The 72,089-nt window shown below is 39.9% G+C and overlaps 1 protein-coding gene across 1 annotated transcript; it reads left to right on the plus strand.

Annotated features, from left to right (window-relative positions):
- The first annotated feature begins 9,936 nt into the window (after positions 1-9,936).
- Positions 9,937-28,461, plus strand: LOC126278151 (vitellogenin receptor-like). The gene is made up of 36 exons (XM_049978047.1): positions 9,937-10,010; positions 13,787-13,877; positions 19,547-19,677; positions 19,898-20,029; positions 20,117-20,222; positions 20,670-20,819; positions 20,893-21,006; positions 21,088-21,213; positions 21,285-21,500; positions 21,577-21,748; positions 21,828-22,026; positions 22,109-22,303; positions 22,377-22,497; positions 22,601-22,747; positions 22,823-22,939; positions 23,009-23,153; positions 23,233-23,426; positions 23,497-23,649; positions 23,746-23,870; positions 23,942-24,063; positions 24,142-24,323; positions 24,398-24,499; positions 24,588-24,701; positions 24,776-24,980; positions 25,057-25,232; positions 25,305-25,418; positions 25,498-25,734; positions 26,189-26,344; positions 26,415-26,566; positions 26,641-26,732; positions 26,854-27,091; positions 27,162-27,339; positions 27,426-27,544; positions 27,633-27,823; positions 27,900-28,020; positions 28,095-28,461. The coding sequence occupies exons 2-36, from the start codon at positions 13,811-13,813 to the stop codon at positions 28,110-28,112; spliced, it is 5,127 nt and encodes a 1,708-aa protein (XP_049834004.1). The 5' UTR covers positions 9,937-10,010; positions 13,787-13,810; the 3' UTR covers positions 28,113-28,461.
- The last annotated feature ends 43,628 nt before the right edge of the window (positions 28,462-72,089 follow it).

A 72,089-nucleotide genomic window follows, 5' to 3' on the forward strand; every position in this document is an offset into this window, starting at 1 on the left:
TCTTTCGTCAGTCGACTCGACTGACTCAAGTTACTGAGTAGTTGTCCTTTCCTATCTGTATCACTATGACTGATTGTCCTATTGACGATGTAATTAACCAATTTGCCAGGAAGAATAGGCCCATAGAATTCATAATTTAAGGAAGACAACCACAATTTTAACTTTTTTATATCATAAGATGGTATATGTGTAATCAGTTTAAATACTTTGTTAAACTTTGTATGTGACTATTTTATTACAGTAAAATAAAGATAGCTCAAAATGTTTTGCGTCCCTCCTTGAGGCCTTCTGTACCCACAACTGCGTTAACGAGATAAATATTTGACACTTAGCATGTAAGAGGTAAAGTTTAGAAAAGGTTTGAATTTAAACGTAAAGTTTAAATCGCTAAGTAAGCCAATTACTGCATGGACATGAATCAGTGTACTGAGCGTTACACTGCCTCAAGACATTTTCTAATTGTCTGCGCTAAACCTTTATTGTAATTTTATGTCAATGGTTAGACAACATTTTAAATTCGATCAATAATTACATGAAATATTATCATTAAAATTGTTGCCCACGAAAGCTGGCACAAAGGCAACCTCCTACGGACTATGCGCCATGCAGCTGGTTAGCCGTTTAGACGGATGCCCAAGCCTACCACGGCGGTATCTAGGAAACAATCCCGCACATACCGCGCAAGAACTGAGTAGCTCAAAGAAATTTGATTTATAATTATTAGAAATTTCTCCCAGACATTTCTCATTGCACCTCAGGCACGATCGCAGGTGTGCCAAAGCTTGAACTATAAGGAGACAGCACCAGGAAATCAATCTCGGCCATTACAGTTACCGAACAAGACTACTACAGTTGTGAGTATAGCTTGGCTCGGTAACTAAACGAGTAGATACGAAAGTAGTTTGATAAGGCTGCTAAATTTCATCTGAATGATTGAAACTTTTTGTAGCGCCTTCGCGGTTAGTTAGAAAGCTTGATCACTCTAGAATTTCAAGTATGTACAGCGTACAGTTCACTGTTGATAGCCACTTGCATTGATCAATGTGTCGATTGCAATCGAAAACTTAAGAAAACAGAGCTTCGTGCTGTTACTAAACCATTTCATTTTAAGTGTTGGACTGCTGCAGGAATTAGACGGAGTTTACGTGGGCACTCCATTATTCAAGACCATTTACACTTTGATTAATGAAATTAAATGTGGTCGGACAAGCACCAAATAAGCGCGCGCTCCAGCCGTCCAATTGAGGTCATCACAAAGGAAACCATTGACAGAATGCATATGGTAATGCAAGACTGTCAAATAAAAATTAGTCAAATTGCTCAGATTGTAGGCGCCTCAAGAAATCACGTGCATATCATCCTGCACAGAAAATTGGCTATGAGGAAGCTGTATGCTAGGTGGGCGTTACGATTGCTCACTCTACCAAAAGCGCATCCCATACAACATTTCAACACAGTGTGTTTAATTGTAGTCCTCAAGATTTTTGCTGCTCCGATTTGTGACACTGAGTCTTGGATCCATTGTTACACACTACAGTCAAAATAGCACTCAATGACTAGACTAGTGAAGGTGCATCAAAGAAAGCAAAGACAAATTTGTGAGCTGGTAATATGATAGCCACTTTTTTCTGGGGGATTAGCAAAGAATAATCCTCTTAGATTACGCGGGGAAAAGGCAAAACCATAATTGAACCTATTATGCAGCACTGTTGGGTCTTTTCATACTTGCGTTGGCTGAGAAAAGAAAAAGGTTGGCACGCAAAAAGTACTCTCACCAGGAAATGCACCATTCCAACCATCAGCGATAACAATGGGTGAATTATAGAAACTTTTTGAATTGGTTCCTTATCCACCCCATTCACGACATTTCGCCCGAGTGACGTCTTCCTGTTTCTCAACTTTAAAATTTGGTTTGCTGGGTAGAAATTTTCATTAAATGAAGCGCTAGTTGCAGTCTACGAGTATTTTGATGAGTTTGACAAAACCTATGTATCTGATGGGATACAAAATGTGCAAGATCGCTGGGCCAAGTGTATATCCCTCAAACGATACTGTCGAGAAGTAGAGTCGTTCATAAAAAACTTTTCTCTTGCGTTTTTACTGGACTTATCAAATCACCATATATCGCTGATAATCAGAAGGCCCAACGGCCCAATCCACAGTGGTTCATTAAAAACTAAACACCGTTTCTGTATCACAGTGCAGATTAATGAGAATTCCAAATTACTCTATTCAGAGTCCACGTTATTTGGCTAAGTTAGTTCAAAAGTCTGAGGAAGGCAACTGTATAACCTCCGGGTTGATGACAGCTGTACATTACGTACCTATAACCACATTCTGCTTTAAACTATCTGCTGACAGAGAAACTTCACAAGCCAGGCTTGCGAAAATGTTTCGTTATAGACCACGGTGAAATCTAGTAATTTTCGCCTCTTGTTTCCCCACGACTTTACTAAATAATGCTTACGGAATGTGATAACATTAAGACTAAACGCCATAATTACTGTCATACACTGAAGCATACACGATTCGTCTGCATCCCTAACGGAAATGACGGGGTATTCCTCCCCGACAACTGCTCAGAATTGCAGTGTTCAGCATTGATTTATAGCACCCAGTTCGCAATATGTACTCGTTTTTAGGAGTTTTATACTTTTATACAAAATGTCAACGTAGAATCTACTAAAATTCTTCTTTAAGCATTTATTTACCGATTATGAATAATAAGCGTTTTTGTGGTCTTCAGTCCAAAGACTGGTTTGATGCAGCTCTCCACGCTACTCTATGCTGTGTAAACCTCTATCTCCGAGCACTACCGCAACCTACATTCCTCTTAATTTGCTTACTGTATTCATCCCTTTGTCTCGCTCTACGATTTTTAACCTCCCCCTCACGCTTCCCTCCAGTATTAAACTGGTTATCTTTGATGCCTCAGAACCTGTTCTGTTCGATCCCTCGTCAAGTTGTGCCACAAATTACTCTTCTCAGTTCTAGTCAATACTTCATCAGTTTCGTGATCCAGCATTCTTCTGTAACACCACATTTGAAAAGCTATTCTCCTGTCTAAACTGTTTATCATCTACGTTTCACTTTTTTTTTTGGGCGAGATACCTAACAGCGAGGTCATCGGTTTCAACGGATTAGGGAAAGACGGGGAAGGAAGTCGGCCGTGCACTTTCAAAGGAACCGTTCCGGCATTTGCCTGGAGCGATTTAGGGAAATCAGGGAAACCTAAATCAGGATGGCCGGACGCGGGATTGAACCGTCGTCCTCCCGAATGAGAGTCCAGTGTGATAATCATTGCGCCACCTCGCTTGGTAGGTTTCACTTTCACAATGACTACCCTCCAAATACATTCAGAAGAGATCCTGACGAATCTAAACGCTATGTTCGCAATTTTTTTCCTTCAGAAACACTTTCCTTGACATTGCCTTGCCATTTTATATCTTATCTACTTCGACCATCAGTTATTTTGCTTCCCAAATAGCAAAACTCTTACTACTAAAAGTGTCATTTTCTAATTTTATTCCCTCAGCATCACCTGATTTAATTCAGCCTCATTCCACTATCCTTGTTTTACTGTTTCTGTTCATTTTATAGCCTCCTTTCAAGACACTGCCCATTCCTTTTAACTGTTCAAGTCCTTTGCTGTCTGACAATTACAATGTCATCAACAAACATCAAGGTTGTTATTTCTCCGTGGATTTTAATTCCGAATCCAAAATTTTCTTTTGTTTCCTATACTGCTTGCTCAATATACAGATTGAATAGCATTGGGGATAGGCCACAACCTTGTCTCACTCCTCAACCACTGCTTCCCTTTCATGCCCCTCGACTCACCAGTGCAATCTGGTTTCTGTACAGATTGTAAATAGCTCTCCCTCGATTTTACCCATGCCAACTTTAGAATCTGAAAGAATATTCCAGTCAATATTGTCAAAAGCTTCCTCTAAGTCTACAAATGCTATGAACGTAGGTTTGCTTTTCCTTAACATATCTTCTATGAAAAGGCGTAGGGTCAGTATTGCCTCGCGTGTTGCTACCCTTCTTCAGAACCCTAACATCTTCCAAGGCTAACTACCAGTTTTCCCACTCTTCTGTAAAGGATTCGTGTTAGTATTTTGCTTTGCAACCGTGACTTATTAAACTGATAGTGTGGTAATTTTCCCACCTGAAGCATACCCATCCCAAAACAAGCATGTTTGCAGTAATGTTCACTTAGGTCGTGTATATGCAAACTGATCAAGCAAGCAAGTCAGCCATAAGAATAAAATAAACACTGTCAAGTGCGAATCAAGGATTTGGTTCTTGGGAAGGGAAGGTTGCCATTTGTTACTATTCTCACCCCTCCCCCTTCAAAGTAACTTGCCTTGACTCCTGCTCAACACACCAGATATAAAAGATTTTTAAAATGGCGTATTCTATTAAAAACACTTTAGATACCGTAATTCGTTTACACAGCTTCATCATACCTCCCAAGGACCTACAAATGAGAAATGCAACTAATTGCATGTGTCCAAACATTTGAGAAGTACCAGTGTCACAGTTTAAGAACTATATTAGCAACAGTCTTTCACAACTTTGACAATTTACGTGACAAAATAGTATGCACTTACCACTATCAGAATTTCACTTAGCTCTAGGATTCTGGACACAGGATGTACAGACAACAGCTATGGGAGCATGCAATTGAGGAAAATGCTCACTGCCACCTACATTCAGGAAAGTGTCTTCCAGACTTTAATGGTGTATTCTCCGAAAGTTGGATAAAAAAAATTAATGTATGTAAAGATATACACACATACTCAAATGTTGAGAGGGGGGGGGGGGGGGGAGTCACGACCTGCACCCTCTGTGGCTCCTTGCTTGACCAGTAACAGGTTTTCCAAAATCGCTCCATATGAAATGGGGTGAAAGCGAACCAAAGACTATTTTGTTGGCAGAACACTTTGAAGATTTAACAAATCTACTGAAGAGACTGCTTACACTAAGCTTGTACGTCCGGTACTGGACTGTTTCTACTCGGTATAGGATCATTATCAAATGAATTCAGGACAGATCATTTCCTATTATCACCAAAAAGGGGAGAGTATTATGGAAATGATAGAGATGGGGTGGCAATCATTGTGCCGAAACTTTCATAGAACTTCAATTAGCAACATTCTCCTTTGAAAGTGAACATTTTGCTGACAGTGAAAAATACGCTATCGGAATCTGATAGAATCACCCGCCATCACTTCAACCAACAAATTGTGCCATGGATAGCGCTGTCATTCTAACCGCTTAACAGAAGTTGGTATTTTGCCGCCGCAGGGCTGTAATCGCTCAGTAAAGTCTACTGGGACGTATGTACACAAGGAAATTAGTCGGCCGATAAATTGGGAGCGTGTTCCTTTTTACCACGTGCAATTTGACAGTCAAAGTGATTCCGTTAACCCTATGCTAAGCACTTAAGTGTGAATTGCAGTGTGGTCGTGCAGATGTGGATTTGAAAACTTATTACAGCCCAGTTGACACGCTTGACGTCGCTTTGCGGTGAAATTTCCACCAATACGCGTGCGGCAGTCAAAAGTCTGCCCGAAAATTATAGAAGCATGTCGAAACGCGAAAGGAAACTACTGGCTGAAAAAGTTACAGGAAGGAACGTAAAACCGGATCGAGAAAGTGAACAAGATCATCAACTTTATATTAAATGAATGTTGGTTGTTTCGCTTTGCACCCTATGTCGTCTGGTGCGAGGTCAGACACTTTCTTCGACGAGTGTCAACATTGTGAAGCAAATCGTGGCTCATGTTCGTACTATCTAGACCGACTTAGTTTATAGACCTAGGTCAGGAGCTGTACTAGTAGAGCACGTCAGATCTTTCACAATAGTGCAACATTCCTGATCATGACGTTTTTATAGGGAACGACTTCAACTTGCCAGGCATAGATTGGGAGAATTATGCTCTCAAAATTGGTGCCAGAGAAGGATTCATGTGACGTCCTGGATGTCTTGTCTGAAACTACTTCGAGCAGATATAGAACCGACTCGAGAAGGAAACGCCTTAAACCTAGCTACAGACACATGAACTAATCTAACATAAAAGCCAACAGTGATCATAAGGCTCTGATAGCTACGACTACAGGTAATACAAGGAATGCTAATTAAGGAAAATATTTTTGCTTAGCAAGAGTGACAGGATACGAATTGCAGAGTATCTGAGTAGTCAATAAAAAATATTGAGTGTTGAGATAGATACGGAGCACAAATTAAAAAAACAGCAGTATTCAATATGCCTTAAACATGTGTTCCGACCAAGGTTGTAAGGGATAGGGACACACGCCGTGGTTTAATAGCAATGTTAGAAAACTACTCCGTAAACAACGAGTATTATGTTCAAGATAACTCAAAACCCAGCTGACAAAAGCTGAACTTAGCTAAAGTGCCACAACAGAAGCGTCCATTGAATTTGAAAGAAAGATTGTCATCCGTCTGAGTAAAGAGGTTTTGGTCTTAATTACGTAAAATCAGTAAGTGGTTCGAGATTATCTGTTCGTTCACTCAGACCATACAGTCACCGAAACGGAAGTCCGCCCCGGTAGCTGAGTGGTCAGCGCGACAGACTGAATCCAAAGGGCCCGGGTTCGATTCCCGGCTGGGTCGGAGATTTTCTCCACTCAGGGACTGGGTGTTGTGTTGTCCTAATCATCATCATTTCATCCCCATCGACATGCAAGTCGCCGAAGTGGCGTCAAATCGAAAGACTTGCACCAGGCGAACGGTCTATCCGACGGGAGGCCCTCGTCACACGACATTTCATACCGAAACGGAAAATAAATTGTTTCATCCGCGGTACATCGTAACACGGTCCCTCCTTTCAATCATCGTACTGTACACACATCGAAATGGCAGATACTGAGAACCGACCGCGGAATAGAAAAGCAACTACAGTCGTGTATTAGTCGCAAGGCATCAGGACCAGATAAGATACGTGTAAGATTTTACGAAGATGTGACAACTTGCCCCATTCTATCAGCAGTTTTTTGTTGTCCGCTGGAGCAACGAAGGGTACCTGGTGATTGGAAAAAGCGCAGCTCATTCCCGTTTCCAAGGAGGACAGATTCATATGCTTATAGACCTATATCATCGAAGTCAATCTGTTAAATCATGGACTGTGTTTTGTGATAAAGGTATCACGTTTTTGGATAACTAAAATCTAAAAATTAACATGAATTCCGCAAACTAAGGTCTTGCGAAATTCAGCTCGCTCTGTTTATCAGATCCTTAGCACTAGAAAACAGCGCTCAGGTTGATGCAGTTTTCCTTGATTTTAGGAAGGCATTTGACAAGTCACGCAGTGCCGTATAGTGAAAAAATACGAGCTTATTTAGTATCGCACAAGAATTGCTACTGGATTCAGGACATCCTTGCAGACAGCACACAACACGCCGCTCTTAGCGGAACAAAATCGGCAGATGTAAAGGGAACTTTGGAGTACCCCAAGGGACCGTGCGACTGCGCTGTTGATAAACTGTTCGAAATAGTATCTAAAGTACAATACCTAGGAGTAATTATCTCAAGCGACCTTAAGTCTAATGACCGTATAAAACAAATAGGACAAGCAGATGCCAGACAAACTCCAGTGGCAGATGCTACAACAGTTGTGCACCATGAGGTTTACTGTTGAAATTTCAGAAAGCACTTTCCGGGAAGACAATTCATTCCGCATATATCTCGCGAAACGACCACGCTGAAAACATTCGAGAAAGTAGTGCTAATACAGAGGCTTACCGACATTCTTCCCAGACGCCATTCGCAAGTGGAACAGGGAGGAAGGGATCAGTTGTACTAGAAGTAGAATCCGCCACACATTGCCATGTGGCTTGCTGAGTATTTATGTAGAAAAGTTAATTATTTTGAAACGCAAAATGTAGTTTAATGGACAGTTACGACGAATGCGTTCTTCAGGCTTTCGAAAACAAAATTTTATGTCAATCGTTACTCAATCATGGGCACAATATTAAACACTTATTTTCACATACTTTTTCGCTACCCTGAACATCCAGTCTCTTGCGATACTCAGTTATGAAATTTCTAAGATCACTCATAATAATGTGCTGCTTTTACAGCATACCGGAATTCTCAGATTCTGACCTGGTACAATAAGCAGCAACATGTTCGAACGACGTCAAGTTTATCCATATGTACGAGTGCGCATGTAAATGACCAAACGAGAGTAACCTACGGTTTAAAATTTTAGATCCCAAAGCCTCCTGAAATTTTTATTTTCGGGTACCATGGCTCCTTCGTGTAATGGACATCTGCAGAAATTTTCGCTGGTGTGTGTGTGCGGGGCGGGGCGGGGGGGGGGGGGGGGGAGGGGGAGGGGGAGAAGAGTCAAATTGCCACTTTCGATATAACAGATTCCGAGCATCCGCAAACTTTTCGTCCAGCAAGTTTGAGAATTACATAAAGGCTATGTATCTCAAATGATTGATAGTAGTCTCCTTAGTACTTTGTGCTGGGAATCTCTGAGTCAGGGTGTTTGGCCGGTCCCTTTCAATACGTTATTTTCGCGCGGTTATGAAAACGTTCGCAAACTACTTTGACTGCAGAAGGATGCTGAAATCGCCTCTCGCCCTTTCTGGGGGTGGGATTGGGGAAGGGGGGGGGGGGGGGGGGAAGAAACGTTTAGTGATTTACTAAATGTCACGTATTTCCTGTAGCGCTCGGATGTTGAATCATCAGTGTAGCAACGTCGCTGACAGTCACTGCTATAATTTCGTGAACACTCCATAAAAGTGACTAGGTATTCGTCGGGAGGCGGGGGGGGGGGGGGGGGGGGGAGGAGGAGGGGGGGCAAAACACTGTGCTTAAAGTAAGTCTCGCTAGGATACAGAACACGCCAGTTTACTACACTGACAACCAAGTTTAAATGGTCAAATATTACAACCTAAATCCAATGTAAACACGAAAAGTGAGGTCATTGTGCTTATAATAACTAATAATAGTTACACATAACACACTAGTTAATAAATGCAGTGCTCTGTGAAACTGTAATACCGGAGCCACATACGAAGTCCATTGCATACTTTTACGCTTTAATAACTTACTACTTTCTACACCATACAGACTGTTGACATCACATTTGTTTCAAGCTCATGATACGCATTATTTTGTTAATTCTACATTTCATATTGACAAAGCACACAGTAAACTTACGACAAGGTGGGGATCATGTCTCCAGAGTTCAAACATTCCTTATTTGTTTGTTATTTTTTTACAATATATTTTCTGAACTGCTTATTATACATCTCTCCGAGGATGTAATTTAAAAAGCAAATGTAAAAAATATTTGTTTTCTATGAGATTAATGTCCGTTATGTGACTAATATGCAGTGCCTTTTCAATGTAATTACATCACTTCCCTTCATATCACCTACATCACCTACCCTGATTTGTCCGGTATCATGATTTACTTTCTGCACAATGTACGATCGAAAGAATCAAAAATGCAACTCTCAGATTCCCACAACTATACCACAGCGGCAGTAGCATCTGTTGCTTTCAGGACTTCTAGTTTAGAAGAGCAGCAAACCAATATATCTATCTTCACCACACAGCCTGTAGCTACTACGTCACATCGAAGGCGGCCCCTGCGCAACTGCCCGTCATATCGTAAACAAGGGTCACATGTTGCTGAGGGCCTGCACTGCCCCCTACAGCTCTTTTCGAAGACTAGAGACCTTCTGGTGCGTCAATCAATTAATAATTTTATATAAATTACTTTTTTCTGGCGCGTGTGAAAGCTTCACTGACAACATTCGCCATTTATCCTGGTCATATATGAAAAAGGATAATGTGATATTTATGGCAAAACGGCTTCTCGAGAATTCAGAAATGTGTCATCCATGCTTCCGTCGACCCCAGTTTGTGCGCTTATATATGAGAATTGTGGAACCCTCTCATCAGTTCCTTCTTCCAACTGTGGTTACGTTGTGTTGTTGTATACTCAATAATTCCTGAGGTATTAAATTTCCGACTTTTGTGTGACTTTGGTATTAAGTTTCTTTCTGTGTGATTTGTCTACTTTCGTTTACATATTTAAATTTTTCAATGAAGGCTGTTATTATTTTCGCCTGTGGGTCACTATTTGATGTTTTCGAGTTATGGCTAGTAAAGTGAGGCGTTATTCAACATATGGCGCTTCTGTGTATTACATTTAGAATACGAAATCCAATACTCGAGACCCAAATCGTGGTTTAAAGAAAAGATATTTGTGGAGGGTTTGAAGCAGCTTTTGCACGTTTTAAAAGTATTATGAGGTTAGACGGGTTCTTAAAACTTGCAATGCATGTTTTGGAATTGGTCTCTTTCTGTGTAGAAATAACTATTGTAGAGCGTAGTCTTTCTGTAGAACGATTTCCGCAAAAAATGATTTTCATGTAACCTTCCGGCATGGTGAGTCTTATCTACTTACAAATCATATATGCAAAATTATGCATATTTATTATGTCGACGTACTGGTCCCGAGCGTGACGAAATAAGGTAATCTGAGTCGTACACAGATTGCTCATCGGAAAACACTAAAACAAAACTATATCCTCTCCAAGAATATAATATCTGAAGCTTCTACATAACAGGATTCTGGAACGACAAAGTAGCTTCACCAGATGGAAAAGCGCTTTTGATACAACTAGAGTCGTAATGCAATAAATTAGATGCAGATGGAAAGACATTAATTTGATTACTTTCTCGTCCGTCAGATGCCGGTAATCAGGTGTTAGGTGCTGAGAGACAGCCAGTATCGCTATGAACGGTGATACTTAACTGTAATCGGTTGTAGCTTACTGCCCTAGTCTGGGACTTGTGGCGGCAACCACATGGTTATACAGCATTTAGTATTATCTGTTGTACATATGCAGTACAACAAAACCAGAAGTAATAATTTCGTTAGTGTTTCGTGAAGTAACCAAATGGTTTCCACTCACAGCGGTACTCCAAAACAGCTTGCTTGGTTCCTTTTAGTTTTTTGCTTATACAATTAACCACTTCCATCGTCTTTTTAGGATGTTGTAAATAGTTTGAATTTCGCAGGTCGAATTGTTTACCATTTCCTTTCCCCATCTGACAAGGGGGGACGGTGTCCATAGTAAGCATCTTTTAACTGCTAAACGTTAAAGCATCACTGTTTGTACCGGTACTGCAGTACTAGGTAAGCTTGATGGTCCTCGACGCTAGCCGATCCTCACATCAGTCATGTGGTGACACTGTCTATAAATATGTACTCAACAGCGATCTTTCTTGACGTAACCACATATAGCTAACAATATCAAGAACTTGACGAAATCTTATAGTCTTGCCTGAAGGCAATTGATAACCAAAATTTGCACAAAGCCATTCGAGACAAGGAAACGGGCCCCCTCTGCCATACCACGTCGGTGGTTTGCAGAGTATGGATGTTGGAAGGTAGGAGACGAAGTAATGGCGGAATTGAAGCTGTGAGAACGGTCGTGAGTCAAGCTTGGGTAGCTCAGTTGGGGAACCCGTGAAAGACAGTTCAGAATTCGAGTCTAGGCCCGCCACAGTTCAAATCTGCCAGGAAGTTTGTGTGGATGTAAATGCAACAAAGGAGGTTCACTGTGATATCACCATGGCAAATCCCGTTTCCGCGTTTCTAATTATCGGCACAGGAAGTTCCTGAGAATTTCCCACTGTGAAAATTTTCATCTGACGAAACTGGTTTCTTGGCGAGAAATATATAAAGGGGGTCTTCTGTCAATAGTGCCATATGATCATTAAAATTGTTTCACAATTTCTGCTGGACTCTAATCTCGGTATTGACACTGTCAGACATCTGTAACATAAACTTATCATGTACAACTATCTGTGATGCCATTGTTATCTGCAACAAGTTAGGCCAAGAAAACAAATTGCTTACTATTTGTTTGTAGTACAAGGTTGTAATTTTGGCCATTTCGTAAAGTGAAGATGGTTTTTGAATTAAAGCATGTAGTACTAATGTGACCATCTTTTGTAATACTCAATCACATTACAAAATTTTGATATTACAAGAGATCTTAAATGTAGTAGTAAATGCAGACTTCAATTATGCAACCAAATAAATTTTTCAGCCAGTACAGCTGAAATATCTCGTTCAGTATAAATTTTTGTGTAAAATAAAGGACAAAGGGTCTTAAATAACTTTCAAAAAAAAATTTAGGACTGAGGTACCAATTTTCAATGTTCTGAAGTCATTGCCTTGTATGAATGACTAGTGGCCTGCACAACAGCCTCTGACAAACCAGGAATGCTAGATATTGATTTCCAGCATATTTAGTCTCTAATGAAATATCTAAAATCATTTTTCAAATGAACAGCTCGTAGTATAATTGTTGTGGTCACCAGTCCTGAGACTGGTTTGATGCATCTCTCCATGCTACTCTATCCTGTGCAAGCTTCATCTCCCAGTACTTTCTGGAACCTACATCCTTCTCAATCTGCTCGGTGTATTCATCTCTTGGTCTCCCTCTGATTTTTACCCTCCACGCTGCCCTCCAATGCTAAATTCATGATCCCTTGATGCCTCGGAACATGTCCTCCCAATAGTAGAATAATTACTAAAAGTAACTTATTCACATTAATCCATAAAGGGGCCATGTGTTAAGAAACATACTTAATCAATAACTTGCTAGTAGCCTTAAAGTTAAACTGCTAAGCTACTGATAAAAAGTGCAAGGTATTGTTCAGATCAGAATATCATACAAGAGGGAGACTTGGCTACAAAAATTCTATTTCAGTAACATCTAAATCAAACGTTACTGTTTGGCATATTTAAAAACTAATACTGCCCTACAGAATAGTGCCTTTAGCCTGTTTCTAAATATTGGCTGTCGAGCCATTTTCATTTCCATTGTCAGTGTACAACTTGTCAAAATACAGCACAATTAGCTGATCTGTAAAACATTCGGTAAAATTTAAAATCAGTCTATTTACTGGTTGCAATCTCCTTACATTGACTCATTTCAATTAGGGTCTGTGCAAGGAACATGGGCATTTGGTCTTCTCATTTTTTTGCACAGCACAGATATCCTTCAGGCTCTGATACTTGCGGCAATATTGAGTAAAAGTTATATCTGCCTGCTACACCATCTTTGAATGGAACTAGGGCCAATGACGGATGCATTACTCACACTTCCTCTCACCATACTAATTTCATAGTGAAATACTTGATTCAACAAGGGGCTATGGCAATAAAGTGTTTCTAACACAAAACTGGAATATTTTTAATGCCTCATCTAAGTTATTACTGTCATCCACCTTGCCCCCTCCCTCTCACTGCAGGTGTGCATTTTAAGTAATGTCAATCACCCAGTAGCTATTTTAGCGTGGAAATGACGCCAGCAACTGGTACTCCCCATGTTTGTATGTTAATGGGACTAAAAGACCAAAGGATCTTGTTTGCACAGTCTCAGCTGACTGTGTGGTGGGTGAATGCAAATTGCAGAATAGTTCAGTTGCTCCCACCAGCCACTGCACTGTCACCTTGGACTGCATGAACAGTGTGAATTTGAACACTCTTGGTGAATCTAGGTGACAAAGTATTAACTGAAGATGACAAGTAGGAAACTTGTTTAAATATTGTCATGGAACAAAGACTTGACTCGGCTGATAACCCAGGAAGACATTAACCTCATAAATAGTTTTCACTGTTTAGTTTAAAAAAGTTTTAACTGCGTTGGATGTGATATTAAACTATGTGTTCTTGGTCAATGTAATACTTTTACCTCCTTGTATGTGCAGGAAGAAGAGCACAAGAATCTGAGTATGACAGTTGGAGCTGTTCTGCAGGTGCTTGCAGTGTGGTTGCTGCTAACTGTGGTGGCCATACAAGGTGAGTACATACCAGGCTGGTGTCACTCTAGCACCATACTAACTTCAAAATAACCTGTCTATTTAATTTGAGCAAGCCTTTGGTCATGTTAGTGTTAAGAATATTTTTGGCAACTGTCCTCACTTACCTCATATTGCTTCCTGAAACAAATGCACTGAACTGTTTCCAAAACAGCAGGAATGGAATTTTTCATAGAATTAACTAAAGAGACAGCTTACACTACACTCGTTCGTCCTGTTAGAATATTGCTGCGCGGTGTGGGATCCTTACCAGGTGGGATTGACGGAGGACATCGAAAGGGTGCAAAAAAAAAGGGCAGCTCGTTTTGTATTATCGCGTTATAGGGGAGAGAGTGTGGCAGATATGATACACGAGTTGGGATGGAAGTCATTACAGCATAGACGTTTTTCGTCGCGGCAAGACCTTTTTACGAAAATTTCAGTCACCAACTTTCTCTTCCAAATGCGAAAATATTTTGTTGAGCCCAACCTACATAGGTAGGAATGATCATCAAAATAAAATTAAGAGAAATCGGAGCTCGAACAGAAAGGTTTAGGTGTTCGTTTTTCCCGCTCGCTGTTCGGGAGTGGAATAGTAAAGAGATAGTATGATTGTGGTTCGATGAACCCTCTGCCAAGCACTTAAATGTGAATTTGAGTAATCATGTAGATGTAGAATTACTTCCTGACAACACTACTCATTTTGTGCAGTATTTGGTGACAAATATCACCTTTCATGATCGGGATACTTGATTAAAACAAGTTGTCATGAAGTAATGCCATGAAAAGTTCCATTTCTGCTGTTTTGGAAACCCCTGTGAAATGCATAAACAAATAAAAACCAGTGAATCTTCTTGATTCATAAATCTTGAAGTGACTTTCTTTGAAATTTGAGTAAAAGCTTCTTGTAGCTTTGACAGTTTACATCTCTTGCAGATTTCGTCAAGGAATACTTTACTTATATAATTCTTCTATACTGTGTATTTTGTGACCAAAAATGTTTCTCATGAGATGAATAGTGAAACAAATTACTTGTTATACTGCTTACTGTCACATTACACACTTTGCAATAATCAAATACTGTTTATTGCACCTCTTAAGTTTACTCCAGTTATTTTTGTGTGCGATGTGTGAAGTAGATTGTTCTGGTCCTTCAGCCTTTGTTTGCATACTTCATCTAAAATGCATAAGCTAGAATCTGGTTGTTGAATTTAACCAAATAGTTTACTTTAGCTGTCTGCAAAAGGTTGCAAAAATAGACTTCAGTGGCCCAAATACTAGTCACATAAGGTACATAGTCAGCAACGTAAAATTTTGCACCCCACAAGACATTATGACAATGCTGGTCAGGTTTCTTTTGTTCACAGGAGAGCAACACAAATGCTGATGTCTGAAATGACACACATTAAAACAAAAGCCATCCTTGCAAAAGCCCACTTAAACACTTTAAAGAAACGGTATTAAACAAGAAGCCTGAGAACATTACAACCACATACATCACTGCCATAGTGGACCTCTCAAGCTCAGTGTTTAAGAAAATTCGAACAATAAGTCTAACACTCAATACAAAATAGTTTGTAAATACTCTTAAGTAGTGAAATGGGAGGAACCCTCTGCCATGCAATTCTGCATTTGACAGAATATTGACAGGTACAAAAGAAATGTCATCCTCTTCTATGATAAACATTTGACTTGTTGCACTTTCATCCCTTCAGTTTTTGCTATTACAAAATCCATATATTTACTTAAGATTCCTTAAATGCATCCTCAGTCTTTTACAGCAGGATGCTTCAATCTTTCCAAGCAAAGAAATTGAGTAAAACTTTCAATGGCTCTCAGCTATCATTGTCAAGAGTAAAAATTGTCAGTGGCTTTTACTCTGAAAGATAGCAGAGAGCTGTCAGTAACTTGAATATTTTATTCAGAGTAATGTGACTCAGACTTTACTGCATTCATTCCACATCTTCAGGCCTAGTGCAGTAACAGTTTAACGTGTGCTCTAGTGTCCAGTGACTTCCAATCTGGAGAAAGCTGGACTGTGCTCTGTACAGAAGTCATAAAACATAATCCTCTAAAGACTGTTGACAGGGCTCTACTTATCATTACTGAGTGAATATTGTTATGCATAGCACATTCTGGGCTTCTTACCTGGTGGCACATAAGAGGAATACTGAGCAACCTGGACTACTAGTTGCCATAACTAAAATCAGTTTGCTCAAAGAAAAGCTGAATGGGGTAAAGAAGTTACTTCCAGCTGGCTTCTTGGACAGCAATCATTAAGAATATTAGTGGTCATCTGTGACATTAAAATGTGGAGATTAGTACCCAAGAATTTCTGGAAAACCTGACATGACTTACACAAACAGCTGAACAGTAAAAGATCTCCTGGATTAGCTATCAAGAGAATTTCCCTTGAATTTGAGGAATGTCTGTCTAGCTCCTTTCTTTCTGAAAAACTCGCTCCTCCTTGTTAGTCTGTCACTTGTTATTGATATCTTCTCTGCATGTGTTTCAAATATTCCCTGTAAATGTGGAGGCCTTTCTCTTCCTGCCTAGTTTCACCTCTATGAAACTGATAGCTCTAATCTGAAAACTGATTTATTTATATAATAAAATTTCAAACAATTTTGTTTGAGTGAAGGATATACAGAAGTCATATCGGGATAGAGCATCTGTCTAACTTGCACTACAGGTGCTTAGTGTGGGCACAATATGTAACATGGCAAACATGAATACAGTAGTCATTCTTGTCATACACATATGGTGGATATCACGCAAAATTTGCATCACATGTTCTGGTATGACTGAAAACAAATACTGTTCCCTAGCACCTATTATTAACTTAGATATTGTATGTACTGATGTTTGTGCATAAGTCTAATTGTGTCCTTGTTGTATTCCAAAACCCAGTAATACTGATTAACAACGTTGTACTAGAACATCAATTCTTTCTTTGTGTCAAATTAATTTCTCCCACAATTTCATTCTTTTTTTTTTTCCCACTTCTCAGAACCATTCTGGGCTTCCCCCAGTGTTTCTTCAAAGCCAAATGCCCAGTCAAAATTTTATGCATAAATTTTGTCTGGTATACTGAGTTTTTCTTGCTTCCTTTGTTCATCTTTAATTGCACAGACCAAATTTGTTCCAATTATAACTTTACTGTGCACTATATTGTTTGCATTGTCTTCTAAGCTGGCTTGGTCACATTCTTTTAATATGCCCACATAATTTTTAACCTGAACTTCTCACACATTTTATTTGCTCTTAGTGTGTTCCTTCAACATAATTTAGACCTAACTCTTTGTTATTACTGTTTATTCTTTTGGATTTGTCAGTGTACCTCATATTTAAAATGTTTAGGCCCCATAAAGAGTCTTGTTTTAGTGTTCTAGTATAACACTTTTCAGATGCATTTTGCTTACAGGTGTATTTTGAATGGGAAAGATAATTGCAGTTCATGATTAATTTCATACCAAGTCTTCCCAGGCTACTTTAATAGTTTCACCCAAATATCTCAACTGCAAAACTTGAAATTTTCATGTATTAAGTCTGTGGGTTCTTGAATACTATAGTCACAGAAAGTACTACAGACACTTTGGAATGATACAAACTTAATGAAGTCATTACTGGAAGTTCAGTGAATAACAAGAACAAATAAAACTTGGCTGATAAGAACACACACAAAAAATAGTCCATCATACAGGTGATGGTAAAGTGTGTGGTACAGACTGCTGCCACTGTCACTGTAATGAGCTGTTGTAGCTGCCATGAGGGAAATGCAGGGCTTGATTCCTCCTTTGCAAGAAAGGTGAAGAATGTAATCCCTGTGCCAAAAAAAGGGATGGAGTGGACAATCTGCACTGGAGGGGAGGTAGGGAATGTGGAGAGAAGAGGCATGGTAATGGTAAGTTGCTCAGTCAGTGGCTACAATGGTGAGATGAGTTGTCAGAATGAGCACATTAGAATCATTTGGTCTGGGCACAGCACTGGGAGGGGTGGAGGGGGGTGGATGTCAGAAAGGATGCAAGAACAGGTGCAATTTCATCTAAAGATGAGGTGCCACACCTGCATTGGATGGAGTCTTCAATTGTCCATGCAGGTTTTAACCTGTGCAAGGATAGTTTGCTTACCTTTGAGGAGAGTAACGAAGATGGTATTGGTGTGACAGTATCTTTTGAAGGCCTGAATAAGGTGGCAGCAAAGTGATGCAGTCAGTAGTCACAGAGCATGACATTGCTTCAGGTGGTGAGGTTGCTGTGAATGAAGATGCACTGAGTTTCGTGGGTATGGGGAAGTGTGATGAGAGGCTTGAGATGTGAGTAGACATGCTCAACTAATGTGGGTAGGACAGAAGGGGAGATGAAGAAAGAGGATCTGTCTTCGACCTCCTCCTATGGAAGGAGCAAAAGTTCAATGTACAGTTCCTTGGATAATAACTAGAGCATTCTTTGAATGCAGTATGTATACCCTAGAGGACCCATGCAACAGTTAATCCCAACCAGAGGCATGATACACTAGTGACACTTTGATTCCAGTGCTCACAAAATCACTTCGTGAATGGTGTGCAGTAGTACAGAACTTCACAATGCCACAGAGATCTTAGTGAAAATTATCAACTTGAATTGCTGATACTGATCTGCAGTGACAGATGTGTAGCAGGAGTGGGAGAGCCAGGTGTAAACAAGATGGTCTACAGTTGGCCAATATGTCAGTGCAAGGAGATAGCTTCCACCTACCTACTAACAGTCGATCATACAAATAATGTATTTGAAACCTTCTGAAAGATGTAGGGAACCAATCAGATGTACATGCCAAAAACATCCTTTTGGACTATCAAAATGTCGGGAAGTAATGTCAACTTACCTTGATACGTTGGCAGGGAATGCAGATGCACCCTAGCTGCAGCAGTTGCATTTGATGTTGAGCCAAATAAAATGCTAAGCAGGTGCAAGGTTGCTTTGATACCTTGTGATGGACAAGACCTTAAATTGTCAGTAATTTGTGCCACTTACCATTTGAAACAGGCATGAGCCATGAAGATGGAGTTAATGTCACAAAGAACACTGATACAAGAAGACATGCTAACCTGTTGAGTTTGGGAAAGTGCAATGTGTGTCACCAGATGAACTTGCCACAGGCAGTATTGCAGTGGGAAAAGCATCAGCCACATGTCAAGTTGCCAAGTTGTTGGAAGCAACTGCAGCAAGCTGACAGAGCATGTTGTTGCTGGCGCAATCTTTGAGTTACAGCTCAGTGAGGGAGTTGGCAAGTAGAGCTATGAGAAGTATACACTTAAATGATGAATGGAGGAGCATGTTATGGCAAGATTGGCGGCTGTAACAATTCTACCATATTGTGGTAATGTTGTCATGGTGTTCTGTACACATCCCAACTTTTTCTATGTCTTCGGTATAATTTTAAAACAAAAAAAATAGCTTAGTGTTCCCAACTTACTGATTTTTTTCTAAAATAGAGAAACAGTCTACCACATCCATTGTACTTGCAGCTATCTGCATGCTTCATACTGTGAATTTTGAAAATAGCATCACTGTAATATAAAATCATGTGGAATGAGAGTGGCTCTAGTTAGGCTGGATTAAAGGTAAATAAAGCAATGCTACCACATAAGACAGCCCTGCATATAAGCTAAAAAAAATATATAATTTGCAGGAGATGAATCCTGTAAGCCACCACACCACATGAGGTGTGACAATGGAATGTGTATAATGGTCTTCTTCAAATGTGATGGAGAGAATGACTGTGGTGATTGGTCAGATGAACATGGCTGCAATGGCACAGAGGTAAGGTAGTTCGTAATGCCAACATCCCAGTTTCTAGTGAACTGGGCTCTTAATGTCCTATGTTCAACTGTCAATAGTTTTTAGAGATTTTAAAGGTCAATAACCACTATAATATTGGTTACTGGTGCTGTTGGTAAACATAGATAACAAAAATTTTCCTGTGGTATATTGAGGGCATCATATTCTGATAGCTGGTTGTGAATGTGGTGTGCCCCTTTAGCCTGCTACTCCAGAGTGCATGGCTGATGAATTCAGATGTGGAGATGGCACTTGCATCCCACCTGAGTGGATATGTGATGGGAGTCAGGACTGCAATGATGGTAGTGATGAAGTGCTGGGCTGCACCAAACAGGTATGTACATGTTCACTTCAGATGTGAAAGTGACTAGAAAGTAAAACATATATAGTCAACACGTTCTATTGCATTGTTCCAATTCAGCTATCATGTCATGAAGACTTCCTATGTGACAACCACCACTGTGTCCCAAAAGCATGGCAGTGTGATGGGAATGATGACTGTGGTGATGGCAGTGATGAAATGAATTGTAAGTAACACATTTCAAGTGTCTACAATTCAATCAACATTGATAGCAGCCTATAGGCAGCTTAAATTATTTCTCTTCAGGAATAATTACATAAAATTTCCTATAGAAATTTGCACTCACTTATCTGGACTGAATTAAACATAGTTTCTGCAGTAACTGAAACTTCAGATGGTGGTGGAAAATTAAGACAAGAAACCCTTAAGACTTCCTTGTTTAAAATATGCCTCGTCAGAAAAATGACATTCCGACTGGAAGTAACATCAAAATGTCAAGTGTAACGGGTAATAAAGGTGTAAGCCAGCTTTTCCTGTTGACTAGTTTTTGACTTGTTTGCACTATTTTCATTGTTTCTAAATTCAGAGAAAAATCACCTTAATTGATGTCATCTAACACCTAACAGATCAGCAATTTACATTTCACTGTAAACAACAAAATCCTGTTATTCAGGCCATGGAAAATCGGCTAAGCCAGACTGTGATTTTGCCCACAACTTATATGCATGCAGAGATGGCCTACATTGCATAGAAATGACTGAAGTGTGCGATGGCACACCCCACTGTCTTGATGCCTCAGATGAAGGTTTACTGTGCCAAAAAAGTAAGTATGCTTTTATTGTGATCTGTTGATGGGTGCAGTGATATGCACTGAAGCAATGTTGGTAATGTTGTAGGCAAGTCACTATGTGCATCAAAGGGATGCACTTTCAAATGTCAGCCAACACCAAATGGACCATTGTGCTTGTGTCCCTTGGGGTTTGCTCTTGTGGAGGAAAAGTACTGCAGAGGTAACAGTGATAAATACTTCATATAGAAAAGAAATGATTTTTTCAATACTTGGTTCACTTCTAAACTGCCAAAACTTGCAGATGTTGATGAATGTCTCACCTATGGCATCTGCTCCCAGAAGTGCAACAACACCAATGGTGGTTACTTGTGTTACTGTGCTGAAGGCTACTCACTGCAAAGCAACAACCATACCTGTGCTGCCAATGGTAAGGTGTAGAAAATTAAGTAATACCTGTACAGTGTTGGCTTGGAATTATTCATGCACTGATATTTTCAGAGGGTGAAGCTGTACTGCTTTTCTCAACAAAAACTGAAGTTCGTGCTTACTTCATGAAAAACAAGGTGTACATAACTATTGCAGACAATCAAAAGCATATAGCTGGTGTAGGATATGATGGTTCCTATGTCTACTGGACAAGTGTGAGAGATGGTGAAGAGGCTATACTGCGAAGCAATGCAGATGGTTCTGCAATAGATGTTCTTGTCACATCAGGTATGTACCTGCAGTGAGATGTTTCTCGTAATTTTGTTACTGCTGTCTCGTGCTCTAACCTGTTGGAACTTGGCAGGTCTTAGCTTGCCAGAAGACTTGGCCTTGGATCTTGTGACTGGAAACATATACTTCACTGATGGGGAAGAAAGCTACATAGGGGTATGCACAAAAACTGGCAAAGAATGTGCAGTTCTGGTGAATGAAGATGTACTGAAGCCCAGAGGTGTTGCCCTACTGGTCCAGAAGGGGTAAAGCATCTTCATATCTTTTCGTAATAAGAATATGATATGGTGCATTTTATATTGAAATTTGCGATGGATGTTGCAGGCAAATGTTCTGGTCTGACTGGGGAAATGTGCCAAAAATAGCAACTGCTGGGATGGATGGATCTTTCCCTAGGGTACTTGTATCAGAGGTTCAGTGGCCAAATGGCATAGCAATAGACTTGGGGAATCAACGTCTATACTGGGTTGATGCCAAGCTCCAGACAATAGAATCTGTGGCCCTGGATGGCTCGGACAGAAGGGTGTGTGGTCTATAAATACCTAGTATAAGTGGAAATAAAAGATAATTTGGATACCATTTGATTCATTTCTTCTTTCCTCCAGATTATCCTGAAAGATGTTGTGAAGCACCCATACTCAATAGCAGTATTTGAAGACACGTTGTATTGGTCTGACTGGCATGGAAAGCAGATCTTGTCTTGCAACAAATACACTGGGAAGGAACACAAGAATTTGGTGAGATCAAGAAAAAATCATATTTATGGAATAAGCATCTACCATCCTGTTCTCCATCCACAGGTAATATTTTCAAAGCACTGTTGCCTTTAAGATTTCATTGTTAAAATCTTGCAAATGAGATGACCTTTTCTAGGTGAGAAACCCATGTGAAGGTGCTGGCTGCAGTGACATCTGCATGCTTGCTCCAGATGATTCATACACTTGCTCCTGTCCAGAAGGAAAGCAGTTGGCAAGTGATCAGCATACTTGCATGGGTAAGCAGTTCTAATTCAATGATCAAAGTAGAAATGGACAAGCATTGCCTTGAACCAGCTATTTGGCAAAACTGCCAAAATTATTTTAATAAAAATATTACAGATCTCCAGAGGAAACAGCTAATTGTGGCAACTGCCGGTAATCGAATAGTAGAGGTGGAGCACAGAATCCTTGGAAAGCAATCGTACTCAGTTATGATGCCAACGGGTATTCAACAGATAGATGCTATTACATACAGTCCTATAGACGGTGAGTAGGTCGCTCCAATATTTTGTACTGGGGGACATTCGGGAGACAATTCAGATTGTTCTTTCCTTCTTCCAGATATGCTGGTATTTGCAGACAACTCCCAGAGAAAATTATTCACTCTGTCCCTTGCCACAATGAGCCTCAAGACCTTGATCAGACACAGGATTGGGTGGCTAACTAGTATGGATTTTGGTAAGTGATTACAGTGGCTTTGGCGTTGGTGGGAAATAAGTTTGATGTAATGCTAGGGTTTGTTCACAGATCCCTATGGCAATAACTTATACTGGACGGACTCCGAACGAAACATTGTTGAGGTGATGAGCATGGCCACAAAACAACGTAGTGTGTTGCTGCGAGGGGTTGGTGATGAGGCTCCACACAGTATAGCTGTAGTCCCACAAGAGGGGTATGTGGAAATTTTTCCTATTGGCCGTGTAAGTCATTAATAACCCTTGTACAATGTAATATTACGTTTGATACTGCAGGTACATGTTTGTTGCTTGTGGGATGGAAGGCAAGATACATGTAGATAAAATGTTCATGGATGGTTCTGGTAAGAGGGATCACTCAATTAAAGGTATTAAGGGGCCAGAAGTATCCCTGTGGTATGAATCTGGTTTAAATGAAATTTTCTGGGCTGATAGTGGAAAGAAGACTATTGGCAGCTTTCCCATTGATGGTAAGTATGTTTTGTAGAGACTTATACATAAAATCAAAAAGGGATAGGAACTAATGCGAAACCTTTGCAGGTGAGGGCAGACACATTGTGCAGAGACTGACAGCTTCTCCAGTGGCTATTGCCTCTATTGCACAGGATCTGTTCTGGACTGTTGGTGGCAGCAGCTACTTGTATTGGGCCAATAAATACATGATTGAGGGAAAGGTCAAGAGAGTTATGTTAGGTAAGTAGAGTGTGTGTGTGTGTGTGTGTGTGTGTGTGTGTGTGTGTGTGTGTGTGTGTGTGTGTGTGTGTGTTTCCTAATTTCCACTTTCTTCAGAAATGGAAGAATCGCAAAACATCAGGTTGACAGCTGTCAAAGGGGTGAAATTTCCTCCAACTCATCCTTGTCATATACTGAATGGAGGGTGCAGCCATTTGTGTTTGCTGAGAGGACAACAACATGTGAGTAGTAATGATGACAAATATTTTCCACACTTATTGAGAACGGTTCTTAACACATAGTGTATGATCAGGTCTGTGGGTGCCCAGAAGGGATGTACCTCCAAGGTAACAATGCAACTTGCATTGCTGATGTCTGCAAAGGGAATGAATTTCATTGTGAGAAAGACAAGAAATGTATACCTGCAGCATCCAGGTAATGCCTTGCAAGAGCATAACAACATTGCTAGATCTGCAAGTATATTGACTGAAAAACTTAACATATTTGGTTCAGGTGTAATGGAGTTCCAGACTGCCCAGGAGGAGACGATGAGAGGAACTGTGATCAGTGCAGGGATTATGAGTTCAGATGTGACAATGGCCAGTGCATATCATTTGAAATGAAATGTGATGGTAAGAAGCAGTGTAAAGATGGGTCAGATGAAATTTTCTGTGAAAGAACAGCTTGCTCGCCAGGTAACATACCAGATAGACTTCAATGGCGAATTAACTGGATAGGTGCAGTGTCACAATTTAATCCTTTGTTGCAGATGAGTTTGAATGTAGGAATGGTGAGTGCATAGACAGGCATATGCGCTGTGATGTTCGGAGTGACTGTGAGGACAGTTCTGATGAAGAAAACTGTGCTGCAGGTAAAGTATGGCCATAAATTAGCTTAAAATGGTCTGCTGAATTCAAATTATTAATGTATCACTGGCTTCACCTCTTCCTGCATTTCAGTGACCTGCCAAGAGAAGGAATACAGGTGTGAAGTAGGTACTTGCATCCCTGCCTCGTGGGAATGTGACAGTGAAGTAAACTGCCCAGATGGCTCTGATGAACATGACCAGTGTCGTGAGTATATTGCTGGTTTGGTAGAGTTGAAGGTGACTGCAAAACTGAAATGCATAACAACTCCTACTTTGCAGCTCCTCCTACTTGTGGACCACATGAATTCATGTGTAGCAATGGGAACTGCATATACGTGGAATTTATCTGTGACACACAAGATGACTGCGGTGATGGCTCCGATGAAAAGCAGTGCAGTGCCCCTACCACAAAAAACATATCCTGCACAAAAGATGAATTCTTATGCTCCTCAACAAAGGGGACATGTATTCCTTCCACCCAGAGGTAGTAGCATTTCTTCTAGCACATTTTGTATAGGAAAAGAACAAAACTTCACTGTCACCTGTATTTTATCCACCAGGTGTGATGGAAATGCAGACTGTCCAAAGGCAGAAGATGAGAGAGGATGTGGGTGTGATCCTCAAGAATTTGAGTGCAAGAATGGAAAATGTATTGCTACTTCTTGGGTCTGTGACACAATGAATGACTGTGGTGATGGATCTGATGAAGACCCAGATAGATGTATCAGCAAGAAAGGTAAGTTCATTTGATACTTAAGAGAAAAAAAAATAAATGGCAAATTCATTAACATTCATCTTTCTTTTCTAGGAGAAAAGAAGTGTGCTGGTTTTGCATGTGCATCAGGCAAATGCCTGGAGGTTAAGCAACTATGTGATGGCACGAAAGATTGTGAAGATGGATCTGATGAGGGAGGAAAGTGTGGTAAGTATCTTGGAAAAAGATGAAATCTGTGTTAACCATGTATGTGGTAGCCTCTGACAATGAAAATTTCATGCTGCAGGATCTTCCTGCAAGGGTAGCCCTTGCGATGGTGGCTGTCAACCTACACCAGCTGGACCCCAGTGCTATTGTGATGAAGGTTATGAGCTTCAACCTGACGGGAGAAGCTGTCATGATATCAATGAATGCCTGCAGCATGTCTGTTCACAGGTGTGCTTGAATGTGCCAGGCAGTTTCAGGTGTGCTTGCATGCCAGAGTACTCACTGAAGTTAGACAGAATATCCTGCAAGGCCAAAGGTGAGGACAGAGAATAAAAATATAGATTCATGTTCCAGGTTCCCCCATTGGAACCTGGAGATGAAATATACCTGAGAAATAGTGAAGGTGTGTATGCTTGGTCCATTCTTGAAATACTTGTGCTGTCACTGTGAAAACATTCAGGTAGATTTGATAAAATGTTATGCATTCCTTCTTGGTTCCAAAAGGTTAAAGATAAAATGTTATTTGGATATGATCATCTTTACAGTTAAAGATGATAAATTGTTTTTGTTGGGGTGCAAATTAGTGCTTTTACATACATCCCTTAGCTTGGTTATTGCTGTGAAACTCTAAATTACCACCTTGTTTCATTCCATTCAGAGACAGAGAAAATGTTAATGCTATTTCACAAATGTTGTCTATTTTTAATAACTAAGACACTCATCATGCACTATGGGTATAAGCAAACTCTGATAGAACTCTCAAATTGCAGGTCCTCCTATGGAACATGTGTTCGTTGTTGGTGGAAGTGAAATACGCATAGCTTCACAATCATTCAGCCATGTTGATGTTGTACACAGACATACATCACTCAAAGTAACAGGCCTGGATGTTGATGCCAGAGAGGACTTAGTTTACTGGAGTGCTCGTAAGTGACTGAAGTAGCAACATACGGCATGGTTAAGTACTGTATAGTAACACTGGAATTTTTGTTGCAGGTGACACAAGCACTATTTATTCTCTGTCGTTAAAGACACACAACAAGACTTCAGTAACTGGACTAGGAAAACCAACAGAAATAGCTATAGACTGGCTAACAAAGAATGTTTATTATGTAAATGAATTGTTTGTAAGCCAAAGCTATTTGCAGGTAGGTATTAGTCAAGTGATGGAAAACGCAAAGAAATGGGTCTGTTATATTGCATAATGAACTTAATCTTCCAGGTATGCAGTTTGGCTGACAAGTTATGTGCCAAGGTGATAACTGGAGAGCACAACACTGAAATAAAAAATTTGGTGGTTGACCCACCTTCAGGGTAAGAAAACTTGTCTTCAGTACAGGGAGTTCCAATTTTTAAGAGAGCTAGTCAGATGCTAGAAAACCCTGTTGAATGAAAATGGTTTTCAATTAAATCTGATAGGCTCAATTTGTTCCAGCCTCTTGTTTTGGACAGAGACCAGTATGTTCACATTTGGCACTCCATCAAATGCCATACTGAGTGCAGAAATGTCTGGCGCAAACAAGCAAAGGGTGATAAAATCAGTCCTGGGATATGTTAGTGGCATAGCTGTGGACCCAATAAAGAGGAGACTGTACTGGGCAGAACGGTTGTCTCATGTTATAGAAGCAGTTGACTACAGTGGTGAAAACAGGCAGCAGCTCTTCAGGAAACAGGTAAGAAATGGGGCACAGAACAAACAACTAATGTTGATACCGTGCATTACATTTTGCTTTTTGTGTGCAGGTGGAAAGCCCTACTTGCCTTGTGCTGTTTGAGGATAACTTATACTGGCTGACCTCAGGATCTGGTGTACTAACAAGATGTCGGATTTTTGGAGTGCTTCCCACCTGTGAAAAGATTCACATCCATGCATCTGATGCTGACTACTTCACAATTGTCCAACAGACACGTCAGTTAAAGGGTACAGTTAATCTTTTCTTTGCATTTTCTCTGAATTTTTTAAATCTAGAAAATCTGGTAGCCATGTAACTGTGGATTGTTGGACAGGACATAACCCCTGCAAAGAACACAGCTGCTCTTATTTGTGTGTGCTTTCACCACGTGGTGCAGAATGCCTATGCCCAGATGGTAGTGTGGTTAATGCAAACACACCCTGTAAAAGGAAGGTGAGCTGGTCTATACAGAGCTGTTTGACCCACATTCTGTGGGTTCAGTATACAATATTTTACTTAAATATTTTCCTTTCTCTTATAGGACTATCTTCCCAATATGAGTTTAAGTGTTGGTCAACATAAAACACTTGCAAAGGCAAAACCAAATACAGCAGAAGGCAACTGGTCACTTGCAGCAGTTCTCACTGTAACTTTCTTGATCCTTGCAATAATAGGAGTTGCATACTATTTGTACAAGAGGCAAATGGTTAACCTGAAGAAACTGGACGTTAGGTAAGTAGGCATTTTGAAAAACAGGTTTGTTTCCAATGCTTACTTCATTTACTGAAACCTTTTTGTTCTTTAACAGTGTTCATTTCCGGAACCCAGGATTTGGATTCCAGAGCACTCCAGGCCCAAAAGCTTCAGCAGCAGCTCTCAAGCCTGGAGAACATGAATATGTGAATCCACTCCAAATGCCTAAAGAGACAGTATGTTGATTGACTATTAGATCTGCTGCAGGATTGACCATATGAAAATTCTAATTTTCATTATTTCTTTCCAGGTCTCTCCACGTGTCTAAAACTTACAAATTTGGAAGTGCTATTTGTGGAGTTAGTACAGAAGCTGTAAGGCTACTATGCATTTAAAACAATTAAGGATATAGTTCCCAAAGATGTGTGTGTGTGCATTGGTCATGGTTGTATTGTATGTTAGTGTTAATATTTATTAAAATTTGTTGGTTATAAAAGACATTGTACTCCTGATTTTTAAATAAAAGTGGAAGATGAATCTTCAAATTCAGAGGGAAATAATTTTCCTGCCTTTGTTATTGTGTAACACAAGTTTTCAGAGTAATAAAACTGAGTCACTGAACTGTTGAACAAGTCAGTGTAGTAAATTTTTCTGAAAGTATAAGCGTTGAACAGTAAGTTGTTTCCCATTCTTTACAAGAAGTTCCACTCCTAATTATTCTGCTATACATAGTGGTCTAACTATAAGAGATCATTGCATTCAACAGCTGAATCATCTTTCTCTATTGAACATGAGCTCTACACTCAGTCCTTCTGGGTGAAAATGTTTCAATTAATGCACTACATAAGTTTATTAAAACTGAATGATCTTACCATTCCAGTTCAGTCAAAATAATACCTAAGTGGAAGAAGTGGTTACATGTAAGAGGAAACTTTAACTTCAGAAAATCTAGAAAAAGAAAAGCAACTCTGATTTTTTCCTTAACAAAATCAGTTATACATGTAGGTAAAATTAAAGCTGACATAGATCTTAAACAGTAATCAACTACTAGAGGCTAAATTTCCAGAACCTTAGAGTATGACTGATTCCACAATCCACTTGATATGATCATAACCTCTTGCCATCAGTGGAAGAGAAACTAATAAAAATATCAGGTAATGGAACACACAGAAATGAATTCTAATCTCTTGAAAATTTTTAATGCAGACTGAAATAAATATCCCAATTTAGCAAGGACGACAATAAAAATTTCATTACCCTCCCCTGCAACTTCCTTGGGTCAGTCAACATTACCTGCAATGACATTCTTAAAGACGAAACATAGATCTCGACTGCAGCTCAAAGGGGATTTGACAGTTGCTGCTTCAGATCCAACTAAAATTGAAACTTCTTTGCACATTAAAGTATGCACATTCCATTAAAGTAAAAATAACACATTAGTTTCAGAAGTGGAAAACATAATTCTTAAAGTAAATATATTAATTGAATTTCAAACAGTAATCTGAAAAGTTGTTCAAATTTAATAATCAGTCTAGTTAGTGATGGGTGCAATATGTTACTGGCATGTAGCATTTTTAAACAGGTTAAAATACACAATCCTTAAAATTCACGAAGGAAAGTGACATGTAATAAGGAAAAATATTGCAAAATTTCCTTACTGATATCTTTCTTCAAAATATCTTAACTAATGTACTAGAGTAGTCATGCTACATAAGTGAAAACAATTTATGTAGCATCACAGTTCAGGTTCCAGAAGAGTTGACCAACTGCAGATGCTTTAACAATGTCAGAGTAGACAATTAGTGATGGGGTGGGGAATCACATAGTCAAGTAGTGGTTCTTCCGCAGATATTAGTTACAGTAAATCCCATTATTGAGAAAGCAACAGAAGAGATCGTAAATGTTTTCCAAAGAACTACTAAGTGGGTCCCAGAAAACAGTCCTTAAATCCTGGAAAAAACATTCTTTTCAGTTCAGCCATATCAGCAACTGATACAGCATAAGTAAATTGGCTCAATGATATAAAAATTTGTGTGTAGGTATTGATAAATCCTTGACCTGGTAGAAACATGTTACAGGGCTTCTCAAACGAAAAAGTTCAACTACTTCTGCTCTTAATTTCTAACCTTGGAAACTAATCTTACATATTTTGCATATTTACCATCAGTATCTGATGGAATTATATAAGTAAGAATAGGAACATAAGTTACAGTCCCATTGGTGTTTTTCTTTTTTTAAAATCATTGCTTATCCAGATTTCAGCTATGACCATCTTCTGTGCATTTAAGTGGGTCACAATCAAATGCATAACAGTACTTGTCAAAACTTTACTGGTGTATAGACAGAAAGAAAATTTTCCGCCTATACATCCATAGTCAAATGGTGACATGTGTTGCTAAGAGTTTGTTGGACTGTAACCCCCTCATATGGCTATCTACATCTGAAATCTGCATCTGTACAATAACAAAAACCAATGGAACTGCAACAGGTTGCTATGTTAACCTTCATTAGTATAGTTGCTGTGCACTATGGTTCCTTACAGAATAACTTTCCCCAACTGTCCCCATCTGGAAGGAGCATGTCATTGGAGATGAGAATCGTAGGGAATTTTCTCACAAGCCAATAGTCTTCTTCAGTCAGTCTACCAAACACAAACAGAATGAGGCTAATGATTCAAAGACCCTCCCAGCTGCACCATGGTGCCCCATGGTATCATGTACTGAAGACGCAGTCCTTTGCTGCAGTAAATTGGTTCATTATTCAGAAAGGTATTGGTTCAATTGCTGGTCTCGTGATATCCTGCTCTTTTATGAAATGGTATTTTACTTTTGGAGACTACTTCTGACTCTCAAGCACAAATACTACTTGCAGCTTTGCTCCTCTGACTATTCTGTACAAACTGAGGTCCAAGAAAGCTGAATTCTTCCTGTGGTGTTTGTACTAGGCTGGATGGTGGTCTGACCAAGGCAGAAATCCAAAGGTACCTCTCTAATCAGGGTGTCATTGCAGTCCACCAGGTGATTGAAAAATGTAGATGCATCCTTAGTGCCCACATGCCCTCTTTCACACTTTTTATAGTGGTGCTTCTGTCAAAGATCAAAGCAGGCTATGAAGTTACAACAGTTTGACCATACATTCTGAACCAAATACACTACTATTGCTACCAGTACAATCACTACCTCCCTCAATGGTCCTGTAGACAGGTGGCCAAATGTGTAACCTGTGGTAGGGACACTTACAAAGGAGATTGTCCACCTCCCCCCCCCCCCCCCCCCCCCCACCCCCACTGTATCAACTGTAATGACGACCATGCTGCCTCCTTACATGTATCTTGATAAGTGGGCCATCCAGATGAAGCAAAAAGTGTCTTGTCTGTTCACTCAACTTGGTTAGTCAGAACCTTTACTGCAGGTGGCAGAATGCACTGTTCCTGCTACATCTCGCTCCACAAAGGACATACACATGCATACATAAGACATCAAATTCAGTGCTGCAGTTGTGAAACCACCCAGTGTCATGGTAGCATCCATGTCTTCTCCTCCAGCTGTTCAACAACAAAACTTTCACCTCGCAGGGTGAAGGCACCGGCTACACAACCAGCAGGCGGGAAAGGACCAAATGAATACTCCTGTGAAGACTTCCTATGTCCCTCCAGCCAGCCAACATCTGAGTCTTCCTCTGCCAAAACAGAAAAGCTCAAAGAAGTTAAACATAGGTAAATGGTCTACTCCAAGACGCTCTTTGATGGTGCTGCTATGCGATTCCCTCACCAAGATGACCTCCATGTTGCTGGTGCACACCATGGACTATTCTTCTGCCCTGGACTCCACAGATTGGATTGAGAGAGGGAGAATGCTGACACCTCTGTAGATCTTGTGGAACAGAAACCTCCAGCCTCTGCATCGTGTAACAGTGAGTCTTTGAAGGCTGGCACTTGGCAGCAACTGAGATGATACCCCCCCCCCCCCCCCCTTTCACTTTTCCCTCCACTCCTTTCCCCATTATAACTCTCCTCCAATGGAGTGTTTGCAACCTTTGCTCCAATGAGACACTTAGGGCTGCTCTTACAACTGCAGTTTCTGCTTGTTTCTGCCTCCAGAAAACAAAATTGTATCATCATGACCACTAGGAGCTCTTGCATTTCTTCCTGGTCTGCTTTGACCTATGATGTTTCACCTTTTCCTGACAAAATACCATTTCTTGAACCACTTATGTTCTCATTCATGTTTGCTGTCTGAGTTATTGGCCATTTTATTATTTGGCGTGTGGGCTGTTGATCACTTTTTTCTTTTTCTCCACTGTAGCAACATGGTGAGGCTTCCATTTCTCTAGGGCATATTTTATGGACCTTTCTCAAAGCCCCTGTTTCTAGCTGTATTTTCTTCCATTGCGTGTGCTTAACATGTAGTCATTTTTAACTTCTTTTTTTCTTAGTGTTCTAGTTCTCACTTAGGTGCATATCACTGTAACTGTTTTTGTGCCCTAAAACAAAATGACAGAAATACAAGTTAGAAATTGTTGTAGCACAAGCATGAGCAGTAAGAATGTGCTGTTTGACCAGACATGACGGTACCTTTTCAAGGAGCTATGCATTTTAACTGTGCCATCACAATACATATTCATTAATGAAATAAGTCATAAATTATCTATCACAATTTGAGAACAGTGAGGACAGGCAAAAAATTGCTTTACTTTTTAATTATAGCTGTCAGTGGCTAAAAAGTTTCAGTATGTAGCAAAACACTTTTGCCCATTTTCCCGATAACATAAAATGTCTGACAGATAGCAAAGCAAATTTTAGATTTGACAGAAAATAGTCTGTCCTTCACAATTTAAAAACTTGCACAGTGTGCCCCCAGCTCCCCCTGTTCACCTCAAACAACACATTGTATACAAAATCATATGAAGTTCATTCAGTTAAACTGAGAATGTTTACCTATACAAGAATCAAAAGGATATGTGGTATGTTATTTTTATATTTAAAAAAAGTAGATTAAGAGGAGGGTGTCCAATTACAATGTACCCCTTGCAAAATTTGGACACTGAGTGCTGCAATATTTTGTGACAGACTATAAGGTTTGCCAAACAGTGTACAAAATAATGCCCAGGATAGAAGACACATGTAGAGAAGTGTCTGATAAATAACATATTATAGAAAACAGCAGAAAAATATCTGCTATAAATATCAGTCTATACATGGGAGGGTATAACAGAACTCTGTTTATGTGGCAGTTGGTCACATTGTTATGAAGAATGCTAATGCACACACTGTGCTGAGGTGCTCGGCCTTGGCTTGGCAGCTGTTGAGAATGGATTGCTCGTTGGATGTTACCACCAAGTGCGAATTGTGCACAGTTATTAGGTTTTTGAACCTAAATGGCACTGCGCTGATTGAAATCCATCACCAATTGATGGAAGTGTGTTGATGTCAAAAATGTAAGTGGTGTAGTGTTTGCAGCTGGTTGGACCGAAATTCATGACTAACAAAGGAGCAGGAGACCATCAATTTCTGAGGAGACAGTGTTAAAGGTTGAGCAAAGTAAGCATGAAGATCGGCGGGTCGGCGTGGATGATCTCTGCACGTTGGTTCCTGAGGTTTCCTGAAGCACCGCTCCCAGAATTTTAGTGGGAACATTGAACTACTGGAAGGCGTGTGTGTAAGGTGGGTAGCACCTGTGCTGAGGACCACATGTGGCAATGAGGTGATGTGTCCTGTGCATTTCTTCACTGTCTTGTAGCCAAACAGGACAACTTTCTGTACTCGGTTGTCATGGGTGATGAAACCTGGGCATACCACTTTACACCTAAGACCAAGCAACAATCACACCAGTTCATAACTTTCTGAACAGCTTGGTGGTGAGCTGGTATGACATGGGAATACAAAAACTGCCACAGTGTCTACAAAAATGCATTGACAGAAATGGTGATAATGTTGAAAAATAGCTAAATGTTCGAGCTGTAAACTGATGTAAACCACTGTAGAAATAAACAGGTTTATGTACTTGTAAAAAAAAATAGACCACCTTACTTTTGGGATTACCCTCACATATCAGGATGTGGTATTCAGATTTTCAGATCTGTGAAACATATCATCACAAAACAAATAATATGTCAAAATTACAACATTACACCACTAAACTACAGAAATAAATATAGACAATGTAAATTACTAGAATTACAAATTTTAATTTAACATCCATACAATAAAACCTTCAAAAGAGCAGAGAGAATTTCGGCGTCTAAGTGTACGAGTGAGCAGACTCAAGAACTCATGCTGACAGGTACAGAGCAGAATATACTCAACTATGAGTAGGAATCAATTGGCCATATAAAGCAGAGTATTGAACATGTTAACTCATGAAAGAACTAAATGTAAAAATATTAGGGTCTAAGCTTATGACCCATGAATCCAAACCACGCCAGGTACAAACCAGCAAAATGGTGGTGGTGGTGGTGGTGGTGGTGGTGGTGGTGGTGGTGGTGGTGGTGGTGGTTTGACACAACAAAACGAATAAAGGTCATAATCATATCAATAAGTTCAGTTATATGCAAAGAGTAATTGAAACACCTAGCCTCAATCAATGGTTGTACGCTCTTCTTGTGCATGTGCACACCAGGGGTACCCAAAACAGAGCTAAGCATGAGTCTGTCCACAACTCAAGTTCCATTCAAATGCAATAGTGCAATACTTAGGATAAATACAGGATGACACAATCCTGTAGCTTGAGAACCAAACACTGAAATTTAGCTGCCATGTGGTGGAATTAACTATATTGGTTGACTACAATTCGAGAGTACCAGTGGAATTTTCTGCCTTGTGGCCGTGAGTAAATTCAGGCAGTGTTCTTTTGGGTGAAGTTAACTGTATTACCATGTTTCGAATTCAAGTGTGCCTGCTGAATTTTCTGCCTAGTCGCTGGTAGTATTCCGGTTACCTGCCCTGGCCGCTAACGTAATTTCAGGCTGCGTCATTTCCTCACCTGTTGTTGCTGTCCAGCATGGTGTGTGATTTTGGCAGCTAATACATACTCCATTGTGGATTATCATGTTTGTAACCTTTTCTGTTTGAGTTCTCATGTACTGATTGATGGGAAACAAATAGTTGTGTCGGTCGGTCCGTGGCTGTCCCCTGGTTGGGTTCCGACTGATGAAGTGTAGTTGGGCTCACCACCTGTCTCGCCTAAGGGAATGAGGACAGACCGAGCTCCCTAGAGGCTTCTGAGTGCCATTGCCTTTATTGTCTTTCCCACCAGTGTTTAATTATGTTTTCAGCTACTTAAAATTTAAGGCTTGTGGTTCTTTTTTTTCTTAAAATTTTGCAAAATTAATTGTGGGCTTTCAGTCTTACAACCTTATTCTTAAAATTATCTTTCAAGCTTATTCACTTGGCTTCTGCCTTTAAAAGATTATGGAAATATATTTAAAAATTTTGAAACTTAATTGTGGCCTTCAGCCATTTGTATTGCACCTTGCATATGGTTGTTCTATTTACTTTGCTTGAGGCTTTCCACCTAGCAGTGATAGATTTTTAAATTATTTTACTGCTATCTTAATTGGATTTTAATCCTGTTGATTTGTTAAGATTTCTTGTTTGGAGGCCTTTAGCTGTGAAAGAGTTGCATTTGGTAAAGGTTCGGCTATGTGCCACCTTGGTTGTCAATGTGTTATTAAATTACATCATCATCATTTAAGACTGATAATGCCTTTCAGCGTTCAGTCTGGAGCATAGCCCCCTTATAAAATTCCTCCATGATCCCCTATTCAGTGCTAACATTGGTGCCTCTTCTGATGTTAAACCTATTACTTCAAAGTCATTCTTAACCGAATCCAGGTACATTCTCCTTGGTCTGCCCCAAGTCCTCCTACCCTCTACTGCTGAACCCATGAGTCTCTTGGGTAACCTTGCTTGTCCCATGCATGTAACATGACCCCACCATCTAAGCCTGTTTGCCCTGACTGCTACATCTATAGCGTTCATTCCCAGTTTTTCTTTGATTTCCTCATTGTGGACACCCTCCTGTCACTGTTCCCATCTACTAGCACCTGCGATCACCCTAGCTACTTTCATATCTGTAACCTCAACCTTGTTGATAAGGTAACCTGAATCCACCCTGCTTCCGCTCCCATACAACAAAGTTGGTTGAAAGATTGAACGGTGCACAGATAGCTTAGTCTTGGTACTGACTTCCTTCTTGCAGAAGAGAGTAGATCTTAGCTGAGCGCTCACTGCATTAGCTTTGCTACACCTCGCTTCCAGTTCTTTCACTATGCTGCCATCCTGTGAGAATATGCATCCTAGGTACTTGAAACCGTCCACCTGTTCTAACTTTGTTCCTCCTATTTGGCACTCAATCCGTTTATATTTCTTTCCCACTGACTTTACGTTCGTTTTGGAGATGCTAATCTTCATACCATAGTCCTTACATTTCTGATCTTACAATAAGTTACAATTAGAAGGTGAAACTGACCCCAACCTTATTTGGCCCTTTCCACAATCCTGATTAGCTGTTCTGCCCTCTGGGTTTAGCTAGCGTATCATTCTCTTTAGTAACTACTTTTAAAACTCATTTATATGGGATTTATGTCAGTTAAGATTAAAAAGTGTTCACATTAGAAACATTAATAAAGAAAGTTAAATGCAATAAAGAAGAAAGAAATGACAAACACAAACACACACACACACACACACACACACACACACACACACACACACACACACACACACACACACACACACACAAACAGGGTGTTTATAAATGAATATTGGGGTTTTAACGCTTTATAATATTTATTACATTAAACTTACAGTTATTAATGATACGTCAAATGAAAGAGCAACTCAAACAGTTGTGTTTGGCACCAGTGCACATGTGCAGTATGCAATGTTTCTGCCACAATCCGCTAGACAGTGGTAGTAGCAAAGACTAGTGAATAGAAAGCGTTTTGTGTTTTGCAGTTTGCAAAGACTGGATCTGTAGTTACTGTGCAACGTGCATTCTGGCTGAAGTTCGGTTGTGATCCTCCAAGTGATAATTACATACATAGATGGTATCATCAATTTGAAGATAACAGCTGCCTTTGTAAAGGGAAGAGCACAGGACGACCAAGAGTTAGTGAAGAGACTGTTGAGCAAGTGAGAGTCGTTTACACGTAGCCCAACGAAATCAGACCAGAAGGCTAGTTGTGAATTACAAGTCCCCGTGTTGATTGTTTGGAAAGTTTTAAGAAAACACGTAAAACTACGTCCTTCCCATTTACATTTATTACAGGCTCTAAAGCTGGCAGACCATGGATTATGTGCCAACTTCGCAAACAAAATGTTGTTCCATGATGAATCAACCTTTCAAATTAGTGGACATGTTAACATTCACAATGTGTGCATCTGGGGCTCAGAAAATCCTCATGAAGTGGTACAAATGCTTTGAGATTCCCCTAAAGTGAATGTTTTTTGTGCCGTATCCTGGCAGAAAGTTTATGGGTCTTTCCTTTTTGGTGAACCTACTGTAACTGGCACTTGATACATTAGAGCAATTTTACCTTGATACATTAGAGCAATTGCTCTTCCCTCAGTTGGAAGAAGATGAGCCAGAGAACTTCATTTTCCTCACTGGCATACCGAAGTATGCGACTGGTTGAACTTCACTGCACCCAAGTGCTGGCTAGGTCGCAAGAGGCCCAATGACAGGGCTGTCTTTGCATATCCTCCATGTTCACCGAACCTAACGCCATGTGATTTTGTCCTTTGGGGCTTCACCAAGGATTGTGTACGTGCCTCCGCTACCAGCAGACCTCCCTAAATTAAGAAACTGAATTGAAGCAGCTATTGTTACAATCACTGAAGACACACTTATCAACATTTGGAAAGAACTCGACTATAGACTTGATGTGTGTCATGTGACAAATGGTGTTCACATTGAACATTTATAAGGTTCTTGGTAAAACTGTTTGAGTTGCTCTTTCATTTGAATATGATTTATAACTGTGAGAGTAATATAATAAATATAATAAAGCGTTAAAACCCCAATATTCATTTATAAACTCTCTGTGTATGTGTGTCCACAAAATCCATTACAGAACATGTGTATCATAGATTTTAACCCACTCAATAGATAAGACATAACTTTTAAAGTTACATCAACTCACATGCTAAATTCCAGAAAACAAAACACAGTTATCTGATCATATAAGTATACAGATAGGTTTAAACTCATGCAATGGATAAACGAGAACTCTAGAAATCATATCATCTTACACACTAAATTCATGATGATGGGAAAATAATAAACGAAGAAAAATTAGATACTTATGGATCATGTCTATATGCTTTCAGTTCAGTGATATTGTGTAATCCAAACATCTTATTACATTTATGATATGCAAGTCTGTATGCATTAGGATATGGATTTTCATGAATTTTGAATGGTCCAATAAAAATATCGAAAAATTGCTTTATCTTAGATGTCAACACTTTCGATTTCTCTTTGGCTTTCACCATCACAAGATCTCCTACTTCAAACTTAGAAAATCTACCTTTACCATCATGTGTCCTATTCCCCTGTATTTTCATCATCTCCCTAACACACACTTCCCTCTCTTTTTGAGACAGAATTTTATATCGTGGAAACTCAACATTTTCAGAAATAAAGTTAGCTGGTCTGCAACTGAAGTTGACTTCAGATGGTAAAAAATCTGTTGAAGATTGTTGTAAGCTGTTCATAATGTCCTCAAAATCACTGACATAATCTATTCAACTGGTATGATTCTTACTACAATATGTTCTAAACAGTCTTCCATTCTCTCCCATTTATCTTTCTGCAAGGTTATTCGAATGATGGTACACTGAGATAAGAATATGCCTTATTTCTGCATGATCAACAAAATCTTTCCAAGCTTGTGATTTAAACTGTGAACCATTGTCAGATGAAATTGTCTTAGAAATACCCACTTGATGAAAATAGGTGTTTTCAGACTTGGAGATGATTTTCTTACTGGCAGCTTTCTTGAGAGGAAACAGCTTTATGAACTTCAAAAATACATAAATCACCACAGACTTAGGTAAAGGTCCATAAACGTCCACAGACATGAGATCTAAGTTACTATTAGGCAATATGTTTTGCATTTGCATCTGTCACAGCTGGCAATCTTCTTCTTGACCCTTCTTCCTATGTTTGGTTGTTCCACAATGACCAAAACTCTCATGTGTATAAGTAACTAAAGTATCAATACATTGTTCTGGCCAACATAGTTTCCATACCTCTGAGTGAGTCCTATGTCTCCCGAATAAAATTCCTTGTGTACCTTAGAATATAGCTCCATTTTTTCTCCCCCTTTCTTACCCAACTTTTTCTTAAGCAATTTCCAGTTTTGATCATGATTTTGATACCTACAGATGTCTTTGTAAATTTCCAAATATCTTTTTCCCCTTTCACACCTTTCAAGTACACAATTTTAAACTCTTTTTCTCCTTTTCCAAAGCTGTTAGATAGTTCACTCCCTAAATGTAGCATAGACAAAGCTTCAGCAGCTACATTGTCTGTGCCCTTAATGTATCTGGTTTCATAATTGAACTGCTGTAAAAACAAGGCCCAATGAGTAATTCTGTTATGGTACAGCTTACACACCTGAAGGTAAGATAATGCTTTGTGATCAGTATAGATGATGACTCTGTGACCTGGTAAATAATTTTTAAATTTGTTGAACACCCAATACACATCCAAAACTTCTTTCTCAGTTACAGTGTATGTCTTTTTCATGTTTCTGCAATACTCTGCTAGCCAAAGCAAGAGATCTATGTTCAATAACACCATCACCTTCAATCTCCTGAAATAAATGAGCACCCAAGGAGCATACAAAAAGGAAGAGACAACTCTGGCCTGAATAATATGTGAGTTCGATATAACTCTTGTTTGATCTCATCAAAAGCAGTCTGACACTGCTGATTCCAGTCCCATATGGTAACTTCTTCAGAAGTTCACACAAGCATGGATAATTCAAAGCTTGGCTGCTACAAAATTTTCTATAAAATCCAAAAAATGATCTAAGCTGTTTTTTATTGCAAGGTGTAGGAAAATTAGTAATAGCATCAAGTTTCTTTTTATCAGGTGCAATTTGTTTTTCAAATATAACATGTCCTAAAAATTTAACTTCTTCCACATCAAATTTATTGTTACCTATTTTCAGAGTCATGCCTCCTGATTCTAATTTTGAAAACACATCTCTTAACAGATTCAAATGTTGTTCCCAAGTCTTTTGTGTGACCAGAATGTCGTCAACATACACAATTAATTTTGATCTCACTTCACTTCCTAAGACAGAATCCAGAGCTCTTATGAATTCAGCTGCAGAAACATTTAGCCCAAATGACACCACACAATACTGAAAACACTTAACTCCATACAAAAATGCTGTATACTCTCTAGAATTAATTTCAAGTGGGATCTGGTGAAATACAGAGGTCAAGTCCAGAATACTCATGTATTCTACACAATCAAATTTGTGTAACAGCTCGTCCATGTCTTCAGGATGATCATTCTCTCTGATAAGAAATTTGTTAAGATGTCTAGAGTCCAAAACAATTCTCACTCCAACTACAGGATTATTTTAAGCACTCCTACTTCTCTCAATTACACCCTATGTTTCCATTTTCTGAATTTCTTTCTCTACGTCTTTCCTTTTTGAAAATGGTGTATTATATGGCTTGAGAAAGAAAGGTTGATGGTCTTTAAGGTAAAGCATGCACTGATAGCCTTACACCCTCCCTGGTTTTTCACTAAATACATTTCTAAACTCCAATAACAAATTCCTAAGTTTTTTTTTTTGTGTGCCATTAAGAGTTGTAGTTTCCCTTACCTTAGCATCTACTACACTTTCAAAATCCTGATCCTCAGTCTCAGCAAATCTATATCATCATCAGTCATCTGGTACTCACCTTGGTTCAAAATGTTTTGCAAATAGTTACAACTTTTCCCACAGTTTAAGAAACAGAAATAAGTTTTCACATAAGTATTACTTTTAAGTTCCGAAATAAACAATTCTTTAGCATTCCATCTAAAACAAGCTTCAACTTTCACTATCCAATCCTTACAGTGAAATATATTTTCTTCCAGTCTAGGGATCACTAAGTATCCATGTTCAAAGGTCTTGCCTTCTATACTACATGTTAAAAGTACCTGAGATTTTACTAATTTGCTTTGCTTACCTATAGCTCCTCTTATCTTTATACCTACAATGGGCATTTGCACATAAGTTTTACTATACTGGATCTTGTCTCTAAATTGTTCAGATACACCACAAATCGAGCTACCTGTATCAATCAAACAATTCCCTTACCACTGATCAATCTTAATATTAATGTAAGGACATCCAAAATCTGAATTGTCAACTCTGTTTTTAGACACTTCATGTAAGAGATTACTTTCAATTTCATAAAATGCTATATCCACACTGTTTTTGCAGGGTTTTATCAACTTTAGTGGTATCATAGCATTACTTTGTTGTCAGGTAAAGATTGAACACACTGAATGGGTTCCATAGCACATCTAACATCATTTATTACAGAAGGAACACAAAATATATTACTATCAGAATTGCGTTTCCTACTTAGATCTTCTTTCATTCCAGTCCACCAATTTGGATACAAATTTTGACTAACCACAGCTGAGTTATAATGCACATTTATCTACGTTATCATCAGTTTGGTCCCAAACAAATTTAAAGAAGTTTTCACCTTTATTCTCTAGGGTTACTGATAACTCACTTTTACTGTTTGGATCATTACTCTGCATGACATTAAAGAAAAACTGCTTTGACTGGACTGGTATTCCATGACTCTCACTTTATAACTTTTCTCTGACTACTCGTAATAATGGGGTTGTTCATAGTTACTCGTTATCTGCTGCAGTCATGGTCCTGAGCACTTTAACAGTCACTGTAAAACAGCTATTGCAGAGATGATTTAGTTTAATCTTGCGTCAAGTTTCATAATTTTTATTACACTTTCAAAACAAAATTAAAGTATTATCACAAAGGCAAACAATACTTACAATACAAAAGGAGTAGCTACATGCTCACTGCTCAAAAACCAAAACCAGACTGACTCCCTTTGCCAACATGGCTGTAACTATTTATGCTTTCTTAACAATCCTTGGCATTGTTTAAAATTATTATTTCATTAATTAACAATTAAAATTTACAAAAAAATTTAAAATAAATATCTGATAGTATATTTTCTTCAAAATACACTCCTGGAAATGGAAAAAAGAACACATTGACACCGGTGTGTCAGACCCACCATACTTGCTCTGGACACTGCGAGAGGGCTGTACAAGCAATGATCACACGCACGGCACAGCGGACACACCAGGAACCGCAGTTTTGGCCGTCGAATGGCGCTAGCTGCGCAGCATTTGTGCACCGCCGCCGTCAGTGTCAGCCAGTTTGCCGTGGCATACGGAGCTCCATCACAGTCTTTAACACTGGTAGCATCCCGCGACAGCGTGGATGTGAACCGTATGTGCAGTTGACGGACTTTGAGTGAGAGCGTATAGTGGGCATGCGGGAGGCCGGGTGGACGTACCGCCGAATTGCTCAACACGTGGGGCGTGAGGTCTCCACAGTACATCGATGTTGTCGCCAGTGGTCAGCGGAAGGTGCACGTGCCCGTCAACCTGGGACCGGACCGCAGCGATGCACGGATGCACGCCAAGACCGTAGGATCCTACGCAGTGCCATAGGGGACCGCACCACCACTTCCCAGCAAATTAGGGACACTGTTGCTCCTGGGGTATCGGCGAGGACCATTCGCAACCGTCTCCATGAAGCTGGGCTACGGTCCCGCACACCGTTAGGCCGTCTTCCGCTCACGCCCCAACATCGTGCAGCCCGCTTCCAGTGGTGTCGCGACAGGCGTGAATGGAGGGACGAATGGAGACGTGTCGTCTTCAGCAATGAGAGTCGCTTCTGCCTTGGTGCCAATGATGGTCGTAAGCGTGTTTGGCGCCATGCAGGTGAGCGCCACAATCAGGACTGCATACGACCGAGGCACACAGGGCCAACACCCGGCATCATGGTGTGGGGAGAGATCTCCTACACTGGCCGTACACCTCTGGTGGTCGTCGAGGGGACACTGAATAGTGCACGGTACATCCAAACCGTCATCGAACCCATCGTTTTACCATTCCTAGACCGGCAAGGGAACTTGCTGTTCCAACAGGACAATGCACGTCCGCATGTATCCCGTGCCACCCAACGTGCTCTAGAAGGTGTAAGTCAACTACCCTGGCCAGCAAGATCTCCAGATCTGTCCCCCATTGAGCATGTTTGGGACTGGATGAAGCGTCGTCTCACTCGGTCTGCACGTCCAGCAGGAACGCTGGTCCAACTGAGGCGCCAGGTGGAAATGGCATGGCAAGCCGTTCCACAGGACTACATCCAGCATCTCTACGATCGTCTCCATGGGAGAATAGCAGCCTGCATTGCTGCGAAAGATGGATATACACCGTACTAGTGCCGATATTGTGCATGCTCTGTTGCCTGTGTCTATGTGCCTGTGGTTCTGTCAGTGTGATCATGTGATGTATCTGACCCCAGGAATGTGTCAATAAAGTTTCCCCTTCCTGGGACAATGAATTCACTGTGTTCTTATTTCAATTTCCAGGAGTGTAGCTAGTACAATATAGTATTAGTACATGTCTGTTATTTCATTCAAGAATAAAGTCTCAAATAAGAAATTACAATAATTCATTTACATTTTTTATTAATTGCTAGAGACTCCCTTCATGGGAAATGTTCCCTTCATTTACAGAGCTTCTACACTTTGAAGGGAAACAAATTAAACAGTCATTATCTCAGTTATAATTTTTTCTAGACGAGTTACATATTTTGTTTACGTGTGTGATCCTGAATTAGACTGGGAAATGTTCGTTTTAAATGGGTCTTAATGGCTGTTACATTTCAACTTACATCATCACAAACATAACTTTCCTTACCCTTATTCACAAATAACTCTGACACTTCATTACTCTTAAACTCCACAAAACCTTGGTACTCATCATCATCATCATTATCCTCTTCATATTCTTCCAAATTTATTCATTAAATTTACATAATTAACACCACAAGTATCATCTCCATTAAAGTCAAACACCTCACCTACATTCATTTGCAATAAGCTACCAGTCTCAGACTTACCAACCTCAGTCATTTCACAGCTATCATTCACATCTACATCAAGAATATGACCTAATTCAGATCCAATAAAGTCATCACCTGTTTTACATATAACAATAACACAGGTTTCTGACCATGAGAAGAAATCATTAGTAAACACTACGTTAAAATCCTCATTACTTTCACATTTTGGTTTGTGATTAGTTTCTATAGCATTATAATTAAACATAGTATTCCAAAACTTTTGATCAAAACATAGGTGAGAAATCTGATGTTTCTTCCATTTAATTTCAGATACCTGTGCTACATCATTAATACTGTTGTTATTGTCTTAACATAAGTGTAAACTGGGGGTCTTGTACTTGTGGTGTTTCCTTGTTCCAAAACTGTGGACATCCATTGTGGCTGATTGCCATTTCCCAGATAGTTACCTCCATGATTGTTTTTCCTATTAAATTGCCCGTAGTTATCTCCATTGTTCCTATTCTACTGATGTTCAAAGTTTCTGCCTCTATTACCACCATTTTTGCCCTGATAGAAGTTACACTGTCGCTGTTTCTGTAGTTGTTACCATTGTGACCTCTCTCATTATGATTTTTATGGTACATGCTTCTTTGTACTGCTCTATTCAGCCCATTAATATATCATAAAAAATGTTCAAGGCAATCATCAGGTCTGTGTACTAAATCCCACTGCCACCTTTCTGGTAATCTCCTTTTTAGTACATCAATCACTCTCATTTTGTCAAATGGTTTGTCAGGATGAGTTAATTTCTTAAGTTGATTCTTACAGAACTCATTTATGGTACCATCCCTATGCCTATAATTAGGACCATTCAAAAATTCACTTTTATTTCTCCCCTGTTCAGCTTCTGACCAAAATTTATTTAAAAACTTTTTCAAATACTTTGGTGTGTTTCCCACTGACTTAAATTTAGATTTGCCCAAGGCAGAGGTTCACCTTCAAGACATATTTTAACAAGCTTAATTTTTTGATCATCATTCATGCCTGACACAAAACTATCTCTACAGTGTTGTAGAAAATCCACTGGATGTAAACTGTCTGATTGAAAACTGCTGATTGAAATGTTGGACCACACAATACTATTATTTGAATACAGATTGTTGCGAATGCGCTTTTCCTGAGGTACTGAAATTTTTTGATTTAAAACATTTGCATTAGTTAGCATACTGTTTTCAACATTTAAATTTTTTTTGGTCTAAACTACTAAAGCTCTGTTCCATTTTTTGCTCCATGACCTTCTCTTGAACTCTGACGTCATTAACATTCTTCTCCTGTTGTGAAGATTGTGCAATTAACTTATTTTCCAAAACAATAAATTTATTTTCTAATACCTTGACTTTTTCATTCACACTTTTTAATCCATCTGACAACCCATTTTTTAGCTCCGAAACCTGATTAATAAGTTGGTCTATTTGGTATTGTATCCTGTCCATTTTATCATTGTTTTCAGTTCATATTTCTATTAACTGATCATTGACTGCACTAAATTTGCTATTTTTATCTTTTTTTATTTCCGTTAACTGATCACTAATTGCACTCAATTTACCAAAATCAACTGCATAACATCAGTTTTAGTTGTTTCTTTGTTGACTACTTTTTCACTTGGTTCAAACATGACTAGGCTGGGTCCTACAGCTTGCACATCTACATCTTTATTCATTTTTCTAGCAATCACACAAGCCCGTCTAAAACAAAAATTAATTTAACAGATAGTTTGTACTTATCTTTTCTGATGACCTTCATTATGGTTGTAAAGCCCTCTTTCAATTTATCTGGTTTGTTATTGTTGATATTATCTCATCAATGTTGATCTGACTTTGTTGGGCAGTTCTAGTGTCTTCTTTCATTGAGTGATTGAAGTTCTTTTACATAAAAACTGCAAATATAAAAATAATTGTCCTTTCTTCTTCTGGTACCGACAAATCTTTGTTATCAGTCAACAGATCATAGTTGACATCGAGACTTGTAATCTTACCCTCCCACATGTTACTATTAATATTCTCTATCTATAAAAGTTTCGAAAGCTTCAAGAGGCATAAGATATACAAAAGAAGAACTTTCCGCTTATATTCATTTTCTCTTCTTGTTGTTGTTGGCTCTAATTCTTGCATCTAGGGGTACATTCCTGCAGCTGAAATTTTGATTTATAACGTTGTGGTTTCCTGGTGACTGAGTAACTGATGAAGATTTGCCTGTATATTTATTTTATTTTATCCCATTCTTCCATATTACATTGACTTCACAAACTCCACTTTCATAAAATCGCCAGTTACATTGTTGTTGACAAGATTAGCAAAATACGTGCATTTCCATCAGAGGCATGCCCACTCTACTACATTCTGCGGTACTCACAATATTCCAAAGAGTTTACAAAGCAAAAGAGTTTACAAACTTTATTGGTAAAAGAAGAATCATCACCAAGTTATATCATTATTTTGCAAATGAATCCAGAAATACATTTAATAATTAGTGTTAGATTGTGCAATTAATAATATGAATTTTAAGTATACCAGAAATTTCATAATTTCAAATGTTTTTAAAAGAAGAGTAATTTTAACTGTATCTACAGAGTACTAACAAATTGATTCCTTTTTACATATTTTAGCCTGAAATACAACACATAATTTACAAAATCATATGAAGTGCATTCAGTTTAGACAACTGAGAATGTCCACCTATACAAGAATCAACAGTATACATGGTATTGGTTACTTCTATATAAAAAGAAAAGTAGTGTTAGAGGAGGGTGTCCCATTACACACCCCTTTGGCATTTAAGGTTCCTCTTTAACGTCTTCCTCCCTGTGTGCTCCTGAAGGCTGGCCCATGTGTCTGATGTTTAACAGGTGACTGAGTAGTGCATATTTACCAGCGCTGCATCAACAGGTAAGGTTTGCACGTACCCCCTTGTACAGACAGGATCCAGGGAAGGGTGATTGCCTGAGCTGCTACCTTTCCAAATTCCCAGTTGATCCCTCTGCCAGGTGTTCAGGAGGGGTGAACAATCGCCAAAGAACGGTGCACCCCATAAAGGGACATCATCCTCTATCATTATTTTTACTGATACCAGAAATATTTTAGAATTTTGGTATTATCAAAGGTGCTTTTCTGAAAAGTTTCATATAATTTTATTCACAATATGTTATATTTCAAGCTAAAATTTATTAAAAGGAATTACATTATTTTCAATGTTACAATTGATATGTACTAGCTCTGAATGTATAAAGCATGCCTTTGATGTGATGAGACATAATTTTGTAATTTGGGTGAAAAATGTAATTTTGCCTTTGTTACTGTGAAACTTCAAAAGACAGAGTGATATAGTAAAATGTGTTGAAATAAACCATCATAAAAACAAAAATTCTGCAACAACATTTTTCAAAATTATTTAGATCAATTGAACCTTGAGAACCTAAAATGTGAGAATTTCAGCTTCAAGAATCGACCCTCTAGACATGAAGAACTGAAACCAACTGTGCAAAGAAACATAAGTGAAAAGTTTATTGTACATCTTACATCTTCTGAAAAGACTTTATCATAGCAGATAGTAGCAGCAACAAAGAAAGAGAGGTTAGATTACTACCCAGCTTCTGAAGGGGGGTGGGGGCACAGTTGGAAGGAGCATGCCATCAGAGATGCTGGCAATCCTGGGGATTTTCTCTCAACAAGCCAATCATCTTCACAGTCAATGGGTATGAAATGTAAACAGAATGAGGCTAACAATTCAAAGACCCTCACAGCTGCACCGAGGTTCCTCATGATTTCATGTACTGAAGATGGTCAATCCTTTGCTATGATAAATTCGTTTATTATTCAAAAAGGTGAAGATTCAGTTGTTGACCTTGTGAAATCTTGCTCTTGTTTACATGATGACACTTTGCTATTGGAGACTTCTTCTGATTCTGAAGCAAACGAGCTTGCAGCTTCTGTCCTCCATGTCTACCCTGTTCATGTCATGGCCCATCAAACACTGAATTCTTCCTGTGGTGTTACTTAAATTAGACTGCTCGATGGCCTGACCGAGGCAGAAATCCAAATGTGACTCATTAATCAGGGTGTCACTGCTGTGAAAAAAGTAGATGTCTCCTTAGTTCTCACATGCACTCTTTCTAACTTTTGATAGAATGGTTCTTCTCTCAAAGCCAAAGCAGGTTATGAAATTATCATGGTCTGACCATATATTCTGAAGCCAATGCACTGCTGCCAGTGTCATTGTTACAACCATATTTGAGAGTCCAGTTGCCACCCAACCAAATGTGTAACCTGTGGTAGGGCTGCTCATGAGGACAATGTTCACCTTCTTCTCATTGCTGTATCAACTGCAATGGTGACCATGCCGCCACCACTCACAATTGTCCCATGCATTTCAATGAGCAGTCTGTCCAGGAGATCCGGGTGAAGGAAAAAGTGTCTTACCCGGTCGTTCGAAAGTTATTGGCTAGTTGAAGACCCGGTGTTTTACCTTCTGGTACCTACAGTATTGTTCTTGCTACATCTCACTCCATAAAGGATGTGGCTATACAGACATGTGATCTCCAATTTAGCACCACAGTTGTGAAATTGCCCAGCATCATGGTAGCATCCCTGTCTCCTTCTCCAGCTGTGCAACAAGCTACCAGACTCTTGCCTCATGGGGTGAAGTCACCAGCTACACAACCGGCAGGCTAGAAAGGATGAACAAATACTCCTGTGAAGACTTCCTATGTCCTTCTAGTTAACCAACACATGAGTATTCCTCTGCTAACCGAAAAGTCTCAAAGAAGTCAAATAAAGTCAAATGGACTTCTCTTTAGCCAACCTGAAGATTTTCTTCGACAGTGTCACCACATGATATCCTCGGCTCATGGAGCAAGATCCTCCTGCCTCTGTGACCTGTGGCAGTCAGTCTTTGAAGGCTGGCTCTCGGTATCTGCTGAGGTCACACCTCTTCATTTTTTCCTCATCACTCTTCTCCTCCAATGAAATGCTCATGGGCTTCAATCCAACAAAGATGGTTTATGGCTACTTTTAAAATTGCAGCATCCACTTTTTCTCTGACTTCAGGAAATAAAATTGTGTCCTCACAACCACTTTGAGCTGTCGCATTTCTTCTCGGTATGCTTTGACCTTCTCCCCAAGGATGGCATTCTGTTTTGTGCAAGAGTCATGCTGCTCAACCAGGATGATGTTCATAATCAACCCATCTCCCTCACTAACCGTCTTCAAGCTGTAGCAGTCCAGATTTTCTTTCCTCACTTGACCTTTTCCCTTTGTACCGTTTACATCCGTCCATCATTCAGAGTCACTAGGGCAGACATCCTCCAGCTTATTGGGTAACTTACTCATCCCCTTCTGCCTCTCGGTGACTGTAATGTCCACCAACTCCTTTGGGGTTTGCCCAGAATCTGTCAGAGAGGTGCCCTCTTGGCTGACCTTCTCAGTCACCTTAACCTCATCTGTCTTAACACAGGTCCACCTACGTTCCTTTCAGACTCGACTCACACCTATTCCCGTTTGGACCTCTTCTTCTGCACTGGCCCACTTGTCCATCATCTCAAGTGATTTTTTCTCTCTGACACACATTTGAGTGACCATTTCCTGTATGATATCCAATTGCTGACTCCTACTCCATCTAAGTGGTCACTCAAATGGCAGCTTTCTAATGAGGACAGGAGGATTTACTTCTCCCTGGTGACCTTTGACAAACTACATTTCCCCAGTTGTGATGACCAGGTAGAATGTCTTATAAACATTATCCTTACTGCCACAGAATGTTTCATTCCTCACACTTCCTCTTTGCCATGCTGTGTCCCAGTCCCTTGGTGAACTGAGATGTGCCATTGAAACTGTCGTTCCACTATTGTTATTTTGTAATAAAACCTGGCATAGTTCAAATAAAGTAGTCACTTTTTTGTATATATATAATAGTTAAATTCCTTCAGGTGGCTTCAGTTGTCTAATATGAGTATGATTCCAATAGTGCCATTTGTTGGATGCAGAAGTTCCGCTGTTCACCGTGTCTGTCTCAATTTGGGTGTTTCTAGTACCATTTTTTCTTTCTGGATGTGCTTGATTGCTGCTACTTGACATAAAAAGTAATACGAAAAACTCATAAGTACATCATTCACTTTCAATTTATTTCACAGGGAAGTACAACTTTGTTCCATGACTGCGTCTCAACCGACCACAGCCGACTCTACAAGTGACAAAGAATAACTCTAGCTTCAAAGATATTCCACACGACACCCAAACTTCCACTTGTAATAAGTCTCTTTGATATTGTTCATCATATCCACCAATATCAATCAATATATTGCAGTTTTTAAACATAATAGTAAATTAACATAAAAAATTAGTAGATTATAATTTATAAAAATTCCGACAAAAATATAAGAGAAAAACATTCACCACTTCACCCACTAAATTCCGTATCGATAACTTCAGTTGAAAATAATACATCTCCCAGATCCATTACACCATGACGCAATTCATGTTCAGAGATGTGTACTTGGTGTTTTTAGCCGTCATCCTATGATGGCCAACTGTATTCATTACAATCAGTTGCTTCCACAGTGTTGTCACGTTCTTTGAGATAGCAGAAAAGCTGGCTGTATTTCCTTTACTAGTTCTTTTAACAGTTCCACGCCATCTGTCATCATGTGGGCCAACCTCTGATGGTTGTCTGGGACCAAGGTCCATTACTCAATTTCCAGCCTAACAGTGGCAGATGATGTCATAGTGGAATGTGTTGCTGTCTCCAACACCTTGGACAGCAGAGATTTTGAGATCAGCCCACTATCACCCTGCCTCCCTCCATTGGAAATGAGTGGAGGAGGCTCAAGCAATATCCTTCTCTTCTCAGAATCTTGAGTGCTACAAAGTTGTCTTTATTATAAGGGAGCTAGATCATACTGTCACTTCATCCCGATACTCCACCCCAGGGCTGGATGATGTTTACCTTCAAATGTTGCCGTACCTTTCTCTTGTGAGCAATCACTTTCTTCTTCATACATACAATCACATATGGGCAGAGGACACATTTCCCAGATGCTGATGTGAAGCCACTGGCATACCCGTAACAAAGCCCAACAAGAACAAACACAAACACCTTCCTTCGAGTTATCACCTCATTTCTCTCATTGGTTGTGTTCGCAAAGAGATGGAATATATTATTCGTGCCCAACTGGTGCAGTGGATCAAGTCTCACAATTTACAAACTGCCACGCAGTGTGGATTTCTAGTGTGCCATTCTGCAGTTGACCATCTTGTCACTTTTTCCACTCATGTCATGAACAATTTTCTGCAGAAATTCCAGATGGTGGCCATGTTTTTTTGATTTGGAGAAAGCATACTACACTTGCTGGAGGACTGGTATCCTCTGTACTCTCTACACGTAGGGCTTCTGTGGCCACCTGCTCTATTTCCTTTAGGAATTTTTAACAGACTGAGTTTTAAAGGTAAATATAGGTTTTGCCTTGTCAGACACCTTTATCCAGGAAAATGGTGTGCCTGAGGGTTCTGTCCTGAGCATCATCCTCTTTGCTATCACCATTAAACCTATTATGGCCTGTTTCCTGGCTGTCATCTCCAGCTCCCTTTTTGTTGATGATTTTGCCATCTATTGTAGTTCTCCACAGACTTGTCTCATTGAGTGGCATCTTCCACAATATCTTGATCATCTTTACTCATGGAGCATTGACAATGGCTTTCATTTTTCCACTGACAACACCATTTGTATGAATTTTTGGTGGTGCAATTGGTTTCTTCCCCCGTCTTTAAATCTTGGGCCTGTTGCTCTTCAGTTCATTGGAACTATGAAATTCCTGAGACACAAGCTTGATAGGAAACCTTCTTGGTCCTCCCACATGTCTTACCTGGCAGCCCACTGTAGGTGGTCCCTCAATGGTACTTCCTGGAGAGCAGATCGAACGACCCTCCTTCTTATGTACTGGTCCCTTGTCTGTTTTAAACTAGACTATTGGTTTTCATTTATGCATCTGCATGTCTTTCCCTCTTTTGGCTCTTGCTGTGGCAGCTTAACTTCAAGCAACTTGCAACTTTTCCAGTGGGTGTGATCCCTTCATCACATTGGCTTCATACGTCAGCCTGTGTTCACCTTGACCTTTATTTGCTTATTAAAGGCACTACTCTAGTGAAACCCTCCATATCTCTGTGCCTTATTTTATAGTAGTTTGTCCATATCCTATTTGTAGCTGTCTTCTGTTCCATCAATTGAGACTGTCGTGTAGTCATTTTTAACTCCCCTCCTTCTCTTCATGTTCTACAGCTTTCAAATGGGCTTCTATGACCCTGGTTGTTTTGAAACGTCCCCTAAGAAAAACTATAAATGACTGTGCTTAAACTGACACACAATATTTTTAGCGCAACGCAATCTGACTTTCAAAAATCTCTACAAAAGAATGGCCCTGACTAACAATAACCAATACCTTTCATGAGTCACTTACCTCACAAAAATCTTCTTTACTCAAACTACTGCAATACAGTGAGCACCAGTACTGCAAGCTAAATAAAAGATTCTAACTACTGATAGGCATAGTTAGCAAATGAAAGATTTTGATAGAGAACAAACAATGTATTTACCTTAATAGTGTTCAAAAGTCTCTGGTGGACACACGTCCAGATCATCCGCTCTCAAAACTCCGCCATCTCACTCCCCACATCCACCACTGCTGGTGGCTCACATCCAACTGCGCAATGCTACGCGCTGTTAACAGCCAACTGTGCAACACTACAACAGCGAATATTACAACAATGCACAGCCAGTGATTTTCATACAGAGCGCTACATGGTGTTATCAATATAAAAACCTAAACAGCCTACTTACAGTTTTTGCAAATAAATAAATTGGTAGACCTCTGATTATACAGGGATCACACTATTGGTGCCTGAGGTGAAATTTCCCACATATGCCAAAGAGTATGCATCCATTGTACTGGGGCACAGGGACTCCAAGCAATGGGCTACTAGTCAGGTAGCCATTTCCGAGGCTTTGTAGCACCTCCTGGGAGAGTTCCCATTTGGATTGGATGGTGCCATGGTAGATGAGGCACAAATGAAGTGGATGAAGTTACCTGCTACTGGTGGCCATACAGCCCCATCAGTCTCTATGGAAGGAAAGTCCTCATTTCATCCAGAGAGATGTGATGCTGAAATGTTCCCTTTCCAGGCTATGCTGTGGGAGGCTAATGGGCTAAGTGCAAGCAATGAAGTACTCCCCCACCCAATGCTTGATTTGCACAAGGACTGATGGGGATTCCTTCTTGGACACAAAACTGCCAGTCCTTGTGGAGTCTGATGACGTGCTACATGTCAAACTGGAATGATGGGTTATACACTTTGTCTCTCATGTCCAAAGGGGCCAGAGGACAATAGGGTTGTTACCAGTATAACAGTTTCATCTCCAGTTTTTATATTTTATAAATTAATCCAGAAATAAATTTAATAAATAGCGTTAGATTGTGCAATTAATAATACAAATATTAAATATGCCAGAAATTTTGTAATTTCAGTTATTTTTAAGAGAAGAGTAATTTTAACTGTTAGTACATATCAATTGTGACATATTAATTTTTTTTATACATTTTTGCCTGAAATATAATACATCATATACAAAATCAAATAAATTCTTTTAGCAAAACAGCTGAGATAATTTTAACGTATATGTCATTTGACATTAATACATATAACAGTTGTTTATATAAAACAAAGGTAATGTTAGAGGAGGGTGACTTATTATAATATGTCCCTCACAAAATTTGGAAACAAAGTGTTTACAATATTTTGTGACAGACTATAAGGTTTGCCAAACAGTGTACAAAATGATGCCCAGGGCAGCAGATAGATGTATAGAAGTTTCTGATACACAACATATTACAGACAACATAAGAAAATATTTTCTATAAAAATCAAAATCTGTGCATATGTCAGGAAATGGTATTCAGATTTTCAGATCTGTGGAACATACTGTCACAAGACAAATAATACAAGGTCAAAACTACAACATTTCACCACTAAACTATAGAAATAGATTATTTACAGAGGCAATGTAAATTACTGTTGTTGTTGTGGTCTTCAGTCCTGAGACTGGTTTGATGCAGCTCTCCATGCTACTCTATCCTGTGCAAGTTGCTTCATCTCCCAGTATGTACTGCAACTTACATCCTTCTGAATCTGCTTAGTGTATTCATATCTTGGTCTCCCTCTACGATTTTTACCCTCCACGCTGCCCTCCAATATTAAATTGGTGATCCCCTGATGTCTCAGAACATGTCCTATCAACCAATCCCTTCTTCTTGTCAAGTTGTGCCACAAACTTCTCTTCTCCCCAATCCTATTCAATACTTCCTCATTAGTTATGTGATCTACCCATCTAATCTTCAGCATTCTTCTGTAGCACCACATTTCGAAAACTTCTATTCTCTTTTTGTCCAAACTATTTATTGACCATGTTTCACTTCCATACATGGTTACACTCCATACAAATACTTTCAGAAAAGACTTCCTGGCACTTAAATCTATATTCGATGTTAACAAATTTCTCTTCTTCAGAAACGCTTTCCTTGCCATTGCCAGTCTACATTTTATGTCCTCTCTACTTCGACCATCATCAGTTAGAATGAGATTTTCACTCTGCAGCGGAGTGTGCGCTGATATGAAACTTCCTGGCAGATTAAAACTGTGTGCCCGACCGAGACTCGAACTCGGGACCTTTGCCTTTCGCGGGCAAGTGCTCTACCAACTGAGCTACCGAAGCACGACTCACGCCCGGTACTCACAGCTTTACTTCTGCCAGTATCCGTCTCCTACCTTCCAAACTTTACAGAAGCTCTTCTGCGAAACTTGCAGAACTAGCACTCCTGAAAGAAAGGATATTGCGGAGAAAGGATATCATCTCAATGCCATCATCAGTGTCTGGATATGCTGTTTCAAGCCACTTACTGATTTAACGTAAGACCAGAACTTCCTAGGATTTTCTGTCAAGTCGGTACATAGAATTTTACTTTCGAATTCACTGAACGCTTCATGCATAGCCATCCTTACGCTAACTTTGACATTGTTTAGCTTCTGTTTGTCTGAGAGGTTTTGGCTGCGTTTAAACTTGGAGTGAAGCTTTCTTTGCTTTCGCAGTAGTTTCCTAACTTTGTTGTTGTACCACAGTGGGTTTTTCCCATCCCTCACAGTTTTACTCAGCGCGTACCTGTCTAAAACGCATTTTACGATTTGCCTTGAACTTTTTCCATAAACACTCAACATTGTCAGTGTTGGAACAGAAATTTTCGTTTTTATCTGTTAGGTAGTCTGAAATCTGCCTTCTATTACTCTTGATAAACAGATAAACCTTCCTCCCTTTTTTATATTCCTATTAACTTCCATATTCAGGGATGCTGCAACGGCCTTATGATCACTGATTCCCTGTTCTGCACATACAGATTCGAAAAGTTCGGGTCTGTTTGTTATCAGTAGGTCCAAGATGTTATCTCCACAAGTCGGTTCTCTGTTTAATTGCTCAAGGTAATTTTCGGATAGTGCACTCACTATAATGTCACTCGATGCTCTGTCCCTACCACCCGTCCTAAACATCTGAGTGTCCCAGTCTATATCTGGCAAATTGAAATCTCCACCTAATACTATAACATGCTGAGAAAATTTATGTGAAATGTATTCCAAAGTTTTTCTCAGTTGTTCTGCCACTAATGCTGCAGAGTTGGGAGGTCTGTAAAAGGAGCCAATTATTAACCTAGTTCGGTTGTTGAGTGTAACCTCCACCCATAATAATTCACAGGAACTACCCACTTCTACTTCACTACAGGATAAACTAACTACTAACAGCAATGAATACTCCACCACCGGTTGCATGCAATCTATCCTTTCTAAACACCATCTGTACCTTTGTAAAAATTTCGGCAGAATTTATCTCTGGCTTCAGCCAGCTTTCTGTACCTATAACGATTTCAGCTTCAGTGCTTTCCATCAGCGCTTGAAGTTCCGGTACTTTACCAATGCAGCTTTGACAGTTTACAATTACAATACCGATTGCTGCTTGGTCCTCGCATGTCCTGACTTTGCCCCGCACCCGTTGAGGCTGTTGCCCTTTCTGTACTTGTCCAAGGCCATCTAACCTAAAAAACCGCCCAGCCCACGCCACACAACCCCTGCTACCTGTGTAGCCACTTGTTACGTGTAGTGGACTCCTGACCTGTCCAGCGGAACCCGAAATGCCACCACCCTATGGCGCAAGTCGAGGAATCTGCAGCCCACATGGTCGCAGAACCGTCTCAGCCTCTGATTCACACCCTCCACTCGGCTCTGTACCAAAGGTCCACAGTTAGTCCTGTCGATGATGCTGCAGATAGTGAGCTCTGCTTTCATCCTGCTAGTGAGACTGGCAGTCTTCACTAAATCAGATAGCCGCTGGAAGCCAGAGAGGATTTCCTCCGATACATAGCGACACACATCATTGGTGCCGACATGAGCGACCACCTGCAGATGGGTGCACCCTGTACCCTTCATGGCATCCGGAAGGACCTTTTCCACATCTCCCCCCGGTATGCACATGGAGTGCACATTGGTTTTGTTCCCCTCTCTTGCTGCCATATCCCTAAGTCTCCCATTACGCGCCTGACATTGGAGCTCCCAACAACCAGTAAGCCCACCCTCTGCGACTGCCCGGATCTTGCAGACTGAGGGGCAACCTCTGGAATAGGACAAGCAGCCATGTCAGGCCGAAGATCAGTATCAGCCTGAGACAGAGCCTGAAACCGGTTCGTCACACAAACCGGAGAGGCATTCCGTTCAGCCCTTCAGAATGTCTTTGCACGTTCTTGTTGCACTAAACAACTGATGAAGATCTGCCTGTTGCTATAAATATCTTTTTATTTTATCCCATTCTTCTATGCCACACTGACTTCACAATCTCCATCTCTCTCACATCACAAATTACATTATTAGAGACAAGGTTAGCAAAATACGTGTGCTTTCATCTGAGGCATACCCACCACTACCTACATTCTGGGGTACTCACAGTATTCCAAAGACTTAACAAAGCAAAAGAGTTTACAAAACAAAGGATGAATCATTGCTAAAACATATCATTATTTTATAAATTAATCCAGAAATAAATTTAATAAATAGCATTAGATTGTGCAATTAATAATATGAATATTAAATATGCCAGGAATTTTGTAATTTCAGTTATTCTTAAGAGAAGAGTAATTTTAACTGTTAGTACATATCAATTGTAACACATTAATTTTTTATACATTTTAGCCTGAAATATGTTACATAGTATACAAAATAATATGAATTCTTTTAGTGAAACAGGTGAGATAGTTTTAACATACACAATTTTCGAGATTTAATCCAATTATCAGTTATTTCTATAAAACAAAGGTAATGTTAGAAGAGGGTGACTCATTATAACACCTTCCAGTGGTTGATGGAGCCACAGGCTGCTGGTTGTAGGACTTCATGAAACTCATTCAGATAAGCCCTCTCAATCACCAAAATCATTTAGGGAGAGGAAAAAAGATGAATTCTTCCAAGAAGGAGATTCCAGTGGCCCCCATGCCACCAGATCCTGCCTGTTCCACTCCAGTGGCCGATGCAGAGATTCTGGTGGCCCAAGAGATCTCAGAAATCGCCACAACAGAACCTAAAACCTTTGTGTATTGATGCCATAACCTCTCAGCCAGTGTCAGCAGGTGACCCTAGACATAACATGCCTCCTTGGTCCCTTCTGGGTCACACAGTACATTGACAACCTTGTTCTCCAGTGGAATTGTAGCAGTTTCTTTTTACAGCATGGCTGAGATATGACATTTTTAAGCACTTCTCCTGCCATCTGCATTGTGCTTTAGAAGACTTGGTGTTCAGTTATGCAGACCCTGTCACTTCGTGGATATGGAGATGTTATAAGAATAGTGCTAACTATTACAGGGTGTTGGGTGGAGTTTGCACATATATTTTGGACTCTCTATATATCAAAGTTGTGTCTCTTAATACACCTTTGAAGGCTGTAGTTGTTTGGGTGGTCAGGTAGGGGCATTTCAGGATGTTACAACTGCAATGTTACCTGCCTCCCGAAGGCCAAATGTCTTAGAACATACCGTTTGTATTTGTTTCTCAGCTACCCCCACATTTCCTAATCTTGGATGACTTAAATGCCCATAACTCTTTTTGAGATGGAACAATGAGCACTGGCAGTGATAAATATCTCAAAAACTTCCTGGCACAACTTGACCTTTGCCTCTTGAATACAGATGCCCCCAAACATTTCAGTGTGGCACACAGAACTTTCTAGGCCATTAACATTTCCATCTGCACCCCTTGTTATCTGTCATCCATCCACCGGAGAGTCCACAATGACCTGTGTGGTAGTGACCACTTCCTGATCTTCCTAACCCTCTCACAGAGTCACTCCCCTAGACACCTGCCCAGATGGGCTCCCAACTGTGTGGACTTTGGTGCTTTCACCTCTGCTATCACCCTTAACTCCTTGCTGCATGAAGGTATCAATGAGGCAGTCCAGAATACAACTACAGCCATTTTTTGGCAACTGATTTAGTTATCCCCTGTTCCTTGGAACAGCTCTGATGGAAGACAGTACCTTGGTTGTCTTGAGAAATCATACAGGCCACTAGAGATCATTGGCAAGCATTCCAATGCTGCAGGCAGCATCCATCAATGGAGCACCTCATTGCCTTTGAGTGGCTCCATGCCCAGGTCTGACACCTAATAAACTGACGGAAGTGAGAAAGCTGGGAATGGTATGTTTCAACCATCAGACCATGTACCTCTCCTTTGCATGTTTGGGCAAAGATCAGATGTCTCTATTATTCTAGCACTGAGACCAGGTAAGCACCCTCTAGAGATGGACAGTTATCTCCCAACTAGTCTCACTCATGTTCTCTGTACATTGCTTGAACACATGGTGAGCCAGCAGATGTATTTGCTCCTTGAGTCTTGGGGTCTTCTGTCTCCATTCTTGGTTGGTTTTTTTTTCAAAGGCTGTTCCACTACTGATAATCTGCTTTACCTGGAATCTGTGCCAGCTGAAAATGTTTTGGTCAATATCAACACCTTATAGCCGCCGTCTTCTCCCTGCAAAAGGCTTATGACGCCACAAGGTGACACCACATTCTCACTACCTTACACGAGTGGAGTCTCTGGAGTCTTCCCCTGATTTTTAGCCCAAACTTCTGGTCTCATCATGTTTTCCAGGTTTGAGTTTGTGCCTCCCCCAATTCCCATGTCCTAGAGAATGGGATCCTGCAGGGCTCTGTACTGAGTGTCCCTCTCTTCTAGTAACCATCGATGGTCTAGCAGCAGTTGTGGGTCCTCAGTATCACCCTCCTTGTATGCTGACAACTTTTGCCTCTACTATTGCTTCTCTAGTGTGGGTGTCACTGAATGTTGACTGCACAGCACAATACAAAAGGTGCAGGCATGTGCCATCACCAATTGCTTCTGGTTTTCAGCTACCCAGACTCATGTAATAAACCTCTGTCGATGTTATACCATTCAGTCACAACCAGAACTTAGACCTCAGTGACTGACTACTCAATATGGTGGAGACTTATCAGTTTTTGGGGATGGGTCTTCAAAGCTTGTTTGACATATATTCCCCATCTTCACCAGCTTAGCTGAAACTGCTGGCTGTGCCTTAGTACACTTCACTGCCTGAGTAACACCGCTGGGTTGCAGATCGCACTACCCTTCTACAGCTCTACACAGCCCTGATACAACCCCTTCTTGATTATGGAAGTCTAGCATGTGGTTTGGCATTGCCCTCAGCATTGCAGATACTGGATCTGATTCACCACTGCTGGGTTCAACTTGTAACAGGAACCTTTTGAACTAGTCCCGTGAACAGTTTACTTGTGGACTCTGGGATCACTCCATTGTGGATCAGGTAGGGGGAAAAAACGTCAATTTCAATTATACTACACACGTTTGCAGCTCCCCTAAGCATCCAAACTACCATCTCCTCTTTCCAAGCAAGGAAATCCATCTCCTGTAACAGTGGTCCTGATCAGGGATTATGAGTGGTATCTACATCTGGTCTCTGAACTCCAGTTTTTTCCTCTACCACTTTCCCTCTGGGCCCACTCACATACACATCCATGGTGCATCCCTTGACCACAGCAGGTTCATCCCAAGGCCCTCTGCCACCCATTTTTCTCCATCCTTGGTGCATGCTGGTGTTCAGAAGTAGTCTATACTGATGGCTTGATGGTTGCCGCTCATGAAGGCTTTGTTATACTCATATGGGATATACTGAAATGCCCTCCTGCCAAATGGCTGTAGAGTTTCCACTGCCCAGTTGCTAGCCATCTCTCATGCTCTTGAGCATATCCATTCCTGCACCAGTGAATCCTTTCTCCTCTGCAGTGACTCCTTGAGCAGTTTGCAAACTCTTGATCAGTGTTGCCCTCACTGTTCCTTGGTCATGGCTATCCAGGATTCCCCGTATGCCCATGAACAATGTGGATGCTCAGAAACCTTTGTCTTGACTCTGGGCCACCTTGAGATTCCAGACAATGAACTCGATAATAGCCTGGCCAAACTGGCTACCAGTACGCTAACTCTTGAGATTGGTATTCCAGAAACAGAACTCTGTTGATATTATATGCTGGCCGGAGTGGCTGAGCGGTTCTAGGCGCTACAGTCTGGAACCACGTGACCGCTATGGTCGCAGGTTCGAATCCTGCCTCGGGCATGGATGTGTGTGATGTCCTTAGGTTAGTTAGGTTTAAGTAGTTCTGAGTTCTAGGAGCCTGATGACCTCAGTTGTTAAGTCCCATAGTGCTCAGAGTCATTTCAACCATTTTATACCCTGAAGTTTTGGGGATCTGGAATGCAGAATGCCTCACTCTGATTTCACCAAACAAACTATGAGTGATAAAGGAGGTCCTCAATGCAAGTCTTTCACCAGAACACTAATGGCCTTTGCCAGCTTTGCATCACCCATACTTGCCTGACTCATGGTCATCTCCTCCATCACGAGGATCCACCCCACTGTCATTGCACAGGCCCTCACCCTACCTGCTCTTTCACTCTTCTTCCCCTCCCTTGTGTGATCTGTTCAACTCATTCCTCTTTTGCCTACCTAACAAACAATGGAAAATTCATGGTATAATATAACAATATTATGAATTGGATTGTTGCTGCTTATCATAGGGTGGAAATGTTGAGTCGCAGATAGGCTCAACAAAAAGACTGTCACAAAATAAGCTTTCAGCCAACAAGGCCTTTGTCAAAAACATACTCTCTCTCTATCTCTCTCTCTCTCTCTCTCTCTCTCTCTCACACACACACACACACACACACACACACACACACACACAAACACACACGCAAAAACAACTCTCACACACAACTACACTCTCTGGCAGCTGAAGCCACACTGCAAGCAAGCAGCAGCAGCAGCAGTAGTGCATGATGGGAGAGGCAACTGGGTGGGTGGTAAGGTGAAGGTTGGGGTGGGGAGAGAAGGAATAGCAGGGTAGAACTGAAGGATGGTGAAATGCTGCTGGGGAGCGTGCAGGGATGGGTAGAGAGAGGGTAGGGCAGCTATGTGCAGTTGGGAGGTTAGGCAGTGGGCTGGGGAGAGGTGGGGTGGGGAAGGAGGTAGCAGAAAAGGAGGGAAGTAAAAAGACTGGGTGTGTTGGTGCAATATGGAGCAATGTAATGCTGGAATGGGAAGAGGGAAGGGGCTGGATGAGTGAGAAAAATGACTAACAAAGTTTGAGGCCAGGAGGGTTACAGGAATAGACATTCCCCAGATTTGTTTGTAGGTAATGCCTTCAAAGGAGAAGTAATTTTGGGTGAGGATATAGTTGGTCATGGTGACTAGGCAGGTGGTTGTTAGTCTGGAATCCATAGGGCATTGGGAAAGGTAGTGTTCAATGGTGGTAAGGTCATGGGCACTAGGGATGTTAGTGTAAAGAGAGATGGCATCATTAGTGATGAACAGGACTCCATGTGGTAAAGGGACAGGAACTGTGGAGAGTCGGCACAGGAAATGATTTGTATATTTTATATAGGAGGGTAGGTTCTGGCAAATAGACTTAAGGTGTTTGTCTACAAGAGCACAGGGTGTCTCAGTGGGTGCATAGTAACAGGCCACAATGGGACATCCTGGGTGGTTGGGTTTATGGACTTTAGCAAGCTTGTAGAAGGTAAGAGTTTGGGGAGTGGTAGCTGTGAGCAGAGAGGTGGACTCCAGAGAGAGTTTATGGGATAGGCCAAAGGATTTGAGGAGAGACTGGAGATCCTGCTAGATTTCTGGAATGGGGTCACTGTGGCAAGGTTTGTAGGTGGATGTACACTGAAGTGCCAAAGAAACTGGTAAAGGCATGCATATTCCAATACAGAGATACGTAAACAGCTAGAATATGATACTGCAGTTGGCAACGCCTATATAAGACAATAAGTGCCTGGTGCATTTGCTAGATCAGTTACTGCTCCTACAATGGCATGTTTTCAAGATTTAAGTGAGTTTGAACATAGTGTTATAGTCGGCACATGAGCAATGGGATACAGCATCTCTACATTAGTGATGAAGTTCAACCATTTCTCAAGTGTACCATGACTATCAGGAATCTGGTAACCTGTCAAATCTCAAACATCACTGTGGCCAGCAAAATATCCTTCAATAATGGAACCAACAATGACTGAAGAGGATCGTTCAATGTGACAGAAGTGCAACACTTTGGCAAATTGCTGCAAAGTTCAGTGCTGGGTCATCAACAAGTATCAGCATGTGAAGTATTCAGCAAAACATCATGAATATGAGCTTATGCAGCTGAAGGCCCATTCAGGTACCTTTGATGACTGCACAACTCTGCTTTATGCCTTGCCTGGGCCCATCAACACCATCATTGGACAGTTGATGACTGGAAACATGTTGCATGGCCAGACAAGTCTCATTTCAAATTGTATCAGTTGGATGGACATTTATGGATATGGAGATAAACTCATGAATCTATCGACTCTGCATATCAGTAGAGCACTGTTCAAGCTGGTGAAGGCTCTGTAATTATGGGGGCCGTGTGCAGTTGGAGTGGTACTGGACCCCTGATATGTCTAGATATGACTCTGACAAGTGACATGTACATAAGCATCCTGTCTGATGCATCCACTAATGTCCATTGTGCATTCTGACTGACTTGGGCATTCCAGCAGGACAATGTGACACCCAATATGTCCAGAATTGCTACAGAGTGGCTTCAGGGAAACTCTTCTGAATTTAAACACTTCCACTGGCCACCCAGACATGAATATTATTGAGTATATCTGGGATGCCTTGCAACATGCTGTCCAGAAGAGATATGCACCCCATTGTACTCTTATGGATTTATGGACAGCCCTGCTGGATCCATGATGTCATTTCTCTCCAGTACTGCTTCAGACATTAGTCAAGACAATGCCATGTCATGCTGCTGCACTTTTGCATGCTCACCATATTAGGCAAGTGTATCAGTTTCTTTTGGTCTTCAGAACAACTGACAACTGTCAGAGTTATTCTGCCAGGTAATCGTTGCAGTTCAAACAACAGTGGTGGAGCCCTTGTTTACAGATAGGATTATAAGGTTGAAATCAGTTTTTAGATGGTGCGCTGCATTTCTTTCAGCACATGTAAGGTTTGTTTGAATGTTGAAGGATTTGGTGAATGGTACTGAGGCAAGGTTTGAGGTTAAGAAATTCTGGAAGGTTAACAGGAGTGATGTGGGGGCAGTGGGGTTGGATCATGATTGGATGGAGGAGTGAACTGAGTCAGGCAGGGTTCAGCATTGGTCTTTGGTTGAGTTTGATTGGTAGGGTTGGTGGCAAAAACGTATTTCCACTGTAGGGACTGGGAGCAGGAAAGTACATCTTTAGCAAGTCCTGCATGATTGAATTTAGGAGTGGTACAAAAGGTGAGACTGATATTTCTGTGGGGCTACGGCTTCTGGAGGGATGTTTCACGGCTATGGTGTGGATTCTGTGTGATGGTGGGAGGGAGTTTTTGAGGGTGAGGTAATGTAGAAGGTCTGCGAGACAGGGTTTGTCAGGTATGAGGGGACATTGTGGAGTTTTGGAGGTTGTAGTAGAGGTTGCAGAGGTACTCCAAGGTGGGAGTAGGAAGTGAGCAGGGTGGAGAGTTTTTTGAGGTGGCATTGTTCACATTGCTCTACTTCCCGTTTGCCTATCTGTGCTTTTCTTGCCCTGTCCATGTTGTTAGTCTTTCCCAGGCAATTTTTGAGTGGAGTACCTCTGGTAAGTAGCAGGTGTTAGGGGATGTGTGTCCCCTCATGGTACTCTGCTTTTGGCAGCTTCAAAACCCTAATGCAAATCAAAATTACTGATATGGGCCTGTAATTCAGTAGATTACTCCTATTTCCCTTTTTAGATATTGGTGTGATTTTGGCAATTTTCCAGTCTTTGGGTACAGATCTTTCTGTGAGCGAGCACTTGTATATAATTGCTAAACATGGAGCTATTGTATCCGCATACTCTGAAAGGAACCTAACTGATATACAATCTGGACCAGAGGCCTTGCCTTTATTAAGAGATTTAAGCTGCTGTGGAGCTCATCTTTGATGTACAGTCATGTAGACCTGTCTGTTTGAGGAGAAAGGTCCTGATGATCTAATAGTTTGGCTCCTTTAATCTTCCAACCAACCAACCAGTTCTCTAACACTATTCTCACAAACAGCACTCATGAAGTCCTTTGAATCACTAACATCACTCAAAAACAAATTAAAAAACAAATATCTCACACTAAATAGTGGCACTACATACACCAGGACACCCACTGCAGACATGATCCCTTTAAAATACACAGTGCTACCATGACATCACACAACACAACACTGTTATGTCACAGGTCAGGCAGATAGATGGTACCACAAACTTACTGTTTTCAGTATATTTAAGAACTTAGTCATGAGAACTACTGATGAACCCCAGAAGTATGGTAATTTATTTGTGTCAATGTGTGGTCAAATGAAATAGTATCATAATTTATGGGGTTACAAGACCTGTGGAGTCCTACCAGCATAAGGAAGATATTGTTGAGCCAACAGTGACTGAGGATTTACACTGACAGACTGAACATGAAGAGTAACCATGTGTTAGTTTTCCTATTAAATTTGGTTTTTTATACTTTTTATTGTATTTTTTTTGCTTGGACACACCAACTGTTGTCTTTTGCAAACATCATAGCATTTTTTTACAAGTTTAGTACAGTCGTATATACATATGTGATTACATATAAATGATACAAATGTACCATTGTACCTAATAAGGCACAATATTGGGTGTTACGCCGTACCTATTACAAATATTCAGATTTTACACAACTATATATAGACATGGTGAGTCACCTAACATTACCACTGGATGTATTTCATAAACCACATCAAATACTGATGAATCGATTCCACAGGCCGAATGTGAAGAGAGGGGCTAGTGTAATTGGTTAATACAAAACATAAAAAAATGCACGGAAGTATGTTTTTTAACATAAACCTATGGTTTTTTTTTAAATGGAACCCCATTAGTTTTGTTAGCACATCTGAACATATAAACAAATACGTAATCAGTGCCATTTGTTGCATTGTAAAATGTTAATTACATCCGGAGATATTGAAACCTAAAGTTGATGCTTGAGTACCACTCCTCCGCTGTTCGATCGTGTGTATCGGAGAGCACCAAATTACGTAGGGATCCAAAGGGAACGGTGATGGACCTTAGGTGCAGAAGAGACTGGAACAGCTCATTATGTCCACATGCTAAAATCTTTTTATTGGTCTTCTTCACTGACGCACATGTACATTACCATGAGGGTTGCTGTACACGTACTCACGTGGTTTCTGTTTTCAATTACAGAGTGGAATAGAGTGTGTCCTACTGGAAACGTGTCGACGTATGTGGTATCAGCATGATGGTGAACCTGCACATTCTGCAATTAATATAATATAATATATATATATATATATATATATATATAAAAATAAAACAGAAAGAAACTTCCACATGGGAAAAATATATTAAAAACAAAGATTCCAAGACTTACCAAGTGGGAAAGCGCCGGCAGACAGGCACATGAACAAAACACACAGAATTACGAGCTTTCGCAACTGGCAGTTGCTTCGTCAGGAAAGAGGGAAGGAGAGGGAAAAATGAAAGGATGTGGGTTTTAAGGGAGAGGGTAAGGAGTCATTCCAATCCCGGGAGCGGAAAGACTTCCCTTAGGGGAAAAAAAGGACAGGTGTACACTCGCACACACACACACACATATCCATCCGCACATACACAGACACAAGCAGACATATTTTGTGTGTGTGTGTGTGTGTGCGAGTGTACACCTGTCCTTTTTTTCCCCTAAGGGAAGTCTTTCCGCTCCCGGGATTGGAATGACTCCTTACCCTCTCCCTTAAAACCCACATCCTTTCATTTTTCCCTCTCCTTCCCTCTTTCCTGACGAAGCAACTGCCAGTTGCGAAAGCTCGTAATTCTGTGTGTGTGTTTGTGTGTTTTGTTCATGTGCCTATATATATATATATATATATATATATATATATATATATATATATATATATATATATATATATATATATATATATTAGTTATATATGTTAGTTTAATATTAATATTCACTTAAAGAATATAAACAGTTGTTTTGTCAATCAATAAATATTTCAGTTTCACTTTGTATAAGTTCCCTTTGTGGTACCTTATAGAGCTTGGTAATCTGTTGTACCATATTTGACCACTAATGAATGGACTAAGGTCTGTTGTTTTTAATTTTGTTCTTTGTCTGTAGTAGCAGTCTTTATTTCTTGTGTTGTAGGCATGCATATCAGAGCACTTTGTTGCTTTTTTTTGATCTGTCACAAAAAATATAATTAATGTGTAAAGATACAGTGAGTAGACTGTGAGGTATTTATGATGAACAAAGATTTCCCTGCATGAATCTCTATACCCTAATCCATGGATAATTCTGATTGCTCTTTTCTGTAGGGTTAATATTCTGTTCATATGTAAGTCGGCAGCACAACCCCATATCTCTATCCCATAATTAATCTGTGCAAAAATGGTTCCATAATAAATTGTTTTTAATGTCTGAGGTGGAAGTACTTTTGATAACTGGCTGATTAGATGTAATCAACTGATGATTTTATTGCACAAAAATTTGATATGGTTTACCCATCTTAGATTTTCTTCTAGGTGAATACCTAGAAATCTGCAGCCTTCTGTGTCCACTACTTCAATTCCACCTAAGTTACTGATAGAGGTTTGGTGTGAGTTTGTAAGTTTAAATGGCAATAACTGAGAGTTACTGATATTAACTTTCAAACTTTGATCTTGGAAATAAGTAGTTATTTGACGTAGTCCCTCAGTTGCTACCAACGTTAACTCATCATTTTGTTTAACAAGAAATAACAGTGAGGTATCATCTGCATAGCTTACCAATTGGGAGTTGAAAGGTTGCTCTATATCATTTATGTACACTTGGAAAAGGCCCAAAATCGAGCCCTGGGGTACACCTTGTGTGACTGTCTCATATTTGGACTGGAAATTAATGATCTGATTATTGATTTTGTAAGTCAGCTTTGTACACTGCTTGCGGTTAAATAAATATGTAGCCAGCAACTGCATGGATGCAGCATTTAAATTGTATGACTCAAGTTTACTTAAAAGTAACTCATGGTTTACCGAGTCAGAGGCTTTAGTAAGGTTTAGAAATATGCCAGCTGTTTGCATTCCTTGATCAAGGGCACCATACATTTTGTGAAGAAATTTCATAATTGCTGTGATAGTACTATGATCTTTTCGGAATCCATGTTTTGTCTCTTTTAGGAACTTATTTTTCAAGAAATAGTCACTAAGTTGTGTCAGCAGCACAACTTCAAATACTTTGCTGAAGACAGGTATTAATGATATGAGCCTGAAATTTGAAAATCTTCCTTGGATACTTTTTTATGCACTGGTTTAACTGTGCTTCATTTCAATACATTTGGAAATGTATGCTCTTTATTAAAGATTTTATTGGCTTTGTTGTACTTGGCCTTAAAAACCTGCAGGTTTGTTGACTTGTGTAACACATCCAGGTCCTGGATGTTTTGCCTGAGTTTTATCATATTTGCTGGAAGTATCAGTCTGTTGGTTTTTGCACTTTGGTTATGGGTGAACATTCTTTGTATTTTCTTAACAGGGCAGCATCTGTCAAAGTGTCTTAACATAGTATCATAGAATTTGACCCATTTGTTTTCAGATCCTTCAGTCTGGTAAACCAGATCCTAGTCCTCTATAGCTAATTTATTTCTTATGGAAAGGATGTTACCCTCTTTTAGGATTCTTTTATTTTCGATAACTTTTGTCATTTTTGGGATGCTTGTGTTTACATACTCTACAAGCTGGCATTTGTAGTCATAGCAGTGAAAATCCATATTCCAGCACCTAACACTGTCTTTATTATGTTTACATAGTATAACATAATCAATTCTACTAGATGTGGGCTTTGTTACCCTGGCATCACTATTTACTACATTTATGAGATTATATGAGTTAAAGAGTATCTATTAACCTCATATTACACAAACTGGAAGATTTTGCCTCAATATTCAGACCACCAAGTATAGTTAGGTCACTGGGACCACAACGTCCCACTACTCTACTACGTATGTCTATGAAGCTAACTACATCAGCCTTTGGTGGATGATAAATCCCAATAACTTTATGTTTTCTCATAACCTCTCTACACTCTTCGGTGTGGACTTCAATGCCTGTTACTTCAATCAAGCCTTCTTTGTTGTACTGGTCTAGATAGTTTATTTTCTTGTACTCGAGATTCTCACTAATGTAAACTGCCACACCACCACACTTATGTTGCTGTCTACAATAACTATTTGCTAAGGAGTAGCCCTCCAGTTTACAGTAAATAATTTCATCAGATTTTAATCCATGCTCAGTTAACACTACAATATGAGGTGACTGTTCATTTACAACAACCTGTAATATATTAAGCTTATTTCTAAGGTACTGTATCTTTTGGTGCATGAGCCTTAGTGGTATTTTTAACTGGTCACTCTGATTATCTTCCTTTAAAATGCACTGAGTTGGTTCACTTACATAAGTTCTGGATCCAGGCATTAAAAGTGTTCCTGTTCTTTGGAGATCTTGCGTTTCTCAATCTACTACCCAACCTGGCTTCTGTCTGTCTAGTTGTCAAGGTAGCTGTTGAGGTGCCTTCTTGCTCTGTACAGTCCGAGGAGTTGCCAAACTGCCTGGTGTTGCAGTAACTGGAGTTGTATACTCCACCACATTTGATTGAGTAAGTGATGCTGAAGAGTCTGCAGTTGATGCCACAGCTTCTGTTGTTTTAACTAGCTCGCTTGACAAGTTGTTTTTACCCAGTCCTGGGAATACATTAGTCGCTTTACTTTCCCACAAAAAATGTCACTTTGAACTCTGGGTTTTATTGGTCTTAGGATCTTCTAGGAGCACAATGTGTTTCTGGACTTTTGAATATCCTGTTGCTGCAAACTGATCTTCCTACTCCATTGTTCATTACTGTCCTCTTGACAACATTGTGGTTGATTTCTGGTACTGTAATTTTTTCTTGCTGTGGTATTTTTTGCTGAGTTCCATCTGGATCCTTCCACACAAGTGATATTTGCAGGCTTTAGTTGATTTTTTGGAGAGATGACTGCAAGTAAAGTTCTGGCCATTTCTTCCTTGCCATTAGCATTTAGGTGTAGTCCGTGAGAAGTGTACTTAAGAATATTGCAGACGTTTGAACTTCAAACTGATGATTGCCTGCAGTAATTGAGCATATTAGCTGGTGTTACTCAGTTGAGTATTTGTTAGTGTGAATGATTGCAGAAGCTTGTGCTGCTATGATGGGATCATAACTGTAAGATAAAAAAATCTGGTTATTTTTTAATCACCCTTGTGTTTTGACTGCAAACCATCCAACCATAGCCAACAGATTAGTAATAGAGTGCTACTGCCCACCTTGTATACTGTTATGGTGAACCAAGTGCATGTGAGTTAAGGGCAAATCATGGTGGCAGAAATACATCACAGCTGGCAGAGATACATATCCTGCTGTGAGCCCTCTGTGAAGAATTTTGTTTAAAAAATTCTGGTTGCCAGGGAGACAGAACCATTTTCTATGTAAGTTAACTACTGCCAGTACTGGATACAGCAGATAATCATGTATTGTATGTGCTCTATGTACAAGAGTATTCATGACACCGTTTATCTGCACAGGACTGCAAAAGCTGTCAACATGTAGGTAGAGCTGTGTATGTGTCAGCTTGCAAAAGGCACCATATAGATGTATAAAAACTATAACTTTCATTCTTTCCAGGACTATTAAGATGTTTGGAAGATGGAGCACATACTGTGCATTGACTTCAAGAATGAGTTGCAAGAAAAAAATGAGGCTTTTGTAATGGTCAAGAGGTATAAAGAAGTACTGGACATAATGTGCATAGATTTGAACAACATTTAGTCAGAAAGATTACCTGTAAATACTTTTATTGAGGTCGTTTTAATCACAGGAATTAATAACAATGTTGACCAGTTTCACTTACTAAACAGTTATCATCAGAATCATTCAATTTCTTTCATGTGTCGCAGTAGTGGTCACAAAATATTTTGTGGCCATTACTGTAACTTGTGACTTTAAGAAGCTGAATAGCTCTGATTATTATTGATTAACAGTTGAAATTTTTCAATCTTGTTATTAATTTCTGTGTCAACAAAAACATCTGTAAATGTTAGCTTGCATTCTCCTTACATGAAGTCTAGTTTCATGCCTGTTTGTACTCCAACTGTTAAAACATTAAGAGAGTTTGACATGTTAAAGATGAAGAACATTTTGTTAGAATAATTTAACCAGAATTTTGCTCTAATTCATGTTAAAATGATTCAGAATAGTAGCCTTAAAGAATATGTAAAAAATTAGTTAAAGTTCATGTGGGCATGAACTTCTAGTAAGTCTGGACTTGCAATAATAGGCACAATTCTATATGTTTTTAATCTTGCTCTCTAAGTTGGAGTAATTGCTCTATGATGTAAGCAGTGTGCTTAGGTAATGTACAAAATAGATCCATTACATTCTTATAACATTATTGGAATCTGGACAGTATCTAGCCCTGATTGAACGAAGAGTTGTGGTAATGATGTGCTCAGTTTGCTTTCCATTCTGCACTGTTACATTTCTTTGTTAGTAGTAAGTTACATGTCTTTCTTGGTATAATAGCAATTTATTGAAAAACTGCTGCAATGTTTAAATTGAGTGAGCCATCCTGATGAAGCACTAAATTTTCCTTCTATCTTCATAGTTTCACGGAACTCTCCTGCTTTCTCTATTAACATTAGATCTGATAGAAATCCTTGTTGCAAGGGCAGAGTCCTGGCATTTACCTGAAGATGACATGAGAAGCAACAGAAAAATATTTTAAGAGTGTCTGATGGTGATACTGAGGCCCACATTGTGTCCTGGTGGAAAGATATGAGTCACATAGATGATAGTGTATTCTAAACAAAAAAATTTCATTCCAATTGTAACAGAGTGCTACTGGCTCCTTTTTTAATTTTTCAGAAATTGCCAAACTATGTATGGAAAATAAATACTCAGATAAACTGGACTTTGATATTTCAACATTTTTATAATATTTGTATTTCAGTGCTCCATTGTGTTAAATATATTCATAGAAATTTTTTCTTTCCCTTTTTTATGTAGAGTTAATGGGATCCTGACAATGCAGTATCACCTGTCTCAATTAATGTGGAACAGTGCAGTGTAGGAAACCATGAAGAAATATTTTAAAAGGGAAAATACAAAATGAATTTTTATTATTAGTCATTAATACTATTTATTGTACCTCAACTAAAAAAAGTTAGAATTTCACAGCATAAGGCAGGCCATTCCAGCTTGAGTCCTTGCATGGGTATGCTAGTGCTTGTAAACAGGGAAGGCCAAACAGCTCACATAGTTGTCTGCTAACAGTACACAATATATACCCTCATTTTCTTCTCACAAGTGTACACTTTGGCATCGTTTCCTTCTCCAGTTTTTAAAGGATTTATGAATAATTTTGAACAATGTAGGAAAG

This window comes from Schistocerca gregaria, chromosome 6 (genome assembly GCF_023897955.1).
Source record: "Schistocerca gregaria isolate iqSchGreg1 chromosome 6, iqSchGreg1.2, whole genome shotgun sequence".
In the NCBI taxonomy this organism is placed as follows: Eukaryota; Metazoa; Arthropoda; class Insecta; order Orthoptera; family Acrididae; genus Schistocerca; species Schistocerca gregaria.

Excerpts from the sequence above, each read along its gene's own strand:
- LOC126278151 (XM_049978047.1), top strand. The coding sequence starts at position 13,811 with ATGACAGTTGGAGCTGTTCTGCAGGTGCTTGCAGTGTGGTTGCTGCTA. Across the intron at positions 21,749-21,827 it reads GCCCTACTGGTCCAGAAGGG|GCAAATGTTCTGGTCTGACT; the intron begins GTAAAGCATCTT and ends TGGATGTTGCAG. Across the intron at positions 24,324-24,397 it reads AAGAACAGCTTGCTCGCCAG|ATGAGTTTGAATGTAGGAAT; the intron begins GTAACATACCAG and ends CCTTTGTTGCAG.